This window comes from Dermacentor variabilis, chromosome 7, assembly GCF_050947875.1.
Source record: "Dermacentor variabilis isolate Ectoservices chromosome 7, ASM5094787v1, whole genome shotgun sequence".
Taxonomy (NCBI): domain Eukaryota; kingdom Metazoa; phylum Arthropoda; class Arachnida; order Ixodida; family Ixodidae; genus Dermacentor; species Dermacentor variabilis.
Genome location: NC_134574.1, coordinates 5,257,358 through 5,329,446, shown reverse-complemented (window position 1 = coordinate 5,329,446; position 72,089 = coordinate 5,257,358).

Below are 72,089 nucleotides of genomic sequence, written 5' to 3'. Positions count from 1 at the left end.
CCACCGGACCGCTTCCCGAACTGCACGCATCTGCCAACCTTGGATGATTCTTACTTCATCTGCTGGTAACCGGGATCATCAAAACCAACTGCTTCGACTGACGACATTGGCTGCACCGCGTTTAAGTGACCATCTGCATTCGCCGCGTTGGGGCACGACACCGTTTCGGACCTGGAGTATTCAACCGTGCTCACGTTTCAGGTGTTCCTTCTTCTGGCGTTTCCTGCTGCCCTGTGCGCAACTGACCCGTTTATGTAGATGCAGCGACCGGACCGCTCCACAAATTGGACGCAATTGGACGAATTGGATCCAGTGCTCAACCGTGCTCATGTTTCAGGTGTTCTTTCTTCTGGCGTTGCCTGCTGCCCTTTGCGCAACTGACCCGTTTATCTGGAAGCAGCCATCGGACCGCTTCGCGAACTGCACGCATCTGACAGCCTTGGATGATACTCACTTCATCTGCTGACCACCAGGATCATCAAAGCCAACTTCTTCGATTGACAGCATTGGCTGCACCGCATTTAAGCGACAATCTGCGTCCGCCGCGTTGGGGCACGACACCGTTTCGGAGACTCAGTGCTCAACCGTGCTGATGTTTAAGGCCTCCCTTCTTCTCGAGTTGCCTGCTGCCCTGTGCGCAACTGACCCGTTTATCTGGAGGCAGCCACCGGACCGCTTCTCGAATTGGAGGCTGCTGCCAACCTTGGATAATATTCACTTCACCTGCTGGCAACCGGGATCACAAACGCAACTTCTCCAACTGACAACATTGGCTGCACCGCATTGAAGAGAGCATCTGCGTCCGCCGCGCTGGGGCACGACACCGTTTCGGATATCGAGTGCTCAGCCGTGCTCACGTTTCAGGTGTTCTTTCTTCTGGCGTTGCCTGCTGCCCTGTGTGCAACTGACCCGTTTATCTGGATGTAGCCACCGGACCGCTTCACGAATTGGACGCAACTGCTACCCTTGGATGAGACTGACTTCATCTGCTGGGAACCAGGATCATCAAAGCCAATTTCTTCGACTGACAACATTGGCTGCACAGCATTTAAGGGACCATCTGCATCCGCCGCGTTGGGGCACGACACCGTTTCGGACATAGAGTGCTCAGCCGTGCTCATGTTTCAGGGATCCGTTCTGGCGTTGCCTGCTGCCCTGTGCGCAATTGACCCGTTTATCTGGATGCAGCCCCTGGACCGCTCCAAGTATTGGACGCAACTGGCAGCCTTGGATGATGCTCACTTCATCTGCTGGCAAACGTGATCATCAACGACTTCTTCAACTGACAACATTGGCTGCAGCGCATTGAAGTGAGGATCTGCATCCGCCGCGCTGAGGCACGACACGTTTTCGGGCATGGTATACTCTGCGGTGCTCACGTTTCGGGTGTTCCTTCTTCTGGCGTTTCCTGCTGCCCTGTGCGCAACTGACCTGCTTATCTGGATGCAGCCACCGGACCGCTTCACAAATTAGACGCAACTGCCACCCTTGGATGATACTCACTTCATCTGCTGGCAATCAGGATCATCAAATCCAATGTCTTCGACTGACGACGTTGGCTGCACAGCATTTAAGGGACCATCTGCATCCGCAGCGCTGGGGCACCACACTTTGTTGGACATGGAGCGCTCAACGGTGCTCACGTTTTAGGTGTCCTTCCTTCCGGCGTTGCCTGCTGCCCAGTGCGCAACTGAACCGTTTATTTAGATGCAGCCACCGGACCGCTCCACGAATTGGACGCAAGTGCCAGCCTTGGATGATACTCACTTCATCTGCTGGCAACCAGTATCATCAAAGCCAACTTCTTCAATTGACAACATAGGCTGCACCGGAATTAAGCGACCATATGCATCCACCGCGCAGGGGCAGGGCACCGTTTCGGACACGGAGTGCTCAGCCGTGCTCACGTTTCAGGCGTCCCTTGTTCTGGAGTTGCCTGCTTCAGTGTGCACGACTGACCCGTTAATCTGGATGCGGCCACTGGACCGCATGACGAATTGGACTCAAGTGCAACCCTTTATTTATTTATTTATTTATTTATTGATACTGCGGTCCTGTTTCCAGGACCTTAGCAGGGTGCATACAAAGTGAAAACATCCAAGTAAATATACAGCGATACATAACATAGGTCACTCGCGATGTGCAAATGCAAGCAGTTACAGTAAATCACTCGCTACATAAACATAGGTGCGATTCAAATAATGGCAATGAGCATTGAGTTACAACGTCATCAGTAAGATTATTCCATTCAACAATAGTTCTGGGGAAAAAGGAAAATTTGAAGCAATTCTTTTTAGTAATTAACGGTGTTATTGTCTGTGAGTGTCGATGACGTGTAGCATAACCAGTAGAGAAAGTGATAAAGCGTGATGTATCAATGTTGTAGTGCCCCTTGATGAGCTGAAATAAAAACTTTAAACGGCATGTTTGGTTCCTTTGTGTTACAGGTGGCAATCCACTTCTCTTGAGAAGCTCCGTAACTGAAGTGCGGCCATACGAATTATATATGAATCGTACTGCCCTTTTTTGAACTTTTTCTAGTTTAGTAATGTTTCTTTTAGTAAAGGGATCCCATATGACAATTGCGTATTCCAACATTGGGCGAATGATGGCATTGTAAGAAAGAAAACGCACAGGAGGCGTAGCGAATTTTAGAGAGCGTCTTAGGAAAAATAGTTTTCGTAGGCAGTTTGCCGTGACAATGTCAACATGTTTGTTCCATGAGAGAGTGTTAGTAATCCAGAGGCCAAGGTATTTATATGCGGTTACCTCAGAAAGCATGATGTTTTCGGCATTGTAGTTGTACAATAAAGGCTTGTTTTTTAACGATATTCTCATAAAGACAGTTTTATCGAAGTTAATTTCCATTTGCCAATCATTGCACCATGTTACTATGTTTTTAAAGGCATCATTCAGTCTAATTTGATCGTCAACAGAGGAACTTTTTTCGTACAGAACACAGTCATCAGCGTACAACCTAATACCCACAGAAATCTGATCCACAATGTCATTTATGTAAAGTAAAAACAGAAGCGGACCAAGAACTGATCCTTGGGGGACGCCGGAATCAACGGGCACCTTATCTGAACTGGCTGAATTTAGTGTTACAAACTGACGTCGGTTAGTCAAATAACTCTTTATCCAGGCGAGTAGTTTGTTATTTTGCAGAATGTAGCTTAGCTTATGCAACAATTTGTTATGCGAGACTTTATCAAACGCCTTACGGAAATCCATGAAAATTACGTCTGTTTGTTTACCCTCGTTTATGGCTGCTGCAAAGTCATGAATGATTTCTGCAAGTTGAGTATTAGTTGAAAAACCTCGCCTAAAGCCGTGCTGCATGCAGGTAAGTAGCTTATGTTCTTCAATAAAAGCAGTTATATGTTTGTGAATAATATGCTCTAATATTTTACAAGCTGTTGAGGTTAGCGAAATTGGACGATAATTCTGAATGAGTGTTTTGTCACCAGATTTGTGTAAAGGCACGATTCTGGCATCCCGCCAATCATCAGGTACTGCAGCTTCGTTTAAACACCTAGTGTACAGAACATGTAAGTATTTTGCACACCACTCAGCATAACGTTTCAAGAAAGCATTTGGGATATTGTCTGGTCCAGGAGATTTTTTTACCTCAAGGTTCAACAGCAGGTTTAAAATGCCATGTTCACTTATTACGACATCAGGAATAGGAGGTACGGACACTTCAAAAGGCGGAAGACGGCCGTCATCTTGCGTAAATATGTCTCTGAAATTTTTATTGTATGTTAATCACTGCATCTGGTGGCAACCGGGATTATCAAAACGAACAGCTTCGACTGACAACATTGGCTGCACCGCATTTAGGCGACCATCTGCATCCGCCGCGCTGGGGAACCACGCCTTTTCGAACATGGAGTGCTCTGCCGTGCTCACGTTTCAGGTGTCCCTTATTCTGGCGTTGCTAGCTGCCCTGTGCGCAACTGACCCGCTTATCTTGAGGCACCGCACCGACCGCTTCACGAATTGGACGCAACTGCTAGCCTTGGATGGTACTCACTTCATCTGCTGGCAACCGGGACCATCAAAGCCAACTTCTTGAACTGACAGCATTGGCTGCACCGCATTTAGGCGACCATCTGCGTCCGCTGCGCTGAGGCACGACACCTTTTCCGACATGGAGTGTTCAGCCGTGCTCACGCTTCAGGTGTCCCTTCTTCTGGCGTTGCCTGCTGCCCTGTGCGCAACTGACCCGTTTATCAGGAAGCAGCCACCGGACCGCTTCACGAATTGAACGCAGCTGCCAGCCTTGGATGATTGTCACTTCGTCTGCTGGCAAGCGGGATCATCAAAACCAACTTTTTTGACTGACAACTTTGGCTGCACCAAATTTAAGTGACCATCTGCGTCCGCTGCGCGGGCGCAGGACACCGTTTCTGGCACGGAGTGCTCAGCCGTGCTCACGTTTCAGGTGTCCCTTCTTCTTGAGTTGCCTGCTGCCCTGTGCGCAACTGACCCGTTTATCTGGATGCAGCCACCGGACCGCGTCACGAATTGGACGCGACTGCCAGCCTTCGATGATACTTATCTGCTGGCAACCGGGATCATCAGAGCCAAAGTCTTCGACTGACAACTATGGCTGCACCGCATTTAAGCGACCATCTGCGTACAAATATGGCTGTTGCTAAAACAAATTATTATGACGTGACATTAACTAATCTGATGAAGCACGATGCGCACCGTTTTTGGCGCCATTTGTCGCATAATAACGAAGGTCCAAGTCTCATTGTCGCTAATGGCAAACTTGTGTCGGACAACTTGCGTGTGGCAGTATGGTTTAATGATTTTTTTCAATTTGTCTTTACTGACACTTCTGCAGATGGTCTTTCTCCCCTTTTTCTAGAATCCCCGTACACATCACCAATGCCTAATATTCAGGTTTCGCATGAAGGCATTGTAGCTCTTTTGCTTAAAATTAGCAATATGAAATCTGCAGATCCAGACGGCATACGAAATGCCTTTCTGCGCAGATATGCGGAATGGGTAGCTCACTATCTAGAGATCATTTTAACGCGATAGCGTTTAGGAGCTCGTGTCACAGAAAAGCCGGTGTCTTCGGCGTCGGTGTCGGCGTCGGCGTCCGTGGCGTTGGCCGTGAGCGATAAATCACGGCAGGCACTTCATAAATAAAAAGCAACTTCCAAGATGGGCTGGGTGGGAATCGAACCAGGGCCGCCGGAGTGTGAGACGGAGACGTTACCACTGAGCCACGAGTTGGATGCTTCATAGCGGTACAAAAGCGCCTCTAGTGAACGCGGTGTTGCCTTAGAAACGAGCTGTTTCTAAGGCTCAGGCGTGCGTCGCTTGCTGAGGCGCACATTTCGTTGTCGCGCCGAACGCTGCGTTGCTCGACGCTCACCGCGTCCGATGCGGGGCGCGTAGTAGCTGCGCCGTAGCCCAATGCCCCTTGGCGGGTCGACGGGAACGCTTTCGCGTTCCACTCTTGAAGGCGAAGCTTAAACGTCCTCCAATTTTTTAAATTCTTCGCTGGAACGAAAACGGGTCCCAGATGACTGACTGGTCGCAAAAGTGGTTCCGGTTCACAAGTCTTGTGAACGGCAACATATTAGAAACTATCGGCCAATTTCACTCACGTGTGTATGCGGCAAGCTACTTTACCACAGAGTTTCAAAGTCAATCTACGCCTGCCTTGAAGACAAGAAAGCCTTTTTCCCAATCAGTATGGGTTTCGACAGCACCTTTCGACTGTCACACAGTTGATAGAAACGATCAACGGTTGTTCAGCTTCCTTGAACAATATAAAGCAGGTCGAAGCTATATTTTTAGATTACTCGAAGGCTTTCGATCTGGTCGTACATAACGAATTAATTAAAAAAAAACTGATGGAAATGAATATAAATTATGATGTTGTTATGTGGATTGGCTCATATCTTACCGATCGGACAGAATACGTTGAAATGAATGGTAACAAATCTAATCAAATAAAAATAACCTCAGGCGTTCCACACGGATCCGTTTTAGGACCACTTCTTTTTCTAGTTTACATAAATGATATTGCTCATAACATAAGTAACGACATAATCAACCGAATATTTGCAGACGATTGTTTATTATATCGTGAAATCAATAACCAAAACGATCAGGTGTCACTTAGTCAAGCCCTTATAGCTGTAGAAATCTGGGCCGCAAAAAGTACAATCAAAATTAACGAATCTAAATCAATCATGCTCAGAGTTACAAACAAAACAAAGCACGTTATTGAGTGTAAATATGAGATTAACTCGACAATTCTAACCGAAGCTGAAAGGATAAAATACCTAGGTTTAACAATTTCAAATGACTTAAGATGGAAATCACATATAGACAGAATTTGTGGAGCTGCAGATAAAAAGTCATGGTTCCTTCGCCGAAAATTGAAGCTAGCAACGACACCCGTTAAACTAGTTGCATATTTAACTTACATTATACCAATGTTAGAGTATGCCAGTGTCATTTGGGATCGGTTTCAATCAGGATTAATAAACCGCATTTAGAAGATACAGAGAAAATCTGCAAAATTCATTCTTTCCCTGTATTATCGTACTGACTCTGTTTCCGAAATGCTTCGCTTGCTTGATTTGCCTCCACTGGCTCAACGGCGGAAGTTAGCTAGACCTAAATTTCTTTTTTTTGTTATCAAAAGGCCACTTCAATATTGAAACCACACCCTATCTTGCTCCCAGGCGGGCTAGAAAGGTTAGATCAAGCAATCATTGCATGTTCTCAATTCCGAAAGCATATATGGACATGTACGCTTATTGATTTTTTCCGCGAACGATTAAGGAATGGAACAGTTTGCCGGCGTCTGTTTAGCAGTCGAGTAGCATTAAAATCTTTGAGGAACGCTTTAAAAAACTTTTAAGAAATTGAATCTTAGTGGTGCCGTGCAAACATTGTCACACTATTCTAGAAATACATAGTAAGTCTTTCTTTTATGCTGCTTCCAATATCACTGTCACAATGTTAGAAACGTGTATTTCTTAGCCAAACTATTGTATTTGTAATTCGTTATTTGTTTGCATTGTATTTCCAACATTCATTGCTTCATGTCCTATTTACGTTTGTATAGTGTTTACATTTTTACGCTATGGTCAAACCTGCTTTACCCACCCTGTTACGGCGAAGACGGCCAACAGTATTTGAAAAAAATAATAAAAATACTCACTTCATCTGCTGGCAACCGGGATCATCAAAGCCAAAGTCTTCGACTGACCACTATGGCTGCACCGCATTTAAGCGACCATCTGCATCCGCCGCGCGGGGGCATGACACCGTTTCGTACACGGAGTGCTCAGCCGTGCTCATGTGTCAGGTGTCCCTTCTTCTGGAGTTGCCTTCTGCCCTGTGCGCAACTGACCCGTTTCTCTGGATGCAGCCACCGGACCGCTTTACGAATTGGACGGTACCGCCAGCCTTGGATGATACTGACTTCATCTACTGGCAACCGGGATCATCAAACCCAAAGTCTTCGACTGACAACTATGGCTGCACCTAATTTAAGCGGCCATTTGCGTCCGCAGCGCTGGGGCATGACACCGTTGCGGACATGGAGTGCTAAGCCGTGCTCACGTTTCAGGTTTGCCTTCTTCTGGAGTTGCCTGCTGCCCTGTGCGCAACTGACCCGTTTATCTGGAAGCAGCCACCAGACCGCTTGGCGAACTGGACGCAACTGCCAACCCTGCATGATTCTCACTTCATCTGCTGTTAACCGGGTTCATCAAAACCAACTGCTTCGACTGACAACATTGGCTGCACCGCATTTAAGCCACCATCTGCATGCTCCGCGTTGGGGCGTGACACCGTTTCGGACATGGAGCGCTCAGCCGTGCTTATGTTTCAGGTATCCATTCTGGCGTTTCCTTTTGCCTTGTGCATAATTGACCCGTTTATCTGGATGCAGCCGCCGGACAGCTTCAAGAATTGGACGCAACTGCCAGCCTTGGATGTTGCTCACTTCATCTGCTGGCAACCGGGATCATCAAAGCGAACTTCTTCGACTGACAAAATTGGCTGTACTGCATTTAAGCGGCCATCTGCGTCCGCCGCGACGGCGCACGACACCGTTTCGGACACGGAGTACTCAGCCTTCCTCACGTTTTAGGTGCCCCTTCTTCTGGCGTGGCCTGCTGCCCTGTGCGCAACTGACCCGTTTATGTTGATGCAGCCACCGGACTGCTCCACGAATTGGATGCAACTGCCAGCCTTGGATAATACTCACTTCATCTGCTGGCAACCGGGATCATCAAAGCCAACTTCTGGAACTGACAACATTGGCTGCACCGCATTTAAGCGACCATCTGCGTCCGCCACACTGAGGCAGGACACATATTGCGACATGGGGTGTTCAGCTTTCCTCACGTTTCAGGTGCCCCTTCTTCTGGCGTGGCCTACTGCCTTGTGCGCAACTGACCTGTTTATCTGGATGCAACCACCGGACCGCTTCACGAATTGGATGCAACTGCCAGCCTTGGTTGATACTCATTTCATCTGCTGGCAACCGGGACCATCAAAGCCAACTTCTTGAACTGACAACATTGGCTGCACCGCATTTAAGCGACCATCTGCGTCCGCGGCGGTTAGACAGGACACATTTTCCGACATGGGGTGTTCAGCCTTCCTCACGTTTCAGGTGCCCCTTCTTCTGGCGTGGCCTACTGCCCTATGTGCAACTGACCTGTTTATCTGGATGCAGCCACCGGACCGCTGACGAATTGGACGCAACTGCCAGCCTTGGATGATTCTCACTTCATCTTCTGGCAACTGGGATCATCAAAGACAACTTCTCCGATTGACAACATTGGCTGCAACGCATTTAAGCGACCAGCTGTGTCCGCCGCGCTGGGGCATGACACCGTTTCGGACATGGAGTGCTAAGCCGTGCTTACGTTTCAGGTGTCCCTTCTCCTGGAGTTGCCTGCTGCCCTATGCGCAACTGACCCGTGTATCTGGAAGCAGCCACCGGACCGCTTCACGAATTGGACGCAGCTACCAGCTGTTGATGATTCTCAGTTCGTCTCCTGGCAACCGGGATCATCAAAACCAGCTTCGATTGACAACTTTGACTGCACCGCATTTAAGCGACCATCTGTGTCCGCCACGCTGGGGCGCGACACCGTTTCGGACAAGGAGTGCTCAGCTGTGCTCACGATTCAGGTGTCCCTTCTTCTGGCGTTCTCTGCTTCATTATGCAAAAAAGAAGTGAGGCGTGCAGAAAGGACACAAGAGTAGAGAAGTGGACAACACGAACGCCGACTATCAACTGAAGAGAGCACTGAGGCGAAAAAAGAAAGACACAAAACCCGTCTGCGCATGCTCAGGAATAGTAAAACCACGTGTCAGTCGGGTACACGTGCCGCGTTAGGTGAGATATAATTGTTAAGGCACCTAATCTCTTCCTTATGTAAAGTAATCGAAGGCTGACTAACGCTCGGCGTTCGTGTTGTCCACTTCTCTACTCTTGTGTCCTGTCTGCACGGCTCACTTCTTTTTTGCGTAATGAATCCTTACGAACTAGCTGAGCTTTCTGTCGTTCTAAGCTTTATTCCCTGCTTCCCTGTGCGCAACTGATCCGTTTATCTGGATGTAGCCACAGGACCGCTTTACGATTTGGAAGCAACTCCCAGAGCTGGATGAGACTCACTTCTTCTGCTGGCAAGTGGGATCATCAAAGTCAACTGCTTCGACTGACAGCATTGGCTGCACCGCATATAAAGGGAATCTGAAGCACTTTTCGAAAAAAATGAGTTCTCTGCGGCATTCTACTGTTTTGAGTCCGCAGAACACGAATATCTGGTTCAAAAAGGATGGAAACAAATGTAAGCGGCTGTTTTTTCAAGAAAACGCGCACCAGCGCCTCAGGGCATCGCGCGAACGCCGCTGTTGCCCGTGATTGGTCGGGGCCGCTGTGACGTCAATCGCGGCAGTCGCCGGTCGGCGCCGCCGTTCGAGAGCGTAGCACGCTGTTCTGTTCTGGCTTCATAGCTGAGTTGTAAGCATTATGGAACGTTCTCGCTATCTCGGACAGCTTGTATTTTAGCCGTACATGTTCGAACTCGCAGCCGATATGGAAAACGATGGCGGCAACGGCGACAACGACGATGTTGAGTGTGCCAAGAGCGAGGGCGATTTGTGCACCTTCTCGCTCGTTGGAAATCTTAGGTGGTACTTATGTTTTTTTTCATGTAGTTGCACGTTCCAATGACGGGAGAAAAAATGCGCTAAAGTGTCACTGGGAACTTGGTGCTGGAAGAATGCCGAAGCACTAACTTTTAATTAGTTGTAAACACGGGTGCAATTCCGCGACGTCAAGCACCTTCCCGCTGCTTGTCTAAAGTCCCGTGGTTTTTGTAGTGTTGATACACGATCGTGAACATAAGTGCGCGTTTCAAAGCGCACGCATGCAGTGCTGCGAGGTACAGTCACGGAAGTTGCTTATCATTCAAATTCAGAGATGGCCAGAGGTATTATATTTGCAATATTCGGACTATGGTTCGACGACTTTGCGATTGTGGCTCGATCAAGAATCGGTATGCGTGCTCCATGCTAGTGTTGACATAAAAATGTTAGGCAATTTTAGCACCACCGTGTGGTAAACATGATAACTCCAAGCGTACGTCGAATGTCACTAGGCAAGCCTATACTCCATTTCATACGTCAGGTGCAACGCTGTGGAAGCTACGCACGAAGTCCGGTCACCAAAATTTATTACTGCGCGCGTTTCCGTCTATGCTTCGCAGCGTGCCAGCGGCGTTGCTCGCGCGAACATGCACGTGAAGAAGCCGCGACGGGGAGATTCACGAAAGAACAGTTTACAAAAATCGCGAAAGAAAACAAACGTGAGCGGCGGCGGCGGCAGATCGCTCGTAGCGTCGTTCAGTAAAGCGCAGGAGGGAAAGAGGCATGCCAGTCAATGCCAGCACGCCGGTCCGGCAGCTCGGTCCCCGCGAACGACGTCACTCTCGCCGGTTCTCTCCTCTGGCCAGCACCTCAAACGGCGCTCCGGGAAGCGATGGGGGCGTGTCCGCGGGGGTGGTTTAGAAAGCGATTTCTGCCCGTTATATTAACAAAACGAAGAAAAAATATTCGGACCCGTAATTTATTAGGTCTGTTCTTCCCAATCCCAGCAATTCACGGAAATTGAAAACCGTTTCAGCTTCCCTTTAACCGACCATCTCTGCCCGCCGCACAAGGCCACAACACCGTTTCGGACATGGAGTGGTCAACCGTGCTCACGTTTCACGTGTCCCTTCTTCTGGCGTTGCCTGCTGCCATGTGCGCCACATACCCGTTTATCTGAAAGCAGCCACCGGACCGTTTCACGAATTGGACGCAACTGCCACCCTTGCATGATACTCACTTCATCTGCTGACAACCGGGATCATCAAAGCCAACTTTTTCGACTGCGAGTATTGGCTGAACCGCATTTAAGTGACCATCTGCATCAGCCGCGCTGGGGCACCACACCTTTTCGAACATGGAGTGCTCAGCCGTGATCACGTTTCAGGTGTCCCTACTTCTGGCGTCGCCTGCTGCCCTGTGCGCAACTGACCCCTTTATCTAGAAGCAGCCACCGGACTGGTTCACGAATTAGACGCAACTGCCAGCCTTCGATGTTTCTCACTTGATCTGCTGGCAAGCGGAATTATCAAAGCTAACTTCTTCGACTGACAAGAATGGCTGCAGCGCAATTAATGACTATCTGAGTCCGCCGCGGTGGGGCACCCTACCTTTCGCGACATGGAATGCTCAGGCGTGCTCACGTTTCAGGTGACCCTTCTTCTGGCGTTGCCTGCTGCCTTGTGCGCCACTGACGCCTCCATCTGGAAGCAGCCACCGGACCGCTTCACGAATTGGACGCAACTGCGTGCCTTGGGTGATTATCACTTCACCTGCTGACTACCGCGATAATGAAAACCAACTGCTTCGATTGACAACATTGACTGCACCGCACTTAAGCGACCATCTGCGTCCGCCGCGCTGGGGCACGACACCGTTTCGGACATGGAGTTCTCAACCGTGCTCATGTTTCAGGTGGCGCTTCTTCTGGCAATGCCTGCTGCGCTGTGCGCAACTGACCCGCTTATCTGGAGGCAGCGCCCGGGCTCCTTCACGAATTGGACGCAACTGCCAGCTTCCGGTAATTCTCACTTCATCTCCTGGCATCCGAGGATATCGAAACGAACTGCTTCAACTCACAACATTGGCTGCACCGCATTTAGGCGAGCATCTGCGTACGCCGCGATGGGGTACGACACCGTTTCGGACATGGAGTGCTCAGCTGCGCTCACGTTTGAAATGTCCATTCCTCTGGTGTTGCCTGCTGCCCTGAGCGTAACTGACCCGTTTATCTGAAAGCATCCACCGGACCGATTCACGAATAGGACGCAACTGCCAGCCTTGGATGATTATCACTTCATCTGCTGCGAACCGAGATCATGAAAACCATCTCCTTCAACTGACAACATTGGCTGCACCGCATTTAAGCGACCGTTTGGGTCCGCTGTGCTGGGGCACGACACCGTTTCGGACATGAAGTGCTCAGCCGTACTCACGTTTCAGGTGTCCATTCTTCTGACATTGCCTGCTTCCCTTTGCGCAACTGACCCGTTTATCTGAAAGCATGCACCGGACCGACTCACGAATAGGACGCAACTGCCAGCCTTGGATGATCATCACTTTATCTACTGGGAACTGGGATCATGAAAACCATCTCCTTCAACTGACAACATTGGCTGCACCGCATTTAAGCGACCATCTGCGTCCGCCGCGCTGGGGCACGACACCGTTTCGGACATGGAGTGCTCAGCCGTGCTCACGTCTCAGGTTTCCCTTCTTCTGGAGTTGCTTGCTGCCCTGTGCGCTACTGAGCCGTTTATCTGGATGCGGCCACAGGACCGCATCACGAATTGGACGCAAGTGCCACCCTTGTATGTTAATCACTTCATCTGGTGGCAACCGGTATTATCAAAAGGAACAGCTTCGAATGACAACATTGGCTGCACCGCATTTAGGCGACCGTCTGTGTCCGTTGCGCCGGGGCACGTCACCGTGTCGGACATGGAGTGCTGAGCCGTGCTCACGTTTCAGGTGTCCCTTCTTCTGGCCTTGCCTGCTGCCCGGTGCGCAACTGAGCCGTTTATCTGGATGCGGCCACCGGACTGCATGACGAATTGGACGGAACTGCCTGCCTTGGATGACACTGACTTGATCTGCTGGCAAGCGGGATCATCAAAGCAACTTTTTCGACTGACAACATTGGCTGCACCGCATTTCAGTGACCATCGCGTCCGCCGCGCTGGTGCACGATACCGTTTCGGACACGGAGTGCTCAGCCGTGCTCACGTTTCAGGGGCCCCTTTTTCTGGAGTTGCCTGCTGCCCTGTGCACAACTGACCCTTTTATCTGGATGCAGCCACCCGACCACTTCACGAATTGGACGCAACACCCAGGCTTGGATGATACTCACTTCATCTGCTCGCTACCGGGATCATCAAAACCAACTTCTTCGACTGACAACATTGGCTGCACCGCATTTGAGGGACCATCTGCGTCCGCTACGCTGGAGCACGACACCATTTCGGACCTGGAATGTCCAGCCGTGCTGACGTTTCAGGTGTCCCTTCTTCTGGAGTTGCCTGCTGCCCTGTGCGTAACTGACCCGTTTATCTGGATGCAGCCACCGGACCGGTTCACGAAGTGCACGCAACTGCAAGCCTTGGATGATTCTCACTTCATCTCCTGGCATCCGGGATCATCAAAATCAACTGTTTCAACAGACAACATGGCTGCACCGCATTTAAGCGACCATCTGTGTCCGCCGCGCTGAGGCACGACACCATTTCGGACATGGAGTGCTCAGGTGTGCTCACGTTTCAGGTGTCCCTTCTTCTGGCATTCTCTGCTGCATTATGAAAAAAGAAGTGAATCGTGCAGACAGGACACAAGAGTAGAGAAGTGGACAACACGTACGCGGACTATCAACTGAAGGGGGCACGGAGGCGAAAAAAGAAAGAAGACACAAAAACCATCTGTGCATGCTCAGGAATGGTAGCACGACGTGTCAGTCAGGTACATGTGCCGGTCTACGTGAGAGATAACTGTTAAGGCACCTAATCTCTTCCGTATGTAAAGTAATCGAAGGCTGACCCGCGCACGGCGTTCCTGTTGGCCACTTCTCTACTCATGCGTCCTGTCTTCGCGCCTCACTTGTTTTTTGCATAATGATTCCTTTACCAACTAGCTCAGCTTTATGTCGTTCTAAGTTTGATTCCCCGCTTCCCTGTGCGCAACTGATCCGTTTATCTGGATGTAGCCACAGGACCACTTTACGATTTGGAAGCTACTCCCAGCGTTGGATGAGACTCATTTCCTCAGCTGGCAACCGGGATCATCAAAGTCAACTGCTTCGGCTGACAACATTGGCTGCACCGCATTTAAGCGGCCATCTGCGTCCTTCTCGCTGGATCACGACACCGTTTCGGACATGGAGTGCTCAGCAGTTCTCACGTTTCAGGTGGTCCTTCTTCTGGCGATGCCTGCTGCCTTGTGAGCAACTGACCTGTGCATGTTGAAGCAGCCACCGGATCGCTCCATGAATTGTGCGCAACTGCCACCCTTTAAAGATTCTCACTGCAACAGCTAGCAACCGGGATCATCAAAGGCAACTGCTTCAACTGACAATATTCGCTGCACCGCATTTAAGTGACCTTCTGCATCCGCCGCGCTGGGGCACCACGCTTTTCGGACATGGAGTGCAGAGCCGTGCTCACGTTTCAGGTGTCCCTTCCTCTGGCGTTGCCTGCTGCCCTGACGGCAACTGACCCGTTTATCTTGAAGCAGCCACCGGACCGCTTCACGAATTGGACGCAACAGCCAGCCTTGGATGATACTCACGTCATCTGCTCGCAACCGGGATCATCAAAGCCAACTTCTTCGACTGACAACATTGGCTGCACCGCATTTGAGCGACCATCTGCGTTCGATGCGCTGGGGCACGACACCATTTCGGACGTGCAGTGCCTAGCTGTGCTGACGTTTCAGGTGTCCCTTCTTCTGGAGTTGCCTGCTGCCCTGTGCGTAACTGACCTTCTTATCTGGAAGCAGCGCCCGGACCACTTCACGAATTGGACGCAACTGCCAGCCTTGGATGATTCTTACATCATCTCCTGGCATCCGGGATCATTGAAACGAACTGCTTCAACTGACAACATTGGCTGCACCGCATTTAAGCGACCATCTGCGTTGTTCGCGCTGTGGCACGACACCGTTTCGGACATGGAGTGCTCAGCCGTGCTCATGTTTGAAGTGTCCCTTCCTCTGGCGTTGCCTGCGACCCTGACGGCAACTGACCCGTTTATCTGGAAGCGGCCACTGGACTGATTCACGAATTGGACGCAACTGCCAGCCTTGGATGGATCTCACTTCATCTGCTGGCAACCGGCTTCATCAAAGCCAACTTGTTCGACTGACAACATTGGCCGCACCGCATTTAAATAACGATCTGCGTCCGCCGCGCTGGGGCACCACACCTTTTCGGACATGGAGCGCTCAGCCGTGCGTAAGTTTCAGGTGTCCCTTCTTCTCGAGTTGCCTGCTGCCCTGCGCACAACTGTCCTGTTTATCTGGATGCAGCCACCTGACCGCTTCACGAATTGGACGCAACTGCCGGCGCCTCGGATGATAGTCACTTCATGTGCTGGCAACCGGGATCACCAAAGCCAACTTCTTCGACTGAAAACATTGGCTGCACTACATTTAAGCGACCATCTGCAACGCCGCGCTGAGGCACGACACCGTTTCGGACATTCAGTACTCAACCGTGCTCACGTTTCAGGTGTCCTTTCTTCTGGCGTTGCCTGCCGCCCTTTACGCAACTGACCCGTTTATGTGGATGCAGCCACCGGACCTCTCCACGAATTGGACGCAACTGCCTGCCTTGGATGGTACTCACTTCATCTGCTGGCAATCTGGATCATCAAAGCCAACTTCTTGAACTGACAGCATTGGCTGCACCGCATACAGGCGACCATCTGCGTCCGCCGCGCTGAGGCACGACACCTTTTCCGACATGGAGTGTTCAGCCGTGCTCACGCTTCAGGTGTCCCATCTTCTGGCGTTGCCTGCTGCCCTGTGCGCAACTGACCCGTTTATCAGGAAGCAGCCACCGGACCGCTTCACGATTTGGACGCAGCTGCCAGCCTTTGATGATTGTCACTTCGTCTGCTGGCAACCGGGATCATCAAAAGCAACTTTTTCGACTGGCAACTTTGGCTGCAACACATTTAAACGACTATCTGTGTCCGCTGCGTGGGGGCAGGACACCGTTTCTGACACGGAGTGCTCAGCCGTGCACATGTTTCAGGTGTCCCTTCTTCTGGAGCTGCCTGCTGCCCTGTGCGCAACTGACCCGTTTATGTGGATGCAGCCACCGGACCGCTCCACGAATTGGACGCAACTGCCAGCCTTGGATGATACTCACTTCATCTGCTGGCAACCGGGATCATCAAAGCCAACTTCTTCAATTGACAACATAGGCTGCACCGCAATTAAGCGACCATCTGCGTCCGCCGTGCTGCGGCACGACACCGTTTCGGAGACTGAGTGCTCAGCCGTGCTCATGTTTAAGGCCTCCCTTCTTCTTGAGTTGCCTGCGGCCCTGTGCGCAACTAATCCGTTTATCTGGATGCAGCCAGCGGAGCGGTTCACGATTTGGAAGCAACTGCCAGCCTTGGATGATACTCAATTCAGCTGCTGGCAACGGGGATCATCGATTCCAACTGCTTCAACTGAAAGCATTGGCTGCACCGCATTTAAGCACCATCTGCGCCCGCGGCGTTGGGGCACGAGACCGTTTCGGACAAACAGTGCTCAGGCGTGCTCACGTTTGAAGGGTCCCTTCCTCTGGCGTTTCCTGCTGCCCTGAGCGCGACTGACCCGTTTATCTGGATGCAGCCAACGAACCGTTTCACCAACTGGACGCATCTGCCAACCTTGGATGATTCTCACTTCATCTGCTGTTAACCGGGATCATCAAAACCAACTGCTTCGACTGACAACATTAGGGCCCCGCATTTAAGCGACCATCTGCATCCGCCGCGTTGGGGCACGACAACGTTTCGGACATAAAGTGCTGAGCCGTGCTCACGTTTCAGGTGTTCCTTCTTCTGGCCTTTCCTGTTGAACTGACAACATTGGCTGCACCGCATTTAAGCGACCATCTGCGTCCGCCGCGCTGAGGGACGATACGTTTTCCGACACGGAGTGCTCAGCCGTACTCACGTTTCAGGTGTCCCTTCTGGCGTTGCCTGCTGCCCTGTGCGCAACTGACCCGTTTATCTGGAAGCAGCCACCGGAGCGCTTTACGAATTGGACGCAGCTACCAGCCTTTGATTATTGCCACTTCGTCTGCTGGCATCCGGATTCATCAAACCAACTTTTTCGACTGACAACTTTGGCTGCACCACATTTAAACGACCATCTGCGTCCGACGCGCTGGGGCAGGACACCGTTGCGGACACATAGTGCTCAGCCGTGCTCACGTTTCAGGTCTCCCTTCTTCTGGAGTTGCCTGCTGCCCTGTGCGCAACTGACCCGTTTATCTGGATGCAGCCACCAGACCGCGTCACGAATTGGACGCAACTGCCAGCCTTCGATGATACTTATTTCATCTGCTGGCAACCGGGATCATCAGAGCCAAAGTCTTCGACTGACAACTATGGCTCTACCGCATTTAAGCGACCATTTGCGCACAAATATGGCTGCTGCTAAAACAAATTACTATCACGTGACATTAACTATTCTTATGAAGCACGATGTGCACCGTTTTTGACGCCATTTGTCGCATAATAACGAAGGTCCAAGTGTCAGTGTCGCTAATGGCAAACTTGTGTCGGACAACTCGCGTATGGCAGTATGGTTTAATGATTTTTTTCAATTTGTCTTTACTGACACTTCTGCAGATGGTCTTTCTCCCCTTTTTCTAGAATCGCCGTACACATCACCAATGCCTGTTATTCAGGTTTCGCATGAAGGCATTGTAGCTCTTTTGCTTAAAATTAGCGATATGAAATCTGTAGGTCCAGACGGCATACGAAATGCCTTTCTGCGGAGATATGTGGAATGGGTAGCTCAGTATCTAGAGATCATTTTTAATTCTTCGCTGGAACAAAAACGGGTCCCAGATGACTGGCTGATCGCAAAAGTGGTTCCGGTTCACAAGTCTGGTGAACGGCAACATATTAGAAACTATGGGCCAATTTCACTCACGTGTGTATGCTGCAAGCTACTTGAACACAGAGTTTCAACGTCAATCTACGCCTGCCTTGAAGACAAGAAAGCTTTTTTCCCAAGTAGCATGGGTTTCGACAGCACCTTTCGACTGTCACACAGTTGATAGAAACGATCAACGATTGTTCAGCTTCCTTGAACAATAGAAAGCAGGTCGACGCTATATATTTAGATTACTTGAAGGCTTTCGATCTGGTCGTACATAACGAATTAATTAAAAAACTGATGGAAATGAATATAAATTATGATGTTGTTATGTGGATTGGCTCATATCTTACCGATCGGACAGAATACGTTGAAATGAATGGTAACAAATCTAATCAATTAAAAATAACCTCAGGCGTTCCACACGGATCCGTTTTAGGACCACTTCTTTTTCTAGTTTACATAGATGATATTGCTCATAACATAAGTAACGACATAATCAACCGAATATTTGCAGACGATTGTTTATTATATCGTGAAATCAATAACCAAAGCGATACGGCGTCACTTAGTCAAGCCCTTAAAGCTGTAGAAGTCTGGGCCGCAAAAAGTAAAATGAAAATTAACGAATCTAAATCAGTCATGCTCAGAGTTAGAAACAAAACAAAGCACGTTATTTAGTGTAAATATGAGATTAACTCGACAATTCTAACCGAAGCTGAAAGGATAAAATACCTAGGTTTAACAATTTCGAAAGACTTAAGATGGAAATCACATATAGACAGAATTTGTGGAGCTGCAGAAGAAAAGTCATGGTTCCTTCGCCGAAAATTAAAGCTAGCAACGACACCCGTCAAACTAGTTGCATATTTAACTTACATTATACCAATGTTAGAGTATGCCAGTGTCATTTGGGATCGGTTTCAATCAGGATTAATAAACCGCATTCAGAAGATACAGAGAAAATCAGCAAAATTCATTCTTTCCCTGTATTTTCGTACTGACTCTGTTTCCGAAATGCTTCAGTTGCTTGATTTGCCTCGACTGGCTCAACGGCGGAAGTTAGCTAGACTTAAATTTCTTTTTTTGTTATCAAAAGGCCACTTCAATATTGAAACCGCACCCTATCTTGCTCCGAGGCGGGCTAGAAAGGTCAGATCAAGCAATCATTGCATGTTCTCAATTCCAAAAGCATATCTGGACATGTACGCTTATTCATTTTTTCCGCGAACGATTAAGGAATGGAACAGTTTGCCGGCGTCTGTTTAGCAGTCGAGTAGCATTAAAATCTTTGAGGAACGCTTTAAAAACCTTCTAAGAAATTGAATCTTAGTGGTGGCGTGCAAACATTGTCACAATATTCTAGAAATACATAATAAGTCTTTCTTTTATGGTGCTTCCAATATCACTGTCACAATGTTAAAAACGTGTATTTCTTAGCCAAACTATTGTATTTGTATTTCGTTATTTGTTTGCATTGTATTTCCAACATTCATTGCTTCATGTCCTATTTACGTTTGTATAGTGTTTAGATTTTTTACGCTATGGGCAAACCTGCTTTACCCATCCTGTTACGGCCAAGACGGCCAACAGTATTTGAAAAAAATAATAAAAATACTCACTTCATCTGCTGGCAACCGGGATCATCAAAGCCGAAGTCTTCGACTGACAACTATGGCTGCACCGCATTTAAGCGCCTATCTGAATCCGCCGCGCGGGGGCATGACACCATCTCGTACACGGAGTGCTCAGCCGTGCTCATGTTTCAGGTGTCCCTTCTTCTGGAGTTGCCTGCTGCCCTGTGCGCAACTGACCCGTTTCTCTGGATGCAGCCACTGGACCGCTTTACGAATTGTACGCTACCGCCAGCCTTGGATGATACTGACTTCATCTACTGGCAACCGGGATCATCAAAGCCAAAGTCTTCGACTGACAACTATGGCTGCACCTAATTTAAGCGGCCATCTGCGTCCGCCGCGCTGGGGCATGACACCGTTTCGGACATGGAGTGCTAAGCCGTGCTGACGTTTCAGGTGTGCCTTCTTCTGGAGTTGCCTGCTGCCCTGTGCGCAACTGACCCGTTTATCTGGAAGCAGCCACCAGACCGCTTGGCGAACTGGACGCAACTGCCCACCCTGCATGATTCTCACTTCATCTGCTGTTAACCGGGTTCATCAAAACCAACTGCTTCGACTGACAGCATTGGCTGCACCTCATTTAAGCCACCATCTGCATCCGCCGCGTTGGGACGTGACACCGTTTCGGACATGGAGCGCTCAGCCGTACGTGCTTATGTTTCAGGTATCCCTTCTGGCGTTTCATTTTGCCTTGTGCATAATTGATCCGTTTATCTGGATGCAGCCGCCGGATCGCGTCAAGTATGGGACGCAACTGCCAGCCTTGGATGTTGCTCACTTCATCTGCTGGCAACCGGGATCATCAAAGCCAACTTCTTCGACTGACAAAATTGGCTGCACTGAATTTAAGCGGCCATCTGCGTCCGCCGCGACATGCACGACACCGTTTCGCACACGGAGTACTCAGCCTTCCTCACGTTTTATGTGCCCCTTCTTCTGGCGTGGCCTGCGGCCCTGTGCGCAACTGACCCGTTTATGTTCATGCAGCCACCGGACCGCTTCACGAATCAGATGCAACTGCCAGCCTTGGTTGATACTCACTTCATCTGCTGGCAACCGGGATCATCAAAGCCAACTTCTTGAACTGACAACATTGGCTGAACCGCATTTAAGCGACCATCTGCGTCGACCGCGCCGAGGCAGGACACATTTTCCGATATGGGTTGCTCAGCCTTCCTCACGTTTCAGGTGCTCCTTATTCTGGCGTGGCCTACTGCCCTATGCGCAACTGACCTGTTTATCTGGATGCAGCCACCGAGCCGCTTCACGAATTCGACGCAACTGCCAGCCTTGGATGATTCTCACTTCATTTTCTGGCAACTGGGATCATCAAAGACAACTTCTCCGATTGACAACATTGGCTGCAACGCATTTAAGCGACCATCTGCGTCCGCCGCGCTGGGGCATGACACCGTTTCGGACATGGAGTGCTAAGCCGTGCTTTGTTTCAGGTGTCCCTTCTCCTGGAGTTGCCTGCTACCCTATGCGCAACTGACCCTGTGTATCTGGAAGCAGCCACCGGACTGCTTCACGAATTGGATGCAGCTGCCTGCTGTTGATGATTCTCAGTTCGTCTGCTGGCAACCGGGATCATCAAAACCAACTTCTTCGATTGACAGCTTTGACTGCACCGCATTTAAGCGACCATCTGCGCCCGCCACGCTGGGGCGCGACACCGTTTCGGACAAGGAGTGCTCAGCTGTGCTCACGTTTCAGGTGTCCCTTCTTCTGGCGTTCTCTGCTTCATTATAGAAAAAAGAAGTGAGGCGTGCAGAAAGGACACAAGAATAGAGAAGTGGACAACACGAACGCCGAATATCAACTGAAGAGAGCACTGAGGCGAAAAAAGAAAGAAGACACAAAACCCATCTGCGCATGATGAGGAATGGTAAAACCACGTGTCAGTCGGGTACACGTGCCGCGCTACGTGAGAGATGATTGTTAAGGCACCTAAACTCTTGCTTATGTAAAATAATCCAAGGCTGACTAACGCTCGGCGTTCGTGTTGTCCACTTCTCTACTCTTGTGTCCTGTCTGCACGCTTCACTTCTATTTGCGTAATGAATCCTCACCAACTAGCTCAGCTTTCTGTCGTTCTTAGCTTTATTCCCTGCTTCCCTGTGCGCAACTGATCCGTTTATCTGGATGTAGCCACAGGACCGCTTTATGATTTGGAAGCAACTCCCAGAGTTGGATGAGACTCACTTCATCTGCTGGCAACCGTGATCATCAAAGTAAACTGCTTCGACTGACAGCATTGGCTGCACCGCATTTAAGCGACCATCTCTGCCCGCCGCACAAGGCCACAACACCGTTTCGGACATGGAGTGGTCAGCCGTGCTCACGTTTCAGGTGTCCTTTCTTCTGGCGTTTCGTGCTGCCTTGTGCGCCATATACCCGTTTATCTGGAGGCAGCCGCCGGACAATTTCACGAATTGTACGCAACTGCCACCCTTGGATGATACTAACTTCATCTGCTGACAACCGGGATCATCAAAGCCAACTTTTGCGACTGCGAGTATTGGCTGCCCCGATTTAAGTGACGATCTGCATCCGCCGCGCTGGTGCACCACAAGTTTTCGGACATGGAGTGCTCAGCCGTGATCACGTTTCAGGTGTCCCAACTTCTGCGTTGTCTGCTGCCCTGTGTGCAACTGACCCCTTTAACTAGAAGCAGCTACCGGACTGGTTCACGAATTAGACGCAACTGCCAGCCTTGGATGTTTCTCGCTTGATCTGCTGGCAACCGGAATTATCAAAGCTAACTTCTTCGGCTGACAAGAATAGCTGCAGCGCCATTAATGACCATCTGCGCCCGCTGCGCTGGGGCACCCCACCTTTTCCGACATGGAATGCTAAGCCGTGCTCCCGTTTCAGGTGCCCCTGCTTCTGGCGTGGCCTACTGCCCTGTGCGCAACTGACCTGTTTATCTGGATGCAGCCACCGGAGCTTCACGAATTGGACGCAACTGCCAACCCTGGATGATTCTCACTTCATCCGCTGCTAACCGGGATCATCAAAACCAACTGCTTCGACTGACAACTTTGGCTGCACCACATTTAAACGACCATCTGCGTCCGAAGCGCTGGGGCAGGACACCGTTGCGGACACATAGTGCTCAGCCGTGCTCACGTTTCAGGTCTCCCTTCTTCTGGAGTTGCCTGCTGCCCTGTGCGCAACTGACCCGTTTATCTGGATGCAGCCACCAGACCGCGTCACGAATTGGACGCAACTGCCAGCCTTCGATGATACTTATTTCATCTGCTGGCAACCGGGATCATCAGAGCCAAAGTCTTCGACTGACAACTATGGCTCTACCGCATTTAAGCGACCATTTGCGCACAAATATGGCTGCTGCTAAAACAAATTACTATCACGTGACATTAACTATTCTTATGAAGCACGATGTGCACCGTTTTTGACGCCATTTGTCGCATAATAACGAAGGTCCAAGTGTCAGTGTCGCTAATGGCAAACTTGTGTCGGACAACTCGCGTATGGCAGTATGGTTTAATGATTTTTTTCAATTTGTCTTTACTGACACTTCTGCAGATGGTCTTTCTCCCCTTTTTCTAGAATCGCCGTACACATCACCAATGCCTGTTATTCAGGTTTCGCATGAAGGCATTGTAGCTCTTTTGCTTAAAATTAGCGATATGAAATCTGTAGGTCCAGACGGCATACGAAATGCCTTTCTGCGGAGATATGTGGAATGGGTAGCTCAGTATCTAGAGATCATTTTTAATTCTTCGCTGGAACAAAAACGGGTCCCAGATGATTGGCTGATCGCAAAAGTGGTTCCGGTTCACAAGTCTGGTGAACGGCAACATATTAGAAACTATCGGCCAATTTCACTCACGTGTGTATGCTGCAAGCTACTTGAACACAGAGTTTCAACGTCAATCTACGCCTGCCTTGAAGACAAGAAAGCTTTTTTCCCAAGTAGCATGGGTTTCGACAGCACCTTTCGACTGTCACACAGTTGATAGAAACGATCAACGATTGTTCAGCTTCCTTGAACAATAGAAAGCAGGTCGACGCTATATATTTAGATTACTTGAAGGCTTTCGATCTGGTCGTACATAACGAATTAATTAAAAAACTGATGGAAATGAATATAAATTATGATGTTGTTATGTGGATTGGCTCATATCTTACCGATCGGACAGAATACGTTGAAATGAATGGTAACAAATCTAATCAATTAAAAATAACCTCAGGCGTTCCACACGGATCCGTTTTAGGACCACTTCTTTTTCTAGTTTACATAGATGATATTGCTCATAACATAAGTAACGACATAATCAACCGAATATTTGCAGACGATTGTTTATTATATCGTGAAATCAATAACCAAAGCGATACGGCGTCACTTAGTCAAGCCCTTAAAGCTGTAGAAGTCTGGGCCGCAAAAAGTAAAATGAAAATTAACGAATCTAAATCAGTCATGCTCAGAGTTAGAAACAAAACAAAGCACGTTATTTAGTGTAAATATGAGATTAACTCGACAATTCTAACCGAAGCTGAAAGGATAAAATACCTAGGTTTAACAATTTCGAAAGACTTAAGATGGAAATCACATATAGACAGAATTTGTGGAGCTGCAGAAGAAAAGTCATGGTTCCTTCGCCGAAAATTAAAGCTAGCAACGACACCCGTCAAACTAGTTGCATATTTAACTTACATTATACCAATGTTAGAGTATGCCAGTGTCATTTGGGATCGGTTTCAATCAGGATTAATAAACCGCATTCAGAAGATACAGAGAAAATCAGCAAAATTCATTCTTTCCCTGTATTTTCGTACTGACTCTGTTTCCGAAATGCTTCAGTTGCTTGATTTGCCTCGACTGGCTCAACGGCGGAAGTTAGCTAGACTTAAATTTCTTTTTTTGTTATCAAAAGGCCACTTCAATATTGAAACCGCACCCTATCTTGCTCCGAGGCGGGCTAGAAAGGTCAGATCAAGCAATCATTGCATGTTCTCAATTCCAAAAGCATATCTGGACATGTACGCTTATTCATTTTTTCCGCGAACGATTAAGGAATGGAACAGTTTGCCGGCGTCTGTTTAGCAGTCGAGTAGCATTAAAATCTTTGAGGAACGCTTTAAAAACCTTCTAAGAAATTGAATCTTAGTGGTGGCGTGCAAACATTGTCACAATATTCTAGAAATACATAATAAGTCTTTCTTTTATGGTGCTTCCAATATCACTGTCACAATGTTAAAAACGTGTATTTCTTAGCCAAACTATTGTATTTGTATTTCGTTATTTGTTTGCATTGTATTTCCAACATTCATTGCTTCATGTCCTATTTACGTTTGTATAGTGTTTAGATTTTTTACGCTATGGGCAAACCTGCTTTACCCATCCTGTTACGGCCAAGACGGCCAACAGTATTTGAAAAAAATAATAAAAATACTCACTTCATCTGCTGGCAACCGGGATCATCAAAGCCGAAGTCTTCGACTGACAACTATGGCTGCACCGCATTTAAGCGCCTATCTGAATCCGCCGCGCGGGGGCATGACACCATCTCGTACACGGAGTGCTCAGCCGTGCTCATGTTTCAGGTGTCCCTTCTTCTGGAGTTGCCTGCTGCCCTGTGCGCAACTGACCCGTTTCTCTGGATGCAGCCACTGGACCGCTTTACGAATTGTACGCTACCGCCAGCCTTGGATGATACTGACTTCATCTACTGGCAACCGGGATCATCAAAGCCAAAGTCTTCGACTGACAACTATGGCTGCACCTAATTTAAGCGGCCATCTGCGTCCGCCGCGCTGGGGCATGACACCGTTTCGGACATGGAGTGCTAAGCCGTGCTGACGTTTCAGGTGTGCCTTCTTCTGGAGTTGCCTGCTGCCCTGTGCGCAACTGACCCGTTTATCTGGAAGCAGCCACCAGACCGCTTGGCGAACTGGACGCAACTGCCCACCCTGCATGATTCTCACTTCATCTGCTGTTAACCGGGTTCATCAAAACCAACTGCTTCGACTGACAGCATTGGCTGCACCTCATTTAAGCCACCATCTGCATCCGCCGCGTTGGGACGTGACACCGTTTCGGACATGGAGCGCTCAGCCGTACGTGCTTATGTTTCAGGTATCCCTTCTGGCGTTTCATTTTGCCTTGTGCATAATTGATCCGTTTATCTGGATGCAGCCGCCGGATCGCGTCAAGTATGGGACGCAACTGCCAGCCTTGGATGTTGCTCACTTCATCTGCTGGCAACCGGGATCATCAAAGCCAACTTCTTCGACTGACAAAATTGGCTGCACTGAATTTAAGCGGCCATCTGCGTCCGCCGCGACATGCACGACACCGTTTCGCACACGGAGTACTCAGCCTTCCTCACGTTTTATGTGCCCCTTCTTCTGGCGTGGCCTGCGGCCCTGTGCGCAACTGACCCGTTTATGTTCATGCAGCCACCGGACCGCTTCACGAATCAGATGCAACTGCCAGCCTTGGTTGATACTCACTTCATCTGCTGGCAACCGGGATCATCAAAGCCAACTTCTTGAACTGACAACATTGGCTGAACCGCATTTAAGCGACCATCTGCGTCGACCGCGCCGAGGCAGGACACATTTTCCGATATGGGTTGCTCAGCCTTCCTCACGTTTCAGGTGCTCCTTATTCTGGCGTGGCCTACTGCCCTATGCGCAACTGACCTGTTTATCTGGATGCAGCCACCGAGCCGCTTCACGAATTCGACGCAACTGCCAGCCTTGGATGATTCTCACTTCATTTTCTGGCAACTGGGATCATCAAAGACAACTTCTCCGATTGACAACATTGGCTGCAACGCATTTAAGCGACCATCTGCGTCCGCCGCGCTGGGGCATGACACCGTTTCGGACATGGAGTGCTAAGCCGTGCTTTGTTTCAGGTGTCCCTTCTCCTGGAGTTGCCTGCTACCCTATGCGCAACTGACCCTGTGTATCTGGAAGCAGCCACCGGACTGCTTCACGAATTGGATGCAGCTGCCTGCTGTTGATGATTCTCAGTTCGTCTGCTGGCAACCGGGATCATCAAAACCAACTTCTTCGATTGACAGCTTTGACTGCACCGCATTTAAGCGACCATCTGCGCCCGCCACGCTGGGGCGCGACACCGTTTCGGACAAGGAGTGCTCAGCTGTGCTCACGTTTCAGGTGTCCCTTCTTCTGGCGTTCTCTGCTTCATTATAGAAAAAAGAAGTGAGGCGTGCAGAAAGGACACAAGAATAGAGAAGTGGACAACACGAACGCCGAATATCAACTGAAGAGAGCACTGAGGCGAAAAAAGAAAGAAGACACAAAACCCATCTGCGCATGATGAGGAATGGTAAAACCACGTGTCAGTCGGGTACACGTGCCGCGCTACGTGAGAGATGATTGTTAAGGCACCTAAACTCTTGCTTATGTAAAATAATCCAAGGCTGACTAACGCTCGGCGTTCGTGTTGTCCACTTCTCTACTCTTGTGTCCTGTCTGCACGCTTCACTTCTATTTGCGTAATGAATCCTCACCAACTAGCTCAGCTTTCTGTCGTTCTTAGCTTTATTCCCTGCTTCCCTGTGCGCAACTGATCCGTTTATCTGGATGTAGCCACAGGACCGCTTTATGATTTGGAAGCAACTCCCAGAGTTGGATGAGACTCACTTCATCTGCTGGCAACCGTGATCATCAAAGTAAACTGCTTCGACTGACAGCATTGGCTGCACCGCATTTAAGCGACCATCTCTGCCCGCCGCACAAGGCCACAACACCGTTTCGGACATGGAGTGGTCAGCCGTGCTCACGTTTCAGGTGTCCTTTCTTCTGGCGTTTCGTGCTGCCTTGTGCGCCATATACCCGTTTATCTGGAGGCAGCCGCCGGACAATTTCACGAATTGTACGCAACTGCCACCCTTGGATGATACTAACTTCATCTGCTGACAACCGGGATCATCAAAGCCAACTTTTGCGACTGCGAGTATTGGCTGCCCCGATTTAAGTGACGATCTGCATCCGCCGCGCTGGTGCACCACAAGTTTTCGGACATGGAGTGCTCAGCCGTGATCACGTTTCAGGTGTCCCAACTTCTGCGTTGTCTGCTGCCCTGTGTGCAACTGACCCCTTTAACTAGAAGCAGCTACCGGACTGGTTCACGAATTAGACGCAACTGCCAGCCTTGGATGTTTCTCGCTTGATCTGCTGGCAACCGGAATTATCAAAGCTAACTTCTTCGGCTGACAAGAATAGCTGCAGCGCCATTAATGACCATCTGCGCCCGCTGCGCTGGGGCACCCCACCTTTTCCGACATGGAATGCTAAGCCGTGCTCCCGTTTCAGGTGCCCCTGCTTCTGGCGTGGCCTACTGCCCTGTGCGCAACTGACCTGTTTATCTGGATGCAGCCACCGGAGCTTCACGAATTGGACGCAACTGCCAACCCTGGATGATTCTCACTTCATCCGCTGCTAACCGGGATCATCAAAACCAACTGCTTCGACTGACAACATTGGCTGCACCGCATTTAAGCGTCCATCTGTGTCCGCCACGCTGGGGCACGACACCGTTTCGGACAAGGAGTGCTCAGGTGTGCTCACGTTTCAGGTGTCCCTTCTTCTGGCGTTCTCTGCTTCATTATGCAAAAAAGAAGTCAGGTGTGCAGGAAGGACACAAGAGTAGAAAAGCTGACAGCACGAACGCCGAATATCAACTGAAGAGAGCACTGAGGCCAAAAAAGAAAAAAGACACAATACTCATCTGCGCATGATGAGGACTGGTAAAACCACGTGTCAGTCGGGTACACGTTCCGGGCTACGTGAGAGCTAATTGTTAAGGCACCTAATCTCTTCCTTATTTATAGTAATCGAAGGCTGACTAACGCTCGGCGTTCGTGTTGTCCACTTCCCTACTCTTGTGTCCTGTCTGCACGCCTCACTTCTATTTTGCATAATGAATACTTACCAACTAGCTCAGCTGTCGTTCTAAGCTTTATTCCCTGCTTCCCTGTGCGCAACTGATCCGTTTATCTGGATGTAGCCACAGGACCGCTTTACGATTTGGAAGCAACTCCCAGAGTTGGATGACACTCACTTCATCTGATGTAAACCGGGATCATCAAAGCCAACTTTTTCAACGGACAGTATTGGCTGCACCGCATTTAAGTGACCATCTGCATCCGCCGCGCTTGGGCACCACACATTTTCGGACATGGAGTGCTCAGCCGTGATCACGTTTCAGGTGTCCCTACTTCTGGCGTTGCCTGCTGCCTGTGCGCAACTGACCCCTTTAACTAGAAGCAGCCACCGGACTGGTTCACGAATTAGACGGAACTGCCAGCCTTGGATGTTTCTCACTTGATCTGCTGGCAACCGGAATTATCAAAGCTAACTTCTTCGACTGACAAGAATGGCTGCAGCGCAATTAATGACAATCTGCGTCCGCCGCGCTGGGGCACCCCACCTTTTCCGACGTGGAATTCTAAGCCGTGCTCACGTTTCAGGTGCCCCTTGTTCTGGCGTTGCCTGCTGCCTTGTGCGCCACTGACACCTCCATCTGGAAGCAGCCACCGGACCGCTTCACGAATTGGACGCAACTGCGTACCTTGGGTGATTCTCACTTCACCTGCTGGCTACCGCGATAATGAAAACCAACTGCTTCGACTGACAACATTGACTGCACCGCACTTAAGCGACCATCTGTCTCCGCCGCGCCAGGGCACGTAACCGTTTTGGACCTGGAGTGCTCAGCCGTGGTGACGTTTCAGGTGTCCCTTCTTCTGGAGTTGCCTGCTGCCCTGTGCGCAACTGACCCGTTTATCTGGATGCAGCTACCGGACCGCTTCTCGAATTGGACGCAACTGCCACCATTGGAGGGTGGCAGTTGAAACACCTGAAACGTGATCACGGCTGAGCACTCCATGTCCGAAAACTTGTGGTGCACCAGCGCGGCGGATGCAGATCGTCACTTAAATCGGGGCAGCCAATACTCGCAGTCGCAAAAGTTGGCTTTGATGATCCCGGTTGTCAGCAGATGAAGTTAGTATCATCCAAGGGTGGCAGTTGCGTACAATTCGTGAAATTGTCCGGCGGCTGCCTCCAGATAAACGGGTATATGGCGCACAAGGCAGCATGAAACGCCAGAAGAAAGGACACTTAAGTGACCATCTGCATCCGCCGCGGTGGGGCAGCACACCTTTTCGGACATGGAGTGCTCAGCCGTGCTCACGTTTCAGGTGTCCCTTATTCTGGCCTAGCCTGCTGCCCTGTGCGCAATTGACCTGTTTATCTGGATGCAGCCACCGGACCGCTTCACAAATAGGACGAAACTGCCTGCCTTGGATGATACTGACTTCATCTGCTGCAAGCGGGATCATCAAAGCAACTTCTTTGACTGACAACATTGGCTGCACCGCATTTAAGCGACCATCTGCGTCCGCCGCGCTGGGGCATGACACCGTTTCGGACATGGAGTGCTAAGCCGTGCTTTGTTTCAGGTGTCCCTTCTCCTGGAGTTGCCTGCTACCCTATGCGCAACTGACCCTGTGTATCTGGAAGCAGCCACCGGACTGCTTCACGAATTGGACGCAGCTGCCTGCTGTTGATGATTCTCAGTTCGTCTGCTGGCAACCGGGATCATCAAAACCAACTTCTTCGATTGACAACTTTGACTGCACCGCATTTAAGCGACCATCTGCGCCCGCCACGCTGGGGCGCGACACCGTTTCGGACAAGGAGTGCTCAGCTGGCCACCGGGATCATCAAAGGCAACTTCTTCAACTGACAATATTGGCTGCACCGCACTTAAGTGACCATCTGCATCCGCCGCGGTGGGGCAGCACACCTTTTCGGACATGGGGTGCTCAGCCGTGCTCACGTTTCAGGTGTCCCTTATTCTGGCCTAGCCTGCTGCCCTGTGCGCAACTGACCTGTTTATCTGGATGCAGCCACCGGACCGCTTCACAAATAGGACGAAACTGCCTGCCTTGGATGATACTGACTTCATCTGCTGCAAGCGGGATCATCAAAGCAACTTCTTTGACTGACAACATTGGCTGCACCGCATTTAAGCGACCATCTGCGTCCGCCGCGCTGGGGCATGACACCGTTTCGGACATGGAGTGCTAAGCCGTGCTTTGTTTCAGGTGTCCCTTCTCCTGGAGTTGCCTGCTACCCTATGCGCAACTGACCCTGTGTATCTGGAAGCAGCCACCGGACTGCTTCACGAATTGGACGCAGCTGCCTGCTGTTGATGATTCTCAGTTCGTCTGCTGGCAACCGGGATCATCAAAACCAACTTCTTCGATTGACAACTTTGACTGCACCGCATTTAAGCGACCATCTGCGCCCGCCACGCTGGGGCGCGACACCGTTTCGGACAAGGAGTGCTCAGCTGGCCACCGGGATCATCAAAGGCAACTTCTTCAACTGACAATATTGGCTGCACCGCACTTAAGTGACCATCTGCGTCCGCCGCGCTGGTGCACGACACCGTTTCGGACACGGAGTGCTCAGCCGTGCTCACGTTTCAGGTGCCCCTTTTTCTGGAGTTGCCTGCTGCCCTGTGCAAACTGACCCTTTTATCTGGATGCAGCCACCGGAGCACTTCACGAATTGGACGCAACTATATGCCTTGGATGATACTCACTTCATCTGCTGGCGACAAAGATCATCAAAGCCAACTTCTTCGACTGACAACACTGGTTGCACCGCATTTAAGCAACGTTCTGCGTCCGCCGTGCTGTGGCACGACACCGTTTTGGACATGAAGTGCTTAGCCGTTCTCACGTTTCACGTGTCCCTTCTGGAGTTGACTGCTGCCCTGTGCGCAACTGGCCCGTTTATATGGATGCAGCCACCGGACCGCATCACGAATTGGAAGTAACTGCCGACCTTGGGTGATACTGACTTCATCTGCTGGCAACCGGGATCATCAAAGTCAACTGCTTCGACTGACAACATTGTCTGCACCGCATTTTAGCGACCATTTCTGCCCACCGCAAAAGGCCACAACACTGTTTCGGACATGGAGTGGTCAGCCGTGCTAACGTTTCAGGTGTCCCTTATTCTGGCGTTGCCTGCATCCTTGTGCGTCACATACCCGTTTATCTGGAAGCAGCCACCGGACCGCTTCACAAGTTGGACGCAACTGCGTACCTTGGATGATACTCACTTCATCTGCTGGCAACCGGAATTATCAAAGCTAACTTCTTCGACTGACAACATTGGCTGCACCGCATTTAAGTGACCATCTGCATCCGCCGCGCTGGCGCACCACGACTTTTTGGACATGGAGTGCTCAGCCGTTTTCACGTTTCAGGTGTCGCTTCTTCTGGCTTTGCCTGTTGCCCTGTGCGCAAGTGGCCCCTTTATCTGGACGCAGCCACCGGAACGGTTCACGAATTTGAAGCAACTACCAGCCTTGGATGATTCTCACTGCATCTACTGGCAACCGGGATCATCACAGCCAACTTCTTCGACTGACAATATTGGCAGAAGCGCATTTAAGCGACCATCTGCATCCGCCGCGCTGGGCCACGGCACTTTTCGGACATGGAATGCTCAGCCGTGCTTACGTTTCAGGTGCCCCTTCTTCTTGCGTTGCCTGCTGCCTTGTGCGGAAGACACACGTTCATCTTTAAGCAGCCACCGGACCGGTTCACGAATTGGACGCAACTGCATACCTCGGATGATTCTCACTTCACCTGCTCGCACCCGGGATCATCAAAAACAACTTTTTCGACTGACAACATTGGCTGCAGCGCATTTAAGCGACCATCTGCGTCCGCCGCGCTGGTGCACGAGACCGTTTCGGACATGGAGTGCTCAGCCGTGCTCACGTTTGAAGTGTCCCCTTCTCTGGGGTTGCCTGCTGCCCTGTGCGCAACTGACCCTTTTATCTGGATGCAGCGACCAGACCGCTTCACGATTTGGAAGCAACTGCAACCCTTGGATGATACTCGCTTCATCTGGTGGCAACCGGGATCATCAAAGCCAACTGCTTCGACTGACAAAATTGAGTTCACCGCACTAACGCGGCCATCTGCCTCCGCCGCGCTGGGGCACGACACCGTTTCGGACATGGAGTGCACATCCGCGCTCACGTTTCAGGAGTCCCTTCTTCTGGAGTTTACTGCTGCCCTGGGCGCAACTGACCCGCTTATCTTGAGGCAGCGCACGGACCGCTTCACGAATTGGACGCAACTGCCAGCCTTGGATAATTCTCACTTCATCTCCTGGCATCCGGAATCATCGAAATGAACTGCTTCAAGTGACAACATTGGCTTCACCGCATTTAAGCGACCATCTGCGTCCGCCGCGCTGGGGCACGACACCGTTTCGGACTTGGAGTGCTCAGCCGTGCTCACGTTTAAAGTGTCCTTTCCTCTCGCGTTGCCTGCTGCCCTCAGCGCAACTGACCCGTTTATCTTAAAGCAGCCACCGGACCGATTCACGAATAGGACGCAACTGCCAGCCTTGGATGATTCTCACTTCATCTGCTGGGAACCGGGATCATGAAAACCATCTCCTTCAACTGAGAACATTGGCTGCACCGCATTTAAGCGACCGTTTGCGTCCGCTGTGTTGGGGCGCGACACCGTTTTGGATATGGAGTGCTGAGCCGTGCTCACGTTTCAGGTGTCCCTTCTGGCCGTGCCTGCTGCCCTGTGCTCAACAGACCTGTTTATCTGGATGCAGCCACCGGACCGCTTCACGAATTGGACGCAACTGCGTGCCCTGGATGATTCTCGCTTCACCTGCTGGCACCCGGCATCATCAAAAACAACTTCTTCGACTGACAACATTGGCTGCACCGCATTTAAGTGACCATCTGCATCCACAGCGCTGGGGCACGACACCGTTTCGGACCTGGAGTGCTCAGCCAGGCTGATGTTACAGGTGACCCTTCTTCTGGCGTTGCTTGCTGCCTTGTGCGCCACTGACCCGTTTATTTGGAAGCAGCCATCGGACCGCTTCAGAAATTGGCCGCAACTGCCAGCCTTGGATGATACTCACTTCACCTGCTGGCCACCGCGATCATCAAACCCAACTTCTTCAACAGTCTATATTGGCTGCACCGCATATAAGTGACTATCTGCATCCGCCGCGCTGGAGCATGACACTCTTTGGACATGGAGTGCTCAGCTGTGCTCAGGTTTCAGGTGTCCCTTCTTCTGGCGGTGCCTGCTGCCCTGTGCTCAACAGACCTGTTTATTTGGATGCAGTCACCGGACCGCTTCACGAATTGTGCGCAACTGCCAGCCTTGGATGATTCTCACTTTATCTGCTGGCACCCGGGATCATAAAAAACAACTTCTTCGACAGAAAACATTGGCTGCACCGCATTTAAGCGACCATCTGCGTCCGACGCGCTGGGGCACGAGACCGTTTCGGACATAAAGTGCTCAGCCGTGCTCACGTTTGAAGTGTCTCTTCCTCTGGCGTTGCCTGCTGCCCTGAGCGCAACTGACCCGTTTATCTGGAAGCAGCCAGCGGACCGATTCACAAATTGGACGCAACTACTAGCCTTGGAAGATTCTCACTTCATCTGCTGGGAACCGGGATCATGAAAACCATCTTCTTCAACAGACAACATTTACTGCACCGCATGTAAGCGACCGTCTTCGTCCGCTGGGCTGGGGCATGACACCGTTTCGGACATGGAGTGCTAAGCCTTGCTCCCGTTTCAAGTGTGCCTTCTTCTGGAGTTTACTGCTGCCGTGTGCGCAGCTGATGCGTTTATCTGGAAGCAGCCACCGGACCGCTTGGCGAACTGGACGCAACTGCCAACCCTGGATGATTCTCACTTCATCTGCTGTTAACCTGGATCGGCAAAACCAACTGCTTCGACTGACAACAATGGCTTCACCGCATTTAAGCCACCATGTGCATCCGCTGCGTTGGGGCATGACACCGTTTCGGACACGGAGTACTCAGCCTTCCTCACGTTTTAGGTGCCCCTTCTTCTGTCGTGGCCTGCTGCCCTGTGCGCAACTGACCCGTTTATGTTCACGCAGCCACTGGACCGCTTCACGAATTGGATGCAACTGCCAGCCGTGGTTGATACTCACTTCATCTGCTGGCAACCGGGATCATCAAAGCCAACTTCTTGAACTGACAACATTGGCTGCACCGCATTTAAGCGACCATCTGCGTCCACCGCGCTGAGGCAGGACACATTTTCCGACATGGGGTGCTCAGCCTTCCTGACGTTTCAGGTGCCCCTTCTTCTGGCGTGGCCTACTGCTCTATGCGCAAATGACCTGTTTATCTGGATGCAGCCACCGGACCACTTCACGAATTGGACGCAACTGCCAGCCTTGGATGATTCTCACTTCATTTTCTGGCAACTGGGATCATCAAAGACAACTTCTCCGATTGACAACATTGGCTGCAACGCATTTAAGCGACCATCTGCGTCCGCCGCGCTGAGGCAGGACACATTTTCCGACATGGGGTGCACAGACTTCCTCACGTTTCAGGTGCCCCTGCTTCTGGCGTGGCCTACTGCCCTGTGCGCAACTGACTTGTTTATCTGGATGCAGCCACCGGACCGCTTCACGAATTGGACGCAACTGCCAGCCTTGGATGATTCTCACTTCATCAACTGGCAACCGCGATCATCAAAACCAACTTCTTCGACTGACAACTTTGACTGCACCGCATTTAAGCGACCATCTGTGTCCGCCACGCTGGGGCACGACACCGTTTCGGACAAGGAGTGCTCAGGTGTGCTCACGTTTCAGGTGTCCCTTCTTCTGGCGTTCTCTGCTTCATTATGCAAAAAAGAAGTGAGGCGTGCAGGAAGGACACAAGAGTAGAAAAGCTGACAGCACGAACGCCGAATATCAACTGAAGAGAGCACTGAGGCCAAAAAAGAAAGAAGACACAATACTCATCTGCGCATGATGAGGAATGGTAAAACCACGTGTCAGTCGGGTACACGTGCCGGGCTACGTGAGAGCTAATTGTTAAGGCACCTAATCTCTTCCTTATTTAAAGTAATCGAAGGCTGACTAACGCTCGGCGCTCGTGTTGACCACTGCCCCACTCTTGTGTCCTGTCTGCACGCCTCACTTCTATTTTGCATAATGAATACTTACCAACTAGCTCAGCTTTCTGTCGTTCTAAGCTTTATTCCCTGCTTCCCTGTGCGCAACTGATCCGTTTATCTGGATGTAGCCACAGGACCGCTTTACGATTTGGAAGCAACTCCCAGAGTTCGATGAGACTCACTTCATCTGCTGGCAACCGTGTTCATCAAAGTCAACTGCTTCGACTGACAGCTGCGCCGCATTTAAGCGACCATCTCTGCCCGCCGCACAAGGCGACAACACCGTTTCGGACATGGAGTGGTCAGCCGTGCTCACGTTTCAGATGTCCCTTCTTCTGGCGTTTTCTACTGCCTTGTGCGCCATATACCCGTTTATCTGGAAGCAGCCACCGGACAGTTTCACGAATTGGACGCAACTGCCACCCTTGGATGATACTAACTTCATCCGCTGACAACCGGGATCATCAAAGCCAACTTTTGCGGCTGCGAGTATTGGCTGCACCGCATTTAAGTGACCATCTGCATGCGCCGCGCTGGTGCACCACAAGTTTTCGGACATGGAGTGCTCAGCCGTGATCACATCTCAGGTGTCCCTACTTCTGCGTTGCCTGCTGCCCTGTGCGCAACTGTCCCCTTTAACTAGAAGCAGCCACCGGACTGATTCACGAATTAGACGCAACTGCCAGCCTTGGATGTTTCTCACTTGATCTGCTGGCAACCGGAATTATCAAAGCTAACTTCTTCGGCTGACAAGAATGGCTGCAGCGCAATTAATGACCATCTGCGTCCGCTGCGCTGGGGCACCCCACCTTTTCCGACATGAAATGCTCAGCCGTGCTCACGTTTCAGTTGCCCCGTCTTCTGGCGTTGTCTGCGGCCTTGTGCGCCACTGACGCCTCCATCGGGAAGCAGCCACCGGACCGATTCACGAATTGGACGCAACTGCGTACCTTGGATGATTCTCACTTCACCTGCTGGCTACCGCGATAAGGAAAACCAACTGCTTCGACTGACAACATTGACTGCACCGCACTTAAGCGACCATCTGCGTCCGCCGCGCTGGGGCACGACACCGTTTCGGACATGGAGTGCTCAGCCGTGCTCATGTTTCAGGTGTCCCTTCTGGCGATCCCTGCTGCCTTGTGAGCAACCGACCCGTTTATCTGGAAGCAGCCACCGGACCGCTTCACGAATTGGACGCAACTGCCACTCTTGGATGATACTCACTTCATCTGTTGGCAACCGGGATCATCAAAGCCAAAGTCTTCGACTGTCAACTATGGCTGCACTTAATTTAAGCGGCCATCTGCGTCCGCCGCGCTGGGGCATGATACCGTTTCGGACATGGAGTGCTAAGCCGTGCTCCCGTTTCAGGTGTGCCTTCTTCTGAAGTTGCCTGCTGCCCTGTGCGCAACTGACCCGTTTATCTGGAAGCAGCCACCGGACATCTTGGTGAACTGGACGCAACTGCCAACCCTGGATGATTCTCACTTCATCTGCTGCTAACCGGGATCATCAAAACCAACTGCTTCGACTGACAACATTGGCTGCACCGCATTTAAGCCACCATCTGCATCCGCCGCGTTGGGACATGACACTGTTTCGGACATGGAGCGCTCAGCCGTGCTTAAGTTTCAGGTATCCCTTCTGGCGTTTCCTTTTGCCTTGTGCATAATTGACCCGTTTATCTGGATGCAGCCTCCGGACCGCTCCACGAATTGGATGCAACTGCCAGCCTTGGGTGATACTCATTTCATCTGCTGGCAACCGGGATCATCAAAGCCAACTTCTCGAACTGACAACATTGGCTGCACCGCATTTAAGCGACCATCTGCGTCCGCCGCGCTGAGGCAGGACACATTTTCCGACATGGGGTGCACAGACTTCCTCACGTTTCAGGTGCCCCTGCTTCTGGCGTGGCCTACTGCCCTGTGCGCAACTGACCTGTTTATCTGGATGCAGCCACCGGACCGCTTCACGAATTGGACGCAGCAGCCAGCCTTGGATGATTCTCACTTCATCAACTGGCAACCGGGATCATCAAAACCAACTTCTTCGTCTGACAACTTTGACTGCGCCGCATTTAAGCGACCATCTGTGCCCGCCACGCTGGGGCACGACACCGTTTCGGAAAAGGAGTGCTCAGGTGTGCTTACGTTTCAGGTGTCCCTTCTTCTGGCGTTCTCTGCTTCATTATGCAAAAAAGAAGTGAGGCGTGCAGGAAGGACACAAGAGTAGAGAAGTGGACAGCACGAACGCCGAATATCAACTGAAGAGAGCACTGAGGCGAAAAAAGAAAGAAGACACAAAACTCATCTGCGCATGATGAGGAATGGTAAAACCACGTGTCAGTCGGGTACACGTGCCGGGCTACTTGAGAGCTAATTGTTAAGGCACCTAATCTCTTCCTTATTTATAGTAATCGAAGGCTGAATAACGCTCGGCGTTCCTGTTGTTCACTTCCCTACTCTTGTGTCCTGTCTGCACGCCTCACTTCTATTTTGCATAATGAATACTTACCAACTAGCTCAGCTTTCTGTCGTTCTGAGCTTTATTCCCTGCTTCCCTGTGCGCAACTGATCCGTTTATCTGGATGTAGCCACAGGACCGCTTTACGATTTGGAAGCAACTCCCAGAGTTGGATGAGACTCACTTCATCTGATGTAAACCGGGATCATCAAAGCCAACTTTTTCGACTGACAGTATTGGCTGCACTGCATTTAAGTGACCATCTGCATCCGCCGCGCTTGGGCACCACACATTTGGGACATGGAGTGCTCAGCCGTGATCACGTTTCAGGTGTCCCTACTTCTGGCGTTGCGTGCTGCCTGTGCGCAACTGACCCCTTTAACTAGAAGCAGCCACCGGACTGCTTCACGAATTAGACGGAACTGCCAGCCTTGGATGTTTCTCACTTGATCTGCCGGCAACCGGAATTATCAAAGCTAACTTCTTGGACTGACAAGAATGGCTGCAGCGCAATTAATGACAATCTGCGTCCGCCGTGCTGGGGCACCCCACCTTTTCCGACATGGAATGCTAAGCCGTGCTCACGTTTCAGGTGCCCCTTCTTCTGGCGTTGCCTGCTGCCTTGTGCGCCACTGACACCTCCATCTGGAAGCAGCCACCGGACCGCTTCACGAATTGGACGCAACTGCGTACCTTGGGGGATTCTCACTTCACCTGCTGGCTACCGCGATAATGAAAACCAACTGCTTCGACTGACAACATTGACTGCACCGCACTTAAGCGACCATTTGTCTCCGCCGCGCCGGGGCACGTAACCGTTTTGGACCTGGAGTGCTCAGCCGTGGTGACGTTTCAGGTGTCCCTTCTTCTGGAGTTGCCTGCTGCCCTGTGCGCAACTGACCCGTTTATCTGGATGCAGCTACCGGACCGCTTCACGAATTGGACGCAACTGCCACCCTTGGAGGATACTCACTTTATCTGCTGGCCACCGGGATCATTAGTAGTAGTATATTAGTAGTATATGTTTATTTGGCCATATTATATACAATATGCCCTCGAGGTGAGGCTAAAGGAGGTAGACCAAGCATACCTCCTGACAAGGCCTACACCCCGATCACACATCATGGAAACGGGGGCCGAATGGACAAAGGAAAAAAAGAAAAAAAAAACAATGAGCAAACATGATCACAATAGAAAAATAGTTAATGATAGACAATAATAAATATCAATTAACAATAAACAAACATTATACAGAATTATACAGAACAAAACAAGTATACAGAATTAGCTGAAATTTAACCGGGGGGGAAAAGAATCGTCAGTTTTTTCTTAAATACAGACACACTATAACTTTCTAAAGCAATCTGAGTAAGAGACTGGTAGGCATTACACAATGTTATAATTTGATAATCGGTTGTTTGTTTACCATAATTTGTTCTGGGTCTTGCAGTAGATAGGGCAACGGAACGTAGACCATACGCAACGTTTCTTGAATTATAAGTATTAGAAAAAGAGTTAAAGTCATGCTTGATTTTATAAAAAATGTGAAGAGCCAAACTAAAATTGTATAAATGAAAGAAATTGCGAACATGAAATGTTTCGAAAAAATTTGCTTCAACAGATGAACTTGAACTTAATAAACGTAGAGCTCTTTTTTGGTGAGAAAGCAATTTGTGTGAATCAGTTTTGTTGCATGTACCCCACACTAGGTTGCAATACACCAGGTGAGACTGAACAAGGGCAAAATATAACTGTTTTTTAACTTGTAGTGGGAGGAGATGTCTAACACGATAAATAACATAAATAGATCTGACCATTTTTAGTCTAATGTAGTTTATATGATCACTCCAACCCAAATCGCTACGAAAAAACACACCAAGGAACCGGCAACTATGAACTTGCTCGATGTTAAAGTCATTAAAAAATAGTTTGATGTGATGATCTAATGGTTTGTGTTTTGGATGGAAGAGCATAAACTTTGTTTTGTTTACGTTTAATTGAAGTTGATTAACATAGAGCCAAACCGCTAACTCCTCAAGCCAAGTATTACATTGGTGTTCAATTACGTGGAGACTGGAGCCGGAAAAAAAGACATTAGTATCGTCAGCATACATCATGATGTTAGGAGTTAATGGAATGTTTACAATGTCATTAATATAGAGAATAAATAAAAGTGCTCCCAGAATTGAACCCTGAGGGACACCGAATTTTATCATACCAAAACTGGCTTTTGCATCATGAATCTGAGTGTACTGTATCCGTGCAGTTAGATAACTTTCCAAAAGTGAATTTGCCACTCCACGGATCCCGTAAGTCTTTAATTTGTGGAGCAGTATTGTATGTTGCACAGAATCGAAAGCTTTGCACAGGTCGAGAAAAATTCCAACAGAAGAAAGCTTAGTTTCAAAATTGTTAATTATAGAGTTTTTAATATCTAACAGAGCAGATTCTGTTGATTTACCGGCCTGAAAGCCATACTGTTGGGGGCAGATAAGATGTTTAGCTTGTAAGAAATTCTTTAGTCGCCTATAGAGTATACGCTCAGCTAACTTCGAAAACAGATGCAATACCGAAATAGGACGGTAATTATTTGGGTCATTTTTGTTGCCTCCTTTGAATAAAACGGTAACGCGCGCGATTTTTAATTTGCTAGGGAATACACCAGAAAGAAGCATTCTGTTACAAATATGCGTAAGAGGGCCAGCAATAATATTTACAGCACATTTGATAGGAAAAGCAGCAATTTCGTCATCTCCAGGTGAGCAGGTGTTCCTGAATGAGTTAATGATAGAAATAACTTCATCCACTGAAGTAGGGGACAAAAATATAGATTCAGTACTGCAAGAGGGTAAGTATGAGTCAGCAGACCGAGTTGAATGACAGCTAGCAGAGGGTCGGTATGCTCCGGCAACTAAAAAGTGTTCATTCAGCATATTGGCAAGTGAAATTCCAGCATAATTCACCCCATTGACTTTCAGCTCAGAGGGAAGACAGTTCTTCCTGTTCCCTATAATAATGTTAATACCTTGCCAAAGTAATTTAGGATTGTGTAAGATTGACGAAAACTTATTAATATAGAAAAAAGATTTAGTTTTCTTTAGATGTGAGTTTAATTTATTTCGAAACTTCTTAAACTTAACTAAATCATCCGGGCATCGCGTTTCCAAAAAACGAGAGAACATTTTGTTCTTTTTTTAAATTTGTTTCGAAAGTGCTCCTGTCATGCATTCTTTTCTAGCCTTTCTATGTTTTTTTATAGTTTGAGTTGGGAACGCAGCGTAATAGCATTCAAGCAGCTTCTGAATAAATATATCATAAGCACGGGACGAGTCATTTTCACGATATACAGCTACCCAATTAATTGTAGACAACAGGTGACAAAATCTGGAGATGCTCTTTTCATCATTAACTCTACGAGCGTGAACGCGTTTATTCAATTTGGTCGTATCAGGAAAAAGTCAAAAGAAAGGCAAGTGATCACTAATTCCAGAAGAAAAAACACGGGATATGCAACTCTGAGGTGGGAAATTAGTGAAGCACAAATCAATTAATGTTTCAGAGTGCAAGGATATGCGAGTAGGCAATTTAATAGTATTGTCACAACCATTAGACAGCATTATTTCATTTAAGTTAATCTTCAGAGCGTTATCCTCCAAAAAGTTAATATTGAAGTCACCTAGCACAATGATACGCCAGTTGTTTTGGTTAGCAAACTGCAGAAAACAATCAATGAAGCGAAAAAAATTGTCAGAATTTCCTTGAGGGGGGCGATACACAACCATAATAGCAACTCTATGAAAAGCAATGCAGACAGTTTCAAAATCAGTACAAACAATTGAATAATCCGACAAGACCTCTAAGCACAAATAATTTTGCACATATAAAGATACACCACCACCACGCTTTCCATCTCGAAATACTGAATTGGGTTTCAAAGGCAACTTCTTCAACTGACAATATTGGCTCCACCGCACTTAAGTGACCATCTGCATCCGCCGCGGTGGGGCAGCACACCTTTTCGGACATGGAGTGCTCAGCCGTGCTCACGCTTCAGGTGTCCCTTATTCTGGCGTTGCGTGCTGCCCTGTGCGCAACTGACCCGCTTATCTGGAGGCACCGCCCGGACCGCTTCACGAATTGGACGCAACTGCCAGCTTCGGATTATTCTTACTTCATCTCCTGGCATCCGAGGTCATCGAAACGAACTGCTTCAACTCACAACATTGGCTGCACCGCATTTAAGCGGGCATCTGCGTCCGCCGCGCGGGAGCACGACACCGTTTCGGACATGGAGTGCTCAGCTGCGCTCACGTTTGAAGTGTCCATTCCTCTGGCGTTGCCTGCTGCCCTGAGCGCAACTGACCCGTTTATCTGAAAGCATCCATGGGACCGATTCACGAATAGGACGCAACTGCCAGCCTTGGATGATTATCACTTCATCTGCTGGGAACCGGGATCATGAAAACCATCTCCTTCAACTGACAACATTGGCTGCACCGCATTTAAGCGACCGTTTGGGTCCGCTGTGCTGGGGCACCACACCTTTTCGGACATGGAGTGCTCTGCCGTGCTCAGGTTTCAGGCGTCCCTTCTTCTGGCGTTGCCTGCTTCCCTATTCGCAATTATCCCGTTTATCTGGATGTAGCCACCGGACCACTTCATGTGTTGGACACAACTGCCAGCCTTGGATGACTCTTACTTTATCTGCTGGTAACCGGGTTCATCGAAGCCAACTTCTTCGACTGACAACATTGGTTGCACCGTATTTCAGTTACCATCTGCGTCAGCCGCGCTGGAGCACGACACCACTTCGGACACTGAGTGCTCAGCCGCGCTGACGTTACAGGTATCTTCCTGAGTTGCCTGCTGCCCTGTGCGCAACTGACCCGTTTTTTCTGGATGGCGCCACCGGACCACTTCACGACTTGGACGCAGCTGCCAGCCTTGGATGATATTCACTTCATCTAATGGCAACCGGGATTATCAAAGCCAAATTCTTCGACTGACAACATTGGCTGCACCGCATTTAAGCGACTATCTGCGACCGCCGCGCCGGAGCACCACAGATTTTCGGACATGGAGCGCTGAGCCGTGCTCACGTTTCTGGTGTCACTTCGTCTGGCGTTGCCTGCTGCCCTGTGCGTAACTGACCCCTTTAACCAGAAGCCGCAACCGGACCGCTTCACGAATTTGACGGAACTGCCACCCTTGGATGATACTCACTTCATCTGCTGGCAACCAGGATCATCAAAGCCAACTTCTTCGTCTGACAACTTTGGCGGCACCGCATTTAGGCGAACTGCTTAGACTGACAAAATCGGCTGCGGCCGGCCGCAGATCGTTGTAATTGTAAGGAATTCAGAGGTCACACTGGCTTGATTGAATGCAACTTGATTTAATAAGTGAACAAAAAAGGAAGAATGCTCACAGTGAGCAACGCAGGGGCTCAAGCTTGTCGCAGAGGAATTCGCATATAGCGCCCCTCGAACATGCACACCGTCTCTAGCGCTCCCACTCGCAGATCCTCGTCGTCGGACGAACGAACACGCACTCTCTCCGAACAAAGTCCCGCCGTATGATACCACCCCCATTTGACGCGTCTCGGCCGCAGATCGTTGTGTACAAGGTAGGTGGCTCTATGTAGCTTATTGTGAAATAGCCGAAACTCGGCCTTCAGGTGCTGAAGATACTAGCAATCCACAGGTTACGGTGGTTGGATTGAATGCAACTTGATTTATTAACGGAACAAAAACGGAAGAAATGCTCACAGGGAGCACAGCAGGGGCTCGACGTTGTCGCCCAGTAACTAGCACATTGCGTATGTCGAACACGCACGCGGTCTCTCGCGCTCACACTCGCACAGCCTCGTCGTCGGACGATCGAACGCGTACTCTCTCCGATCAAAGACCCGGCTTATGATCCCACTCCACTTGACGCTTCTCGGCCGCGGATAGCGATATAGAAGTTAGGTGGCGCTAGTTAGCAGCTTGTGAAATAGCCCAAACTCGCACGTCAGGTGCGGAATATACTAGCAATCCACATGTCGCAATGGTTTGATTGAATGTAACTTGATTTATTAAGGGAACAAAAAACAGGAAGGATGATCACGGGGAGCAACGCAGGGGCTCAAGCCCTTCGCATAGGAACTCGCATATAGCGCCCGTCGAACACGCACACGGTCTCTCGCGCTCATACTCGCACAGCCTCGGCGTCGCACGATCGAACGCGCACTGTCTCCCAACCATGTCCCGTCAAATGATTCCACCCCCACTTGACGCTTCTCGGCCGCAGAAAGTTTACTACAAAGTGGGTGGCGCTATCTAGCAGCTTGTAAAATAGCCGAAACGCGGCCGTCAGGTTTTGAAGAAAGTAGCAATCGACAGGTCGCAGTGGTTTGATTGAATTTAACTTGATTTAATATTGGAACAAAAAAAGAAGAATGCTCACAGGGAGCAACACAGGGGCTCAAGCTTGTCGCACAGGAACTTGCACATAGCGCCCATCGAACACGGACACTGTCTCTCGCGCTCCCACTCGCCAATCCTGGTCGTCGCACGATCGAACGCGCAGTCTCTCCGAACAAAGTCCCGCCATTAATCCCACCTCCACTTTACGCGTTTCGGCCGCAAATTGTGGTGTACAAGGTAGGTGGCGCTAGCTAGCAGCTTGTAAAATATCCGAAACGCGGCCGTCAGGTGTTGAGGAAACTAGCAATCTACAGGTCGCAGTGGTTTGATTGAATTCAACATGATTTAATATTGGAACAACAAAGCAAGAATGCTCATTGTGGGCAATGCAGGGGCTCCAGCTTGTCGCACAGGAACTCGCACATAGCGCCCATCGAACACACACACTGTCTCTCGCGCACAAACTCGCCTACCCTCGTCGTCGCACGAACGAACGCGTACTCTCTCCCAACAAAGTCCCGCCATATGATCCCACCTCCACTTGACGCGTTTCGGCCGGGGATTGTGGCCTACAAAGTAGGAGGCGCTATCTCGCAGCTTGTGAAATAGCCGGAACTCGGCCGTCAGGTGCTGAAGATACTCGCAATTCAGAGGTCACAGTGGTTTGATTGAATGCAACTAGATTTATTAATGGAACAAAAAGGAAGAATGCTCACAGGGAGCAACACAGGGGCTCAAGCTTGTCACACAGGAACTCGCACATAGCGCCCATCGAACACGCACAATGTCTCTTGTTCTCACACTCGCCCATCCTCGTCGTCACACGATCGAACGCGCACTCTCTCCGAACAAAGTCCCCCCATATGATACCACCTCCACTTGACGCGTTTCGGCCGCAAATTGTGGTGTACAAGGTAGGTGGCGCTAGCTAGCAGCTTGTAAAATAGCCGAAACGCGGCCGTCAGGTGCTGAAGAAACTAGTTTTCCACAGGTCACAGTGGTTTGATTGAATGCAATTTGATTTATTAAGGGAACAAAAAATAAGAATTCTCACAGGGAGCAACGCAAGGGCTCAAGCTAGTCGCCCACCAACTCGCACATAGCGCCCGTCGAACACGCACACTGTCTCTCGCGCTCACACTCTCACAGCCTCGTCGTCGCACGATCGAACGCGCACTCTCTCCGAACATAGTCCCGCCATATGATCCCACCTCCACTTGACACTTCGCGGCCGCAGATCGTGGTGTGCAAGGTAGCAAGCGCTAGATAGCAGCTTGCAAAATAGCCGAAACTCGGTCTTCAGGTGCTGATTATACTAGCAATCCGCAGGTCACAGTGGTTTGAGTGAATGCAAGTTGATTTACTAAGGGAACAAAAAAAGGAAGAATGCTCACAGGGAGCAACGCAGGGGCTCAAGCTTGTCGCACAGAAACTCGCACATAGCGCCCGTTGAACACGCACACGATCTCTCGCGCTCACTCTCACAGCCTCGTCGTCGCACGATCGAACGCGCACTCTCTCCGAACAATGTCCCGCCATATGATCCCACCTCCACGTGATGCTTTTCGGCCGCAGATCGTGGTGTACAAGATAGGGGCGCTAGCTAGCAGCATGCGAGATAGCCGAAACTCGGCCGTCAGGTTCTGAAGCTACTAGCATTCCACAGGGCACAGTGGTTTGATTGAATGTATCTTTAGTTATTAAGGGGACAAAAAAAGGAATAATGCTCACAGGGAGCAACGCACACTCTTAAAATTTTAACACCCTTAAGGGTGTGAATGACTTGTCCCATGGGTGACACCCTTTTTGGGTGTATTGCTACACCCCAAGCAAAGCGGTACAAATTAACACCCCACAAAAGGAGGGGTGTTAATATGACGTCACCTCGCCTATAGGTGTAAAACAAACAACACCCTGTCTATATGGGGTGTAACACAGACACCACCCTTTCAATATGGGTGTAGCATGGACAACATCCTTCCAAAAGGGTGTTATCCCTGCAAGTATTTTAGCGTTCACTACAGCCATGTAGTTAATGGGCAGACTAGCTGTTGTGAATGCTGCCTAGCCTTAGCTATGGTACTACCTTGTTCAGTATGAGCCAGAATCTGTGAGGGGTTGTCATATTGCGCTTCTGGTCCGTCATGTTTTAGCATAACGTGCGACCCTTTCAGGCAAACAATTTAAGGTTTCGCCATTGCAGCAAGGCACACACGCCATGCTTTTCGTAATCTTCCTCTGCAGTGATAGTACACTGCCGGCAGGATGCAGAGCGCAATAACAATGCGCGCTGCACTAAGGACACAGGATCTCCCGCACCTTGGTGCACCAGTACTTATAACCCCGTGGAAACAGCACACAACCAAAAGGGTGCCTACATGCATTTCAGAAATAATTAAAAACCTCCACTTGGTCAAAAATTTTCGGAACACCAGCTCGACCAGGAGGGAAAGACACCACAGCTCGTTGTTGTAGCTCATATTGAATGCAATAGAGCGCAAGCAATGCACGGATTGGCGACGGTAACAAGTGCAGCACAGAAGCATACGTTTGCCTGTGAAGCAGTTTTTTGCCGTTTTAAACACACATTTTATATTGAGCACAAATTTTTATTGAAACGAAGAACACACACACACACACACACACACACACACACACACACACACACACACACACACACACACACACACACACACACACACACACACACACACACACACACACACACAGATATATATATATATATATATATATATATATATATATATAGGTGACTGCAAAAAACCGCAGCACATCTAAATGAATATTGAATACATAGTAGTAACATGAAGACGACAAACAAATGCCATCAGCCATCAACTGCGTGGCAAATCTGAGTGCAAGCTATTCTCTTATCAAGTATACCTGTAGGCATTGCGACCAATGTGCTCCCAAGATGTATAAGACATTAGTCATTGCAGACGTGTAAGGACATGACAATCCTAGGATGAATATATTCTTGAGGTTTTTTCCCCTACTTTCCATCTTTTGAAACGTGTATACTTTAGTCATGAAAACAAAAATGCTACAACTGGTGTGTGATAAGTTTTGCGTCTTATTTCCTAGCAGCTCATTCAAATGAGCCACGATGACAAATTCAAATGCTGTTACCTCATCACACATTCAAATTTCTTAAACACAATCAAAACCAGATAGGCATTAGAGTGAGCATCACTTAAATAGATTACACTGGTTTAAAGTTATTGCACCACTTTGTGCCAGGTAAAAATGTTAGAAACATCAAAAATGTTAAGATTCTACGGCCAACCGTGAAAACTAAATAAAAAAATCATTAAGCTTTCTTAAACGGATACAGGAGCTTTACAACTGGCTGTCTTGGTGATGGACACGCAGATAGATGAGCAGCCATTCCACTGAGACGAGAATGTTGAGGGCTTCGCATGGAAGTCTGCGAGACACTGCAGAGTAGTTCTTGGTCCACATGAAGGAGGTTGCTTGCATACACTTCTGGGCCACCATACTGAATGCATGGTGTTACCGGAACCTTTTCCCCCTGCATTGTGGCAAAAAATCATGGTTAAGTTTATACGATATTTAATATGCAAAAGAAGAGGTGAGGCATGCAGACAGGACACGAGAGTAGAGAAGTGAACATGAACGTGAAAAACATGAAAAATTTCATTAAAATGTTTTATTAGATAAAATTTTTATACTATGTGTCATTCATTATGAGGGTTCATAATTGCAACATATTTAATATATAAGCAGGTATAATTATCAGCTTGGTCAATTTGTACAAGCTCGTTTGAGGCAAGAAATCGAGTTTCACAAACACAACCTCAACATTCTTGATTCAAGAAGGAGCACCTCAGATGACATGCAGTCCTGTGAGTGCGAATTGCACAGTTCAAGAAAAACAAATTAAAACTCACACACCGATCCTGAAAAAGGAATGAACACCTGCTACTGCAAAAAAGCGAATTAATTTATAGGTTTTAGTAGCACAAGGGCATCTTTGGCCAATGAGTGCCAAGTCTATACTGCAAAAGATAAACTTAGTGCATCTTTACAAAGGAAATATATAAGGATGACTAATGCCTCTCTGCGCTACAGTTGCTTTGCTTTAGCGTGATTTTAATGCATGCACACGTACATACACACGCTACACCCAAGTGTAACAGCTGCAGAATTAAAATTGGGCAGCAACAAAGTCGCAACCTTTAACCATTGATTCCAAGCTGTACTAGTGGCTGGAGGTAGTACCAATATCGCCAATGACGAGTCACACTCTTTCTGCCCGATGTTATGCTGCTCTTATTGTCAAAGACGAGTTACAGTCGGCATTGAGGGAAAGCTGCCCCCCTAGAGCAGCTCTTATTTTTGTGTTATTTCTAACCAGAGACCAATGAAGTAATATATTTTTAGAATGAGAATAACACCGGAAAATTGAGTACGTAAAAAAATTTGGAAAATTTGGTACATTTTTCCGGAATTAACTTGGGGGTTAACGGCTAAAGCGCCAATCCAGAAACTAGAACAAGTTTTGACATGTTTGCTACCAGTGAATGCTAGAAAATATGTTGGCATTCTGTAGTTTTGTCTAACAATGCCAAAGGGATTCTTAATAACTAAGGAAATAAATGGAAAAGTATCATGAAGTATATTTCGTGAATGTAATGCAGAATCACTCAACTTCTGTTACTATATAATCTCCACTTGATTAACCTGCACTCTCTGAACTAGTTCAGGAGGTGCTACATTTCACTAGTCATTCCACCAGTTCAACGTGGCAGCAACTGCACGATGTGATTTGTTTTACTTAGTGCAGACTTTGTACAGGGCGAGTTCACAGCAATCCCTGCACTTGGCCGAAAGGTAGCGCATGTTTACGCAGCAGGTGTGGTGCCGCTTCTGCACGAGCGAGGTGCAGAAGTCAGTTTCATACAATAATTACTAGAGGGAACTCTGACGTTAGTGTCCACAGGAGATCAAACACGAACGGCTGTACCAGCATGGAAATTATGGGAAGTACTTGGATTTGCCTAAACGTCGTCTGTTTGGCTTCAAACGGCTTTGTGACTTTGTAAACTAGTCATTTTCAACAATATACTGTGTAATAAATAAATAAACATTAAAATCGTCCGACGACAGGATTCAAACACAGGAACTCTAGAACAGAAGTCTGATATTGAAACCATTAAGCCACGGAGGTATGTAAAGACAAGCAAGTGCTATTTAAGAAGTCCCGAACTTCTTATTATGCTAGTAAATTTGCGGAAATATATTATGACCCTCAGAAAACCTGGCGCACATCAAAGACTTACTACGGAAAACGCGAATTGACGTCCCTCAAGAAATGAATATAGATGGGCAGAAATTAACTGGTAAGGCTCTCGCTAATGAGTTTAACCACCACTTTTTGACTTTTGGAGCGTCGGAAGGGACCACCTGTGAGGATTTTGAAACATATATGGGGCACAATTTGCCACAAACTTTATTTCTTTACCCAGTTACCGAAGTTGAAATTGCTGCTATAATTAAAAGTCTTAAAAGTAATGTTTCGTGTGGCTTCGATGGCATTAAAGCAGCCCCAATTAAAGCGGTCTCAGATTTGCTATCCGACGTAGTTTGCCACTTAATGAATACTATTTTGTTGACAGGAATATTTCCGGATAAAATGAAAGTTGCTAGGGTTTCAGTTCTGCATAAAGGTGGTCCTTTTGACTGTATTTCTAACTACAGACCAATATCAGTACTTCCGCTATTTTCCAAAATAGCAGAGAAAGTTATAAATTCTAGAATTTCTCAGCATTTATGTAAGCACAACCTAATATCCGAATATCAGTACGGATTTCAACAAGGTAAATCGACTGAGTCAGCATTATTAAACATTAGAGAAAAAATTGTAACTAATATAGAAAATACACTGTATACAATAGGCATTTTCCTAGATTTTAACAAAGCCTTCGATTCTATTAAACATCCCATACTGTTTGCAAAGTTACCTTATTATGGAATAAGAGGACTTCCACTTAAGTTACTGCGTAGTTACCTGACTAACCGTACTCAGTTCGTTGTAATTAAGAATGTACAGTCGGATACGGTATTCATAAGTTATGGAGTTCCGCAAGGATCTATATTAGGACCAACAATATTCTTGCTGTACATAAACGATATTGTCAACATCCCCCTGACCACAGACATTGTCCTTTACGCAGACGATACAAATGTTTTTTTTTACATCTAATAACCTTTCGTCTCTCACTCGTACTGTTAAATTGTGGCTTTAAAATTTGTCCTGCTGGTTCGATGCAAATAAACTCTTATTGAATGTTAGGAAAACCAAATACATTGTCTTCTCATCCGTTAATAAACCAGTTCACCTTGATAGTTCTATAACGTTTAAATCATGTCCATTAGAGCAGGCTTCAGAATACAAGTTTTTAGGGGTAATATTTCATGAACACCTTCGATGGACAAGTCACGTGAATTTTATAAAGGGTATCATTGCTAAATCAATTGGAATGCTAAATAGATTTCGGACGTTGTTGCCAATAAGATTAAAACGGCAACTTGATTTTAGTACTGTACATTCCCGTATACAATATTGTCTGCTAGTTTGGGGTGTTACATCAAAGTATAATTTGGAACGACTATACATATTGCAGAAGAAAAGTATAAGGTTCATTCAAAACCTATCTAGTCGTGATCATACATCCCCATACTTTGCCGAGAACCGAATACTTCACATAGAAATGTTATATAAACAGCGTTTGTTAGAATTGATATTTCTCGAATTTAAAGCAAATCGTGAGCTGTTTTTTCATACATATACAAATACAGAGACACCATATTATTTCAGAAATAAACACTTTGTAAAGAATAAAACAAGAACTAGATACGGTGTGCAATTATTAAAATGGCAAATTCCGAACCTACTGAATTGTTATCCATCGTTCTTAGATACAATGGAGAGTGCTCCCTCCTTGCTTGCCTTCAGAAAACTAACTAAAATGTATTTCCTCCAACAGTTGTAATTTTGCTGTACATTTGTTTTGCTCTCTTCAAATCCAATTGTATTCCATTGGCCTTAATAGTTTTATGTCTTGTTGATTATGAATGTGTGGACGACAAATTGTCATTCTTCCTTATCTTGCTTTATCGTGTTCGATACTCTGTACATGCATTTTTATTTATATGTGTTTGATATTTTGCAGTGTGCTTTGAAGCATGTTGCGCTCATGTTGTGTGCTGCGCGTGCTGTCTGGTGTCAAAGGCCTAGTCAGGTGGCTTTTAGTGCCGCCTTTTGCCTTGGCACCAAGACAAACCGCTCTTGAGCGTTGTTTTGTCAATAAACAAATAAACAAACAAACAAACCTGATGAATTTATCGCGGGCATACCAGTGCCTTGAGGCGCTTGGCGCCTTTCGATTTGGCCACCTGGACAAGCTCAATCGTTGCAATTAATAACAATTATGCGTGTTGGCGCCGTCTTCCGCACTTCGAAGAGCATAGACTGCGCTGAAATTTACGACAATAATATTTATATGGCGTATAATATACGAAGCGATAAGAACGCCCGAATTCACAAGCACGAATATCACACAAATCCATGTGCTTCCCATCATTCCCATGGTGGTACGACTGCAGCGCCAGAGTTCCCTCTAGTAATTACTGTAAGAAACTCTATGGCAGAAATAACCGAAGTGCCTCGCATTTTGCTCTGGAGCAATAAACTAAGTTTTGCTGGTCCCATAAATCTTACTGGTCATTAATTCCAAGTTTTAGTGCAGTCGCATGTCTAGTAGGCAATTGCGGTATTTTGCATAAACATTGCAAAGCCAACTGTGATGAATGTTCACTCTGGTAAATTGTTTATGATCGAGTAGCATAGACTACTGAAGCAATCTCTGGAAGGCAAGTGAAGTAATTTTCTTATTAGCAGCCTTTAAACAGCATTCGAGCATATGACACATGCACCTCAGATATGCAGATAATATTTCCTTGACTCAGCAAGAAGCGATGCTTCATGTTCCACGAGGCTACTTCTATCAAAGCAGTATTGGTGTTCTCTAAAAGCAATGCCAATGCAGATGATCCAAATATTTTTCAGGGGCAACAGTTATGCCTGAAATCATGCTAGATTAGTTTTTTTAAGCACATGCTCAGACCATGTTAGAAGTGCTTCTTAAAATCCTTCTATTTATTAGACTAGTCATATATCTGTCATCATCATCATCATCATCATCATCATCATCATCATCATCATCATCATCATCAGCCTAGTTACGCCCACTGCAGGGCAAAGGCCTCTCCCATACTTCTCCAACTACCCCGGTCGTGTACTAATTGTGGCCATGTTGTCCCTGCAAACATCTTAATTTCATCCGCCCACCTAACTTTCTGCCGCCCCCTGCTACGCTTCCCTTCCCTTGGAATCCAGTCCGTAACCCTTAATGACCATCGGTTATCTTCCCTCCTCATTACATGTCCTGCCCATGCCCATTTCTTTTTCTTGATTTCAACTAAGATGTCGTTTACCCGCGTTTGTTGCCTCACCCAATCTGCTCTTTTCTTATCCCTTAACGTTACACCCATCATTTTTCTTTCCATAGCTCGTTGCGTCGTCCTCAATTTCAGCAGAACCCTTTTCGTAAGCCTCCAGGTTTCTGCCCCATATGTGAGTACTGGTAACACACAGCTGTTATACACTTTCCTTTTGAGGGATAGTGGCAACCAGCTGTTCATGATTTGAGAATGCCTGACAAACGCACCCCAGCCCATTCTTATTCTTCTGCTTATTTCAGTCTCATGATCCGGATTCGTGGTCACTACCTGCCCTAAGTAGATGTATTCCCTTACCACTTCCAGTGCTTCGCTACCTATCGTAAACTGCTGTTCTCTTCCGAGACTGTTAAACAATACTTTAGTTTTCTGCAAATTAATTTTCAGACCCACCCTTCTGCTTTGCCTCTCCAGGTCAGTGAGCATGCATTGCAATTGGTCTCCTGAGTTACTAAGCAAGGCAATATCATCAGCGAATCGCAAGTTGCTAAGGTATTCTCCATCAACTTTTATCCCCAATTCTTCCCACTCCACGCCTCTGAATACCTCCTGTAAACATGCTGTGAATAGCATTGGAGATATCGTATCTCCCTGTCTGACGCCTTTCTTTATAGGGATTTTGTTACTTTCTTTGTGGAGGACTACGGTGGCTGTGGAGCCGCTATAGATATCTTCCAGTATTTTTACATATGGCTCATCTACACCCTGATTCCGTAATGCCTCCATGACTGCTGAGGTTTCGACTGAATCAAACGCTTTCTCGTAATCAATGAAAGCTATATATAAGGGTTGGTTATATTCTGCACATTTCTCTATCACTTGATTGACAGTGTGAATATGGTCTATTGTTGAGTAGCCTTTACGGAATCCTGCCTGGTCCTTTGGTTGACAGAACTCTAAGGTGTTCCTGATTCTATTTGCGATTACCTTAGTAAATACTTTGTAGGCAACGGACAGTAAGCTGATCGGTCTATAATTTTTGAAGTCTTTGGCGTCCCCTTTCTTATGGATTAGGATTATGTTAGCGTTCTTCCAAGATTCCGGTACGCTCGAGGTTATGAGGCATTGCGTATACAGGGTGGCCAGTTTCTCTAGAACAATCTGACCACCATCCTTCAACAAATCTGCTGTTACCTGATCCTCCCCAGCTGTCTTCCCCCTTTGCATAGCTCCTAAGGCTTTCTTTACTTCTTCTGGCGTTACCTGTGGGATTTCGAATTCCTCTAGGCTATTCTCTCTTCCACTATCGTCGTGGGTGCCACTGGTACTGTATAAATCTCTATAGAACTCCTCAGTCACTTGAACTATCTCATCCATATTAGTAACGATATTGCCGGCTTTGTCTCTTAACGCACACGTCTGATTCTTGCCTATTCCTAGTTTCTTCTTCACTGTTTTTAGGCTTCCTCCGTTCCTGAGAGCCTGTTCAATTCTATCCATATTATAGTTTCTGATGTCCGCTGTCTTCCGCTTGTTGATTAACTTAGAAAGTTCTGCCAGTTCTATTCTAGCTGTAGGGTTAGAGGCTTTCATACATTGGCGTTTCTTGATCAGATCTTTCGTCTCCTGCGATAGCTTACTGGTTTCCTGTATAACGGCGTTACCACCGACTTCTATTGCGCACTCCTTAATGATGCCCATGAGATTGTCGTTCATTGCTGCAACACTAAGGTCCTCTTCCTGAGTTAAAGCCGAGTACCTGTTCTGTAGCTTGATGCGGAATTCCTCTAGTTTCCCTCTTACCGCTAACTCATTGATTGGCTTCTTGTGTACCAGTTTCTTCCGTTCCCTCCTCAAGTCTAGGCTAATTCGAGTTCTTACCATTCTATGGTCACTGCAGCGTACCTTGCCGAGCACGTCTACATCTTGTATGATGCCAGGGTTCGCGCAGAGTATGAAGTTGATTTCATTTCTAGTCTCACCATTCGGGCTCCTCCACGTCCACTTTCGACTAACGCGCTTGCGGAAAAAGGTGTTCATTATCCGCATATTATTCTGTTCTGCAAACTCTACTAATAATTCTCCTCTGCTATTCCTAGAGCCTATGCCATATTCCCCCACTGACTTGTCTCCAGCCTGCTTCTTGCCTACCCTGGCATTGAAGTCGCCCATCAGTATAGTGTACTTTGTTTTGACTTTACCCATCGCCGATTCCACGTCTTAATAAAAGCTTTCGACTTCCTGGTCATCATTACTGCATGTAGGGGCATAGACTTGTACCACCTTCAATTTGTACCTCTTATTAAGCTTCACAACAAGACCTGCCACCCTCTCGTTAATGCTATAGAATTCCTGTATGTTACCAGCTATTTCCTTATTAATCAGGAATCCGACTCCTAGTTCTCGTCTCTCTGCTAAGCCCCGGTAACACAGTACATGCCCGCTTTTTAGCACTGTATATGCTTCTTTTGTCCTTCTAACCTCACTGAGCCCTATTGTATCCCATTTACTACCCTCTAATTCCTCCAATAACACTGCTAGACTCGCCTCGCTAGATAGCGTTCTAACGTTAAACGTTGCCAGCTTCAGATTCCAATGGCGGCCTGTCCGGAGCCAGGTATTCTTAGCACCCTCTGCAGCGTCACAGATCTGACCGCCGCCGTGGTCAGTTGCTTCGCGGCTGCTGGGGACTGAGGGCCGGGGTTTGATTGTTGTATTCATATAGGAGGTTGTGGCCCAGTACTGCACCAGGGTGGCCAATCCTGCTCTGGTGAGAGAGTGCGTTACCGGTTCTGGTCACCGGGATCAGGCCGCACTCCAGGCCTGTTTGTGCAATTTTCTCAACACACGTTTTTTTTTGTAGTTTCCGGTGGAGAATTGCGCTGCACCGGGATTTGAATCACGGTCCTTTTGCACTGGAGACGGATACTCTACCGTCCCCGCAGGAGTTAAATTAAAAATTGGAGAATGGGGTTTTGCGTGACAAAACCACTTTCTGATTATGCACGCCTTAGTGGAGGACTCCGAAAATTTCGACCACCTGGGGTTCTTTAACGTGCACCAAATTCTAAGTACACGGGTGTTTTCGCATTTCGCCCCCATCGAAATGCGGCCGCCGTGGCCGGGGTCCGATCCCGCGACCTCGTGCTCAGCAGTCTAACACCATGACCACTTAGCAACCACGGCGGGTCCCGCAGGAGTTGTACGCCTCATTTAACCTACAGTGGTGCCCAATTTGATCAGTCAAGGTGGGCCAATCTGAGCTCGGTTATACCGCATGGATGGCACTCGGCTAGAGAACCTGGTATTTATGACCTGCACATGTGTGGCCACACATAATTGAGGATATATAATTTTTCTTTTAGGAGGGTTTCCGTACAGTGATAAAATGAAGGAAAAGACATTAAAAAAAAGAAAAAAAGGGAAAAAAAGGAACATAACTTGTGATTTGAACTCGTGATCCTTCAATGTTGCCCGGAAAGGTAGCTCAGTCGGTTGGTTCGTCAAGCCAGCGGTTACTTTCAAGCGCCGTAGCTCCTGCTCCGAGCCTCATACTTATGTGGAAAGGGGCTGGTGTTGTCTGCGACAGTCGATTCTGAGTGGTTGGAAGGCATAATTTCTTGGAAAAATGGCCGCCAGAGGAGCTGCGTGAACTCGAGCGGCTTTAGAGACTAGGAAAACTGCCTTAAAATATTTAGACTTGAGGGGAAGCTTCGTTAACAAACTATAACACGGCAATCAGCACTCGAATATAATTATAACCCTAATAATAATTGTAAATATTCATCTCATCTATAGGATCTAAAGCGCGCGCTGTTTCTTGCCTCTGCGTGTAGCAGTTAAGAGAGCCAGTTGAAGGGCGGAGAAGAGGGCAGGAAAAGAAAGCAAACTTGCAGCGCCGTGGTTTTAAGGCGCAACCGTGGTAGAGAAACGGAAAGGCGATATAAGCATGCGTGGCCATGATACGCACACGACAAACTGCCTTACAATATTTAGACTTGAGGGGAAGCTTCGTTAACAAACTATAACACGGCAATGAGCACTCGAATACGACGAGAGAAATAATTGAGACGTGGAAAATTCCCTTGAAATAAATCTGGTTTGCGAGACAAATGCTTGTATGTATTGAATCTCTTAAAAGATGAGGGGGGAAATATGCGCTCACCGAGAGGGCATCGTCAGCACGAGACCACCACCAGGCTCCTTACGGGGGGGGATGTGGAGAGCTTCGCGGCCGGAACGAAGCCTCCCCTCTCCGCCGGCCAGGCGTGGAAAACGCGCTTTCCGATAGCTCAAGGTTGCGCAGGAATAGACGAGAAAACCATGGCCAGGCGGCGCTGCTGCGCCTCCCCCAATGTGGAAACGCCAAGCAGCGCGGTCGCGTCGTGGCGTAGTCTCCGCTTTGTTTGCATTGTGCCGTTCGCGCTTTTCTTCGCTGCTCGTTCTCACGGCGCTCCGTTTTCGACGGCGGCAGATCGCCTGCTTGTGCAACAGCGATGCAAAGATTGCCGTGCGGTTTCAAGAAGGTTGCCGACGCCGACAGCTTTTTTTCGTGGCGGCAACCTCACGATAGGGGAGCGTCTGCTTCCGAACGTGTACGGCGTTGAACAAATTGTGGACGGTGATGTGAGAGTGAAAGCCAAGCGCGTGTCACAGGTGTCCGACAAGATCGTAGACGACGTCGAGTTAGAGGTACGCACCATGTTCAGAAATTTAGCCACCTTTATTTCAATTACAACATAAGTCACACTGGCAGCAGGAACTTCTGTTGTCATACTACTCGATGACTCCAGATCCATTGGGCTGCTTCTGGACGGTTCCGTCACTTCACAAAGGCATGTTCTGGAGTCTGTTTCACACGTGTCTTGCTGCTGCTCAAGAGCTGTGTCGCTGCAGTACGAAAGCACATGTCCCGGTGGTGCTGACTGCTGAGAAGACTGCTGTGATTGCCATTGGTCTGTTTGGCGCCTCTTCCATCTGCATCGCATATAAATGAAACAGTATGTGTGCCTATTTGTTGTGGGGATTAAATTACTCCCATTAATATATTTGCAACGGTAACGTTCCTGTGATTGTGTGCATATATTATTCTACAAGAGTGGTACCACTACAAGTTATGATACTTGCATACTTAGATACTTAGAAAGCATGGGAAAACAACAAAAATAACGCGCATGTCTCGAGCTGCTGCTTTCCGATCTGCCGCTTCCCGACGCACGCGACGACCGCGGCTTGCATTGAATACGGTCTGCTACCACACAAAAGTAGCGCGCGGCCCCTTTCGTTACCTGCACAACTAGTAATTTAAGTGGCAGCGTTTGGAAAAGGGAAATAATTATCTTGAGCTCGTCCATGCCGATCGCGAGTGAAGGCACAGTGCAATCAAATAAATTCGGGGGTTCTAAGTGCCAGAACCACGAAATCATTATGAGGCCCGCTGTAATGGGGAGTCTCAGGAATAATTTTAACCTCGGGGGGGGGGGGGGTTCTTCAACGTGCACAAAAATCAAAGCACACGGTAACAAGGGTGTTCTTGCATTTTGCCCCTATCGAGATGCGGCCGCCGTGGCTGGGAATCGAGCGCGCGTCGTAGAGCTTAGCGGCGCAACACGCATGCATTTACCGCTAACAAACGGCGGATGCCACCACAATTCAACAACGCGACACGCCTAAACAAACGGCCGTGCACTAAAAACAGGCATATGACTATTCCGCTTTCAAGATATTACACGCGAATGCGAAAGTATGAGGCTTACTTGACTCGGCGCACTGCAGCTATCCATGCTTGTCGTCTGTCCTTCTCGTACCACTTCCCAGGAAATCTGTAGAACTTCACGGGCGGCGTACGACCTTTCGTGTCTTCGAGGCTGCTGTGGCAATCAACAACACATCAGTATTGCGTGCCACCTTTCCTGGCTGATGAGGTCGCACTCGGCATCGCAAAAACCACGCGCACGAGCGCTCCCGCCGTACAGAACACGGGCGCGCGCCAGCGCAGCGACGACCCTCGAAACTTCCATCGGTCCGCTAGGGGAGCATTCGGCGCTGGTGCCGGGCGGGCAAACTTTAGGTTGCCTCGTCTATAGTATAGCTCTAGCGTCTAGGAAAAGCTTTAACAGGTGCGAGGACGGCACGCATAGCGTGGGAAGCTAGCCGCCGGAATAGCTATCTTCGAGAGCTATTCTATATTATATTATATTATACTTCGAGAGCTATGACTGATGCTTTTCTATATATATGTATTCATCTCATCTATGCGATCGCATGCGCGTGCTGTTTCTTTGTCTCTGCGTGTAGTAGTTAAGAGAGCCAGTTTAAGGGCGGAAAAGAGGGAAGGAAAGGAAAGCAAACTTGCAGCGCCGTGGTTTTAAAGCGCAACCGTGGTAGAGAAACGGAACGGCGATATAAGCATGCGTGGCCATGATACGCACACGACAAACTGCCTTACAATATTTAGAATTGAGGGGTAGTTTCGTTAACAAACTATAACACGGCAATCAGCACTCGAATATAATTATAACCCTAATAATAATTGTAAATATTGATCTCATCTATAGGATCTAAAGCGCGCGCTGTTTCTTGCCTCTGCGTGTAGCAGTTAAGAGAGCCAGTTTAAGGGCGGAGAAGAGGGAAGGAAAAGAAAGCAAACTTGCAGCGCCGTGGTTTTAAGGCGCAACCGTGGTAGAGAAACGGAAAGGCGATATAAGCATGCGTGGCCATGATACGCACACGACAAACTGCCTTACAATATTTAGACTTGAGGGGAAGCTTCGTTAACAAACTATAACACGGCAATGAGCACTCGAATACGACGAGAGAAATAATTGAGACGTGGGAAATTCCCTTGAAATAAATCTGGTTTGCGAGACAAATGCTTGTATGTATTGAATCTCTTAAAAGATGAGGGGGGAAATATGCGCTCACCGAGAGGGCATCGTCAGCACGAGACCACCACCAGGCTCCTTACGGGGATGTGGAGAGCTTCGCGGCCGGAACGAAGCCTCCCCTCTCCGCCGGCCAGGCGTGGAAAACGCGCTTTCCGATCGCTCAAGGTTGCGCAGGAATAGTATAGCTCTAGCGTCTAGGAAAAGCTTTAACAGGTGCGAGGACGGCACGCATAGCGTGGGATGCTAGCCGCCGGAATAGCTATCTTCGAGAGCTATTCTATATTATATTATATTATACTTCGAGAGCTATGACTGATGCTTTTCTATATATATGTATTCATCTCATCTATGCGATCGCATGCGCGTGCTGTTTATTTGTCTCTGCGTGTAGTAGTTAAGAAAGCCAGTTTAAGGGCGGAGAAGAGGGAAGGAAAGGAAAGCAAACTTGCAGCGCCGTGGTTTTAAAGCGCAACCGTGGTAGAGAAACGGAAAGGCGATATAAGCATGCGTGGCCATGATACGCACACGACAAACTGCCTTACAATATTTAGAATTGAGGGGTAGTTTCGTTAACAAACTATAACACGGCAATCAGCACTCGAATATAATTATAACCCTAATAATAATTGTAAATATTCATCTCATCTATAGGATCTAAAGCGCGCGCTGTTTCTTGCCTCTGCGTGTAGCAGTTAAGAGAGCCAGTTTAAGGGCGGAGATTTTAGGCGCAACCGTGGTAGAGAAAAATTACCGACGATTACGTTACTTCCTAATGCGAAATTTGAGCGCAGTAAATAAGCTGTTTTACCTTTTCGATAGATTGAGGCAAAGAAATCGAGCAACACATGTATGCGCTATCACAGAATTTTTTTTTTATATTTCCCGTACTCCTGGATCATCTCGACGGCGGCGACGGTAAGCTTCTGCTTCGGCGGCACGCACCTCTGGATTCTGACGGCGACGGCGCTGGGCCTCTGCTCTGGCAGCTCGTTTAGCAGCAGCAGCAGCAGCAGCAGCAGACGGAGGACTTCCATCGGTCGTCTCGCTCACGGCTCAGAAAGAACTGGCAGATAATTTCGCAGTGGCGAACGGCAGCGGCAATTTCGGCTCGGGCGGTGCACATATACAGATCCGCCGCCACCGATCTGGCTCTCTGATTGCCACCGCACAGGGGTTGCATTGGAGGAGGAGCGAAGAAAGGAATTAAGTTCGAGCCGGCGCTTTGACAACCGGAGACTCGCAGGAAGAGGGGGGCGGCGTGTACACCCAGCGGCAAACGATGGGGGCAGAAGAGCGCGCAGCAAGCGGACAACACGATAAAGGGAGGAGGGAAGAGATAGCAGCGACTGACTGATGCCGCTGACGCCGATAGTGAGTCAACCCCAGCTGCGGAGTTGGTTTCAGGGACAGCGCCGCCGATGCCGACACAAACAATATGATACCCTCGCTTCCGCAGCGCTAAGAACCAGGTCTAGCCGTGGGAAGGTGGTCACGTATTCGTCGACGTGCCGGGGCCTACGTGAAATAACCGGCGCGTCGGCAACTGAAGAGCACCCTATCCGCCACACAAGAACAGGGGGGGGGGACCCTTTCCTCCTCTTTCTGCATGGCGGCGACGGTGTTCTATGCAGTCACGTTATCTTGACTCTCTAGCGGCGTCAGCGGCATCCAGCGGTATCAGTCGGTCGCTGCTAGCGCTGAAGGGATGAAAGGGGGGCGGAGCTGGTTACGAGGCCGACGACAACGCCGACGACGACGCGAAACCCAGGAACGGACGCCAAAGAGCTGCGCTCTAAAACGGAAAGGCGATATAAGCATGCGTGGCCATGATACGCACACGACAAACTGCCTTACAATATTTAGAATTGAGGGGTAGTTTCGTTAACAAACTATAACACGGCAATCAGCACTCGAATATAATTATAACCCTAATAATAATTGTAAATATTCATCTCATCTATAGGATCTAAAGCGCGCGCTGTTTCTTGCGTCTGCGTGTAGCAGTTAAGAGAGCCAGTTTAAGGGCGGAGAAGAGGGAAGGAAAAGAAAGCAAACTTGCAGCGCCGTGCTTTTAAGGCGCAACCGTGGTAGAGAAACGGAAAGGCGATATAAGCATGCGTGGCCATGATACGCACACGACAAACTGCCTTACAATATTTAGACTTGAGGGGAAGCTTCTTTAACAAACTATAACACGGCAATGAGCACTGGAATACGACGAGAGAAATAATTGAGACGTGGAAAATTCCGTTGAAATAAATCTGGTTTGCGAGACAAATGCTTGTATGTATTGAATCTCTTAAAAGATGAGGGGGAAATATGCGCTTACCGAGAGGGCATCGTCAGCACGAGACCACCACCAGGCTCCTTACGGGGATGTGGAGAGCTTCGCGGCCGGAACGAAGCCTCCCCTCTCCGCCGGCCAGGCGTGGAAAACGCGCTTTCCGATCCTTCAAGGTTGCGCAGGAATAGTATAGCTCTAGCGACTAGGAAAAGCTTTAACAGGTGCGAGGACGGCACGCATAGCGTGGGAAGCTAGCCGCTGGAATAGCTATCTTCGAGAGCTATTCTATATTATATTATATTATACTTCGAGAGCTATGACTGATGCTTTTCTATATATATGTATTCATCTCATCTATGCGATCGCATGCGCGTGCTGTTTCTTTGTCTCTGCGTGTAGTAGTTAAGAGAGCCAGTTTAAGGGCGGAGAAGAGGGAAGGAAAGGAAAGCAAACTTGCAGCGCCGTGGTTTTAAAGCGCAACCGTGGTAGAGAAACGGAAAGGCGATATAAGCATGCGTGGCCATGATACGCACACGACAAACTGCCTTACAATATTTAGAATTGAGAGGTCGTTTCGTTAACAAACTATAACACGGCAATCAGCACTCGAATATAATTATAACTCTAATAATAATTGTAAATATTCATCTCATCTATAGGAGCTAAAGCGCGCGCTGTTTCTTGCCTCTGCGTGTAGCAGTTAAGAGAGCCAGTTTAAGGGCGGAGAAGAGGGAAGGAAAAGAAAGCAAACTTGCAGCGCCGTGGTTTTAAGGCGCAACCGTGGTAGAGAAACGGAAAGGCGATATAAGCATGCGTGGCCATGATACGCACACGACAAACTGCCTTACAATATTTAGAATTGAGGGGTAGTTTCGTTAACAAACTATAACACGGCAATCAGCACTCGAATATAATTATAACCCTAATAATAATTGTAAATATTCATCTCATCTATAGGATCTAAAGCGCGCGCTGTTTCTTGCCTCTGCGTGTAGCAGTTAAGAGAGCCAGTTTAAGGGCGGAGAAGAGGGAAGGAAAAGAAAGCAAACTTGCAGCGCCGTGGTTTTAAGGCGCAACCGTGGTAGAGATACGGAAAGGCGATATAAGCATGCGTGGCCATGATACGCACACGACAAACTGCCTTACAATATTTAGACTTGAGGGGAAGCTTCGTTAACAAACTATAACACGGCAATGAGCACTCGAATACGACGAGAGAAATAATTGAGACGTGGAAAATTCCCTTGAAATAAATCTGGTTTGCGAGACAAATGCTTGTATGTATTGAATCTCTTAAAAGATGAGGGGGGAAATATGCGCTCACCGAGAGGGCGTCGTCAGCACGAGACCACCACCAGGCTCCTTACGGGGATGTGGAGAGCTTCGCGTCCGGAACGAAGCCTCCCCTCTCCGCCGGCCAGGCGTGGAAAACGCGCTTTCCTATCGCTCAAGGTTGCGCAGGAATAGTATAGCTCTAGCGTCTAGGAAAAGCTTTTAACAGGTGCGAGGACGGCACGCATAGCGTGGGAAGCTAGCCGCCGGAATAGCTATCTTCGAGAGCTATTCTATATTATATTATATTATACTTCGAGAGCTATGAGTAATGCTTTTCTATATATATGTATTCATCTCATCTATGCGATCGCATGCGCGTGCTGTTTCTTTGTCTCTGCGTGTAGTAGTTAAGAGAGCCAGTTTAAGGGCGGAGAAGAGGGAAGGAAAGGAAAGCAAACTTGCAGCGCCGTGGTTTTAAAGCGCAACCGTGGTAGAGAAACGGAAAGGCGATATAAGCATGCGTGGCCATGATACGCACACGACAAACTGCCTTACAATATTTAGAATTGAGGGGTAGTTTCGTTAACAAACTATAACACGGCAATCAGCACTCGAATATAATTATAACCCTAATAATAATTGTAAATATTCATCTCATCTATAGGATCTAAAGCGCGCGCTGTTTCTTGCCTCTGCGTGTAGCAGTTAAGAGAGCCAGCTTAAGGGCGGAGAAGAGGGAAGGAAAAGAAAGCAAACTTGCAGCGCCGTGGTTTTAAGGCGCAACCGTGGTAGAGAAACGGAAAGGCGACATAAGCATGCGTGGCCATGATACGCACACGACAAACTGCCTTACAATATTTAGAATTGAGGGGTAGTTTCGTTAACAAACTATAACACGGCAATCAGCACTCGAATATAATTATAACCCTAATAATAATTGTAAATATTCATCTCATCTATAGGATCTAAAGCGCGCGCTGTTTCTTGCCTCTGCGTGTAGCAGTTAAGAGAGCCAGTTTAAGGGCGGAGAAGAGGGAAGGAAAAGAAAGCAAACTTGCAGCGCCGTGGTTTTAAGGCGCAACCGTGGTAGAGAAACGGAAAGGCGATATAAGCATGCGTGGCCATGATACGCACACGACAAACTGCCTTACAATATTTAGACTTGAGGGGAAGCTTCGTTAACAAACTATAACACGGCAATGAGCACTCGAATACGACGAGAGAAATAATTGAGACGTGGAAAATTCCCTTGAAATAAATCTGGTTTGCGAGACAAATGCTTGTATGTATTGAATCTCTTAAAAGATGAGGGGGGAAATATGCGCTCACCGAGAGGGCGTCGTCAGCACGAGACCACCACCAGGCTCCTTACGGGGATGTGGAGAGCTTCGCGGCCGGAACGAAGCCTCCCCTCTCCGCCGGCCAGGCGTGGAAAACGCGCTTTCCTATCGCTCAAGGTTGCGCAGGAATAGTATAGCTCTAGCGTCTAGGAAAAGCTTTTAACAGGTGCGAGGACGGCACGCATAGCGTGGGAAGCTAGCCGCCGGAATAGCTATCTTCGAGAGCTATTCTATATTATATTATATTATACTTCGAGAGCTATGACTGATGCTTTTCTATATATATGTATTCATCTCATCTATGCGATCGCATGCGCGTGCTGTTTCTTTGTCTCTGCGTGTAGTATTTCAGAGAGCCAGTTTAAGGGCGGAGAAGAGGGAAGGAAAGGAAAGCGAACTTCCAGCGCCGTGGTTTTAAAGCGCAACCGTGGTAGAGAAACGGAAAGGCGATATAAGCATGCGTGGCCATGATACGCACACGACAAACTGCCTTACAATATTTAGAATTGAGGGGTAGTTTCGTTAACAAACTATAACACGGCAATCAGCACTCGAATATAATTATAACCCTAATAATAATTGTAAATATTCATCTCATCTATAGGATCTAAAGCGCGCGCTGTTTCTTGCCTCTGCGTGTAGCAATTAAGAGAGCCAGTTTAAGGGCGGAGAAGAGGGAAGGAAAAGAAAGCAAACTTGCAGCGCCGTGGTTTTAAGGAGCAACCGTGGTAGAGAAACGGAAAGGCGATATAAGCATGCGTGGCCATGATACGCACACGACAAACTGCCTTACAATATTTAGACTTGAGGGGAAGCTTCGTTAACAAACTATAACACGGCAATCAGCACTCGAATATAATTATAACCCTAATAATAATTGTAAATATTCATCTCATCTATAGGATCTAAAGCGCGCGCTGTTTCTTGCCTCTGCGTGTAGCAGTTAAGAGAGCCAGTTGAAGGGCGGAGAAGAGGGAAGGAAAAGAAAGCAAACTTGCAGCGCCGTGGTTTTAAGGCGCAACCGTGGTAGAGAAACGGAAAAGCGATATAAGCATGCGTGGCCATGATACGCACACGACAAACTGCCTTACAATATTTAGAATTGAGGGGTAGTTTCGTTAACAAACTATAACACGGCAATCAGCACTCGAATATAATTATAACCCTAATAATAATTGTAAATATTCATCTCATCTATAGGATCTAAAGCGCGCGCTGTTTCTTGCCTCTGCGTGTAGCAGTTAAGAGAGCCAGTTTAAGGGCGGAGAAGAGGGAAGGAAAAGAAAGCAAACTTGCAGCGCCGTGGTTTTAAGGCGCAACCGTGGTAGAGAAACGGAAAGGCGATATAAGCATGCGTGGCCATGATACGCACACGACAAACTGCCTTACAATATTTAGACTTGAGGGGAAGCTTCGTTAACAAACTATAACACGGCAATGAGCACTCGAATACGACGAGAGAAATAATTGAGACGTGGAAAATTCCCTTGAAATAAATCTGGTTTGCGAGACAAATGCTTGTATGTATTGAATCTCTTAAAAGATGAGGGGGGAAATATGCGCTCACCGAGAGGGCATCGTCAGCACGAGACCACCACCAGGCTCCTTACGGGGATGTGGAGAGCTTCGCGGCCGGGACGAAGCCTGCCCTCTCCGCCGGCCAGGCGTGGAAAACGCGCTTTCCGATCGCTCAAGGTTGCGCAGGAATAGTATAGCTCTAGCGTCTAGGAAAAGCTTTAACAGGTGCGAGGACGGCACGCATAGCGTGGGAAGCTAGCCGCCGGAATAGCTTTCTTCGAGAGCTATTCTATATTATATTATACTTCGAGAGCTATGACTGATGCTTTTCTATATATATGTATTCATCTCATCTATGCGATCGCATGCGCGTGCTGTTTCTTTGTCTCTGCGTGTAGTAGTTAAGAGAGCCAGTTTAAGGGCGGAGAAGAGGGAAGGAAAGGAAAGCAAACTTGCAGCGCCGTGGTTTTAAAGCGCAACCGTGGTAGAGAAACGGAAAGGCGATATAAGCATGCGTGGCCATGATACGCACACGACAAACTGCCTTACAATATTTAGAATTGAGGGGTAGTTTCGTTAACAAACTATAACACGGCAATCAGCACTCGAATATAATTATAACCCTAATAATAATTGTAAATATTCATCTCATCTATAGGATCTGAAGCGCGCGCTGTTTCTTGCCTCTGCGTGTAGCAGTTAAGAGAGCCAGTTGAAGGGCGGAGAAGAGGGAAGGAAAAGACAGCAAACTTGCAGCGCCGTGGTTTTAAGGCGTAACCGTGGTAGAGAAACGGAAAGGCGATATAAGCATGCGTGGCCATGATACGCACACGACAAACTGCCTTACAATATTTAGAATTCAGGGGTAGTTTCGTTAATAATAATAATAATAATAATAATGCCTTTATTTTCCATCCCAAGGATGAGGGAGGGGGAGAGAAAAAGCTAGATATCCAGCTTGACGGGCTCTCGCCTCCCCGATACAATACATGATGTTTAGAAAAAAAAGGCAAACAGTACAAGCATGTGAGTACAGACAAAATATCACAATATCACAATATCACAAATGACAATTTTTACAAAAAATGTACAATTCCAAAAAAAACAAAGCGATGTGCATATTATCATATCCTATATTTCAAACAGAAAGTGCTGCCCTTCCACTTATAAGTGAAACAAAATGACGCAAATCTTTTGACGGGGTGCGTTGGAGATTTAAATTGTAATGTTGGCACAGGTTTAAGAGATGTGGAAGAGTGTTTCTGAGCATATGTTGTCCGTAACCTGTTCTGAATGAATGTATGTGCCAAATATCGGTGTTTCTAGTTGCGTAAGCGAAATTTCTTTTCTGCAGTGATGCCAGTTGTGCAATGAACGAGACGTTATTTTTGACCTCGGTAATGTATTTAGTGATTAGGCGGTATGCATACAGGTCATGAATCGGCATTATGTTGTCTTTCATAAAGAGCGGTTTAGATGGGTGGTCATATGCTACATTGTATATTATTCTGAGCATTCTTTTCTGCTGAACGTGTAATTTTCGTAAATTCGCGAAGGATGTTTCCCCCCAGACTAAATGACAGTAATTTAGATGCGAACAGAACAATGAATTGTGAAGGAGCAATTTCACTTTTATAGGGAGGATGTCCTTATGAGTGTAAATCGATCCGATGACACGTGACAGTTTAGATGCTACGTAATTTGTGTGGTCATCCCACGTCATTTTCTCATTGAAAAGTACACCTAGTACTTTAAAGGAATTTACTATCTCTATTTTAAAATTATTAAGAATGATATCATCGTTAATATGAACATCCTTGTTTTTTGGACGGTAAATAATGGCCTTTGTTTTGGAAGTGTTAATTTTTAGAGCGTTATATTTTGTCCACTGCTCAAGCTGCCTAAGTGCTGTATTTGCTTTCATGACCACGTTCGAGGCAGACGCGGCTGAAAAGAATAAGCTGGTGTCATCAGCATATATGACCATTTTTATTTCTCTGTCTATTTGTGTTATGTCATTCACGTATATGTTAAAAAGAAACGGGCCCATAATGCTGCCTTGCGGTACGCCGGAAGAGAGAGTTTTAACATTGGATCGGTGACCGTTTATTTCAACATACTGTTGTCGACTTCCGAGATAGCTGCTCAGAAGCATCAATGACGTTCCTCTAAAGCCATATACTTGAAGCTTTTTTAAAAGTAACTTGTGGTTCAGGTGGTCAAAAGCCTTCGAAAAATCTACATATACTCCTAATGCTAAATTCCTGTCATCAAGAGATTTTAGAATGTATTCTTTTTGTTCTAATAAAGCGAGTTCGGTGGACCGGTGTTTCCGAAAACCAAATTGTGAAGGTGTCAGTATATTATGCTTACTACAAAAGTTATTCATCCGGGTCAAAATTACTTTCTCAAGCCCTTTCGAGAAAACAGGTAGTATTGACAAAGGCCTATAGTTTGCAAAGTCATTCTTGTCACCTTTCTTATAAACAACTGCTACTCTTGCAATCTGCATTTGCTGAGGAAAGACACCATTTGCCAAACAAAGGTTAAATATATGGGTGAGACTCGGTGCTATTACATCCATAACATATTTCACAGGTTTCACCTTAATACCGTCGTTGTCGCAACTCCCGGAATTATTTAATGAAAAAAAAATACGGTCTTTACTTCGGACTGAGTGACAGGACTTAGGAAACATGTCTGATTCATGGTACAATTTATGTAGTCCAGAGCCATCACATCATAATCATTTCTCTGGAGATCAATAAAAAAATCATTAAACGCATCAGCCAGCTTCCTGCCTGACAATTCTTCATTTTCTCGAATAATTTTTATAACTTGATTTGATAGAGAGGGAGGATGAAGCACACTTTTTAACTTTTTCCACGTCACGTCAGTCCTAGAGGTTGAGTTAAAAAAGAAATTGCAATAATACTCGTCTCTAGTGGTTCTAATATCTTTCGTTAGTTTATTACGAAGGCATTTGTATGTTTTAAAGAGATCAGAATCGCCAGTTTTCAAGAACTTCTTATACATCCTATCCTTCGCTTGAATTCTAGTAAGTAGACTTGGCGTTATCCAGGGCTTACGTATTTTTTTTGACTGCGTAAGGTACTTGTAAGGAAATGATGCATTATATAATTTCACAAAGCTACTCAAGAATAAGTTATATGCATGATCTGCGTCTGTTTCGCACAACACATTGCTCCAATCAAAATTATTGACTCTTTGTCTGAAAAGTTCTAAGTTTTTAGGTGTTATTTCTTGGAACTGAACACGCTGTGTGCTCTTTGGGCGTGTGTGGTTGTTTTCAAGGTACATGTATATGGCATTGTGATCGCTAACATCACTGCATATTACTCCGGCTTTGCAAGAAGGTGTGTAGTTATTTGTTATAAATAGGTCAAGTAGTGTTACAGATGTAGCGGTAATTCGGGTGGGGGAACTAATAACATTTGAGCATCCAAAGGACAGAAAAAGCTGCTCCATTTCTCTTTTAGCGGGAGTATCAGTAAGCATGTTGATATTGAAATCTCCGCCCATTGTAATGGTGTACTTATTATCACCGACAAAAGCCAGTAAAGACTCTAGAAAAATAAACCAGTTGCGTATGTCTCCGCTCGGGGGCCTGTAAACAACAGCAATAATATTTCTGTCTATCCTTAATGTCAGGATTTCATAGTCTGTGTGAATGCATGAGTAGGCCGGCAAGATTTCACAAGAAAACTGTTTTTTAACAAGCACTGCTACACCGCCCCCACGGCCGGTAGTTCTGTTGAGATAAAAATTACTGTATTCCTTCAAGCGAAAGGCGTTTGAATCGTCAACGTACCACGTTTCCGTTAACATTACAAAGTCGAAATGGGTCTGAATTTCAGAGAACAACGTTTCGAGTTGAGCGACCTTGTTTCTGGCAGACTGTACATTCAAGTGAAAAAACTTTAAAAAATTAGAGTGTAGATTGCAAGATTGTTTGGCAAGATCGGAAGGTGAAACATAATCAGACTCAGCCATGATACACTGTGGGACCAAGGTTAGAACAAGAGATCAAACGAACTAAACGAGCTTATCTAGGTCCTCCTCGTGGCAGACGTTGATAGCGTTGTCACCGTCTTTCTGGCGAAGATATATGTTTCCATTTCGATGCCATGCATATTTGAAACAAACTATAACACGGCAATCAGCACTCGAATATAATTATAACCCTAATAATAATTGTAAATATTCATCTCATCTATAGGATCTAAAGCGCGCGCTGTTTCTTGCCTCTGCGTGTAGCAGTTAAGAGAGCCAGTTTAAGGGCGGAGAAGAGGGAAGGAAAAGAAAGCAAGCTTGCAGCGCCGTGGTTTTTAGGCGCAACCGTGGTAGAGAAACGGAAAGGCGATATAAGCATGCGTGGCCATGATACGCACACGACAAACTGCCTTACAATATTTAGACTTGAGGGGAAGCTTCGTTAACAAACTATAACACGGCAATGAGCACTTGAATACGACGAGAGAAATAATTGAGACGTGGAAAATTCCCTTGAAATAAATCTGGTTTGCGAGACAAATGCTTGTATGTATTCAATCTCTAAAAAGATGAGGGGGGAAATATGCGCTCACGGAGAGGGCATCGTCAGCACGAGACCACCACCAGGCTCCTTACGGGGATGTGGAGAGCTTCGCGGCCGGAACGAAGCCTCCCCTCTCCGCCGGCCAGGCGTGGAAAACGCGCTTTCCGATCGCTCAAGGTTGCGCAGGAATAGTATAGCTCTAGCGTCTAGGAAAAGCTTTAACAGGTGCGAGGACGGCACGCATAGCGTGGGAAGCTAGCCGCCGGAATAGCTATCCTCGAGAGCTATTCTATATTATATTATATTATACTTCGAGAGCTATGACTGATGCTTTTCTATATATATATATTCATCTCATCTATGCGATCGCATGCGCGTGCTGTTTCTTTGTCTCTGCGTGTAGTAGTTAAGAGAGCCAGTTTAAGGGCGGAGAAGAGGGAAGGAAAGAAAAGCAAACTTGCAGCGCCGTGGTTTTAAAGCGCAACCGTGGTAGAGAAACGGAAAGGCGATATAAGCATGCGTGGCCATGATACGCACACGACAAACTGCCTTACAATATTTAGAATTGAGGGGTAGTTTCGTTAACAAACTATAACACGGCAATCAGCACTCGAATATAATTATAACCCTAATAATAATTGTAAATATTAATCTCATCTATAGGATCTAAAGCGCGCGCTGTTTCTTGCCTTTGCGTGTAGCAGTTGAGAGAGCCAGTTTAAGGGCGGAGAAGAGGGAAGGAAAAGAAAGCAAACTTGCAGCGCCGTGGTTTTAAGGAGCAACCGTGGTAGAGAAACGGAAATGTGATATAAGCATGCGTGGCCATGATACGCACACGACAAACTGCCTTACAATATTTAGACTTGAGGGGAAGCTTCGTTAACAAACTATAACACGGCAATGAGCACTCGAATACGACGAGAGAAATAATTGAGA